Below are 72,089 nucleotides of genomic sequence, written 5' to 3'. Positions count from 1 at the left end.
ACAGAAGGAAGGAGAAGTGGCATCATAGACTGGTGGCAGATTAAGGCAGCAGAGTTAGAGGACAAAACCAAAAATTTGAGTTATCTAGATAAACAGCACACTGAACTGGCCTAGTGGAGATGAAGAAGTTGATTGAAGAATAGAGACCTTGCTTCGGCATCCATCCCAAGGGCTCTGTAAGTGATCTGAAATAAGTCCCACAGCACCTGAAGCAGCTTTTTCAGGCTTTCAAGAGGCAAACCCCTTTTTACAAACATCAAAATCTCATATCCTCTATTTATGGTATAGATTATGGTAATTGTTTCACAGGTGTATACTTATCTCCAAATTTATCAAGTTATATACATTAAATATGTACAGCTACTTCATGTCAGTTATACTTCCATGAAGTGGTTTTTTTAACAAATATAAAAAAAATTTTGTATTTTCATTTAATACAGAATTGTATAAAATATAGGTATTTCTGCTTTCTGAGATATACAATTATATTAAATGTAATGTGTCAATCTATACCAGTCATTCTCAGATAATGCACTTTGCCCTTCTATGATCATCTTCTAGACTCTAATAGTCAATGGGTATGTCTTTCTAGGTGATTATAGGTGCTAATTTAATTAGCTGTTATGCTGCTACATGCTAGCAATGTAGATTGGATGAAAATTGTCAACTGTAGATTCTGATTTGGGAGCCAACCCCATAGACACTGGTTTTTTTGCCACAGTTTCCAGAGTTCTGATTTCCCAAAGAAACAAATCTGATTGTATCACATACTCACTTTATAAACCCTCACCTCCTTCCTATGGCCTTAAGGATGAATTCCAAACCTAATGCAACAAACACAATCCTTCACAGTTGGCCCAAACTTGCCGTTTTAATCACACCCCCCATGACTAACATATTTTTTACAAAACCTGAGCTCTAACCAAAATGAGCCTCCTGTCCATTTATGACTTGTCTGTACAGTCTATTATCTCTACCAGGAATAAAAGTACCTCCTTTGCTCCTTGTTGCAAAATGTGTGGTCTTTCTTCGCAACTCTGCTCAAAGTTCACAACTTTTCTTGGGCCCTCCACAACTCCTCTAAGCAAAAATGGCCACACTGTCCCCTCCCCACACCCCACATATCCTTCTATAGCATTCATCAAATTCTGTTTCTAGATAACTCCTTACATATCTGTGTCTTCCTTTCCACAGGAACATCCTTGGAGACAGGAATTCTTACTCATTTTTTTCCCAAATAAGAATCCAATAAATGTTTGTAGAGTAACAAATGAGTCAATGAATGAATGAGAAGTGAGATCCATAAGGAGAAAGATGCATGCCTGAGGGGGAAGAGGGTATGTGAACCCCTACACTAGCACTGATAAGAGCACTAGCATTCATAAGAGCACTGATCCTCTGTGAAAGCCGAAGTGTTTTCTGGTTGAGAACAGAAGCTCTTACAGTACATTGAAACTGTACTAGCAGTAGATTCAAATGTGTTTGAATTTATAATGGTTCATGAAGTAACTATTACTTAGAAAGAAAGGTTGTTTACTTTTCTAAATCTCCTTTTTAACAAACACCTACATGACACTTACCACGTGCCCACTACTGTTCTAAGCACTTTACAACCATTAACTCATGGAATCACCACAACTGTCCTTGTAAGGCAGATGCTATTATTATCATCCTCATTTTACAGATGGGTAAAGTGAGTCACCAGATACTCAAGCGAATTCCCTAAGCTCTGACAATTAGCAAGTAAGAAGCTAACATTAGAATACACACCAGTGGCTTTAAAGTCCACTTTGATGGTTAATTGATTCATTCACCACCAGACTGTGCCTACAGTGTTTACGTAATCTAATAATCCAATTAAGGAAAATGGACATTGAAAGAGCAACTTACCAAAGCTATACATAGTACCATCGCATCTAATTCACGACAGAATTGAAATTGTCCTCCACATATTCTGATGTTCAGAGTTGAAGGTCTTTCCTTTTGTTATGTATGAGGCATTGTGCTAGATGTGAAAGGAGAACAAGGATGAGAAAGACACAATCCCTGCCCTCAAGATGCCAGTAGTTTATACATAAGCTGCTCTTAATTCCAAGCAGAATAAGATCTTCAAAAGTATTATCAACACGTTATTGTAATTCAAAGGTGAGTATAACTGCATCTTATTGTCGAGCTTGGAAAAGACTTATAAGAAGACCTTGAATTTAAGGAGACCCATGAAGCTTAAGTAAAACTGTTTTAATGAGAGCTGGATAGTGGGAATGTGGAAGGTGTGTTTGGGAGAAGAGGAGTCCTCTGACCCACCCGGAGCACAGGAAAGTTGGGGAGATGGGGCCGCAAGATTTGAATGATGTCTTTCTCTGAACCACAGTCACACATTCCTGACAGAAATCGATGTCTCGTTGCCATAGCAACTGGGAACCATCAAAGACCTTGGAGCAAGGAAACACCAGGATCAGAACTGCCCTAGATTCAATAAGAGATCTCTATGAAACTTTCGGGGATTAAAAAACTGGGGTAGCTGTTAAAAGCAGAAATAATAATGGGCATCAATTTATATGGCTCGATTCAAATTAGTTTGCAACTAATGAGAATAACTGTCCCCAAATGGTTCCACACACTTCATCAGGGAGAATATTAATGTGTGATTGGAAAAAAAATAAATTTTTAAATCATACCACTTGGCTATTACAAGATAGACAAAATAACATATGTGCATGCTTGAATTAGGATAAGCAGAGAAAGAGGCCGTTCCTATATTATATCAATACAAACTGTATACTGAGTCAGCAGAACTAAAAAGTTAGTTAAGTACAAATGAATTAATCAAATCAATTAGCACCAAGTCAATGGAGCAACCATTGCTGTGACAGTTTTTGTTATTCCAATTTTTGTTTTACCTTCAGCTGGAAAGAGGCTTAAGGAAGCTCTTCTAGCTCATGGTATTGGATATGCAGCCAGATCCAAATTAAGTTTATCTACAAATTCCTGCTTTAGCCATGCGATCATCAAATTGAACACTTATATTCTAAACAATGGTTGCAAATAATATTTTAAATATACTACTATGCAGAGGTTAATATGGCGGTTTAGTATAATATACTGAAAAACAAATCCCCATCTCAAAAGGGCAAAGTAATGTTTTTTGGACCTCATAGGGAAAGAAAAAAAAAAAACTTTATATAGGAAATAACAGTTGGGCAGATGGACTTTAACAAAAGAGAAATCAAAGCCTGAAAGAATGATGAAGACTTCTCAGTAACCAGGAAACACTTTAATTTTGCAAGTCTCAAACTGGTAATTTTACTGATACCCAATAAGATACATTTAGTTGTGGAAAACGATTTATTTTTGCATTCAATTAATTACACTTCAGGCTTCAACTGACCTATTTTTAACAGTAACCACAGCTGCTTATGTTCATAAATCTAGAAATAAGCCTAGTGCTCCGTCAGCACTTTTGAGTTATAAACTTGGTTGCTGCTATCTACAAATTTAAAAATGAAAAGAAACGCCTTTATTAAATCATTGGTGCCAAAGAAGTCAAGGCTAAAATTCTACTCAAACTTTCTACCTAATTCCAGGAACATATGTTAATCCCAACCCAGAAAATGTTAAAGCTAACAAAATTCTTAGATTACCTCATCCTCACTGTATTTTGTCTGGTTAAGGAAACGTCTCCTAAGGGGCTGAGTTAGCAGCCACTACATGCTTAAATGCCATTAACTCAAGGGAAAAAATTCAGAAAATATCTAAGGAAATACATGCATTCATACATGGACATACAAAAGCCACACAAATAGTCACTAAACCACATACTCAGAATTTTAAAGAAGTCATGCAAAACTGAAATGGCCAAAAATGTAACATTAGTTGAATCTATCATGCCAGGATCCTAATAAAAACGGCTCCTGAATGGGCTGTTTAATGTGAAATCATGTAGACGGAGCAGGATGATTACTTGAGAGCTGAATGAAGACTGTTGAGTGTATTGTGCACACATCACTAAAATATGCTGAGGCCAGGTGCAGTGGCTCACACCTATAATCCCAGTGGCAGTATTCCTTGAGCCCAGGAGTTCAAGACCAGCCTGGGCAACACAGCAAGACTTTGTCTCTATAAAAAGTCAAAAACTTAGCTGGATATGGTGGTGCACACCTGTGGTCCCAGTTACTCAAGAGGCTGAGTTGGGAGAATCATTTGAGCCCAGGAGGTCAAGGCTGCAGTGAGCGCGAACCTGCCACTGCACTCCGAACTGGGCAACAGAGCAAGACCCTATCTCAAGAAAAAAAATAAAGAAAATAATATATATATATGTATATATACATATACTGCTATTTTTAATAATAAGTAGTACATGAGAATAAGTCCAATGAAGTTCTGTGGTTAATGACTGGTTTCTCTCACCCACGCTCAGCAGTCAGAGTCTTCCCCTGGAATGAGAAGGTAACATCTCAGCATGATCCTCTTCTTTCTACAGCATGGGTCTGGCTGATCTCTGTCTCTCGTTGTCTCCGTCTTCATGCTTAGCTCCTCCACAGCAAACTAACCACTTCCTTGTATTAAGCCAACATGTTATCATTTGTCTGAAATTGTTCTATGTCCATTGCTTAAGTATATGCTTTCTTCCTTAGCCACCAATAGCTCTTGTTTTCTATTTCTGCTTCTTTTGATACTGCCTTTTGTTGTTATTTCTAATTACAACAATTAGGAAATCTGTACAATGCTGGAACCACAAGAGCTATGACAATCCTGAGTAATTTCTGTGGAATGGAAATGTGTTTTACAAATGCCTTCTGCAATGACTGTCAGAGAATACATTCTGTATTTTTTCATAATTTTAAAATCAGAAAAAAAAATGTATTTTGGAGGCAACATGGAAGATGTCTTTTCCAATGATAAAAAAAACCTTTTTTTCTCTTGTTGCATTCTATCACAAGTAACAGAGTGGCTAAATTAGGATGTTGTAGTTTCAAAATTTCAAATTCACAATGTGTGGATAACATATTAACTTGTTTTCTTTGGGAAATGTTTGAAAGCACAGGAACTGCATTGAGTAGATAACATCATTACTTGTTCTTAACAGATGACTCAGTATGTATTTATTGAACAACTATTATGCATTGAGCAACAACAACAATGTATAAGTCATTGGGAGGTTATGCAAAAAATACAAGATAAGATCTGCGCTCTTATAAAATTGATTATCTGTGTATGAGGATAAGAAACAAATTCACAAAAAGATAAACAACATGAATGCCAAATGAAGGGTACCAAGCCTTGTATTTACTTAGCACTTTACAGAGTACTCCCACATTCATTACTGTATTGAATTCTTACACATTAAGCTCATAAGAGAGGCAACTTTATATTACAAAAGAAACGACTAAGATTCAGAGAGTGAAGTTAGTTGCTCAAAGACATAGTTAATAAACAGCAAAGCTACAATTTTTTTTAATTTTTTAAGTTATTTCAGTGCCAAATATAGTTTTTTTTTCCCCTATTATATCACTCTATGGAAAGTCTAGTCAGGAAAATAGAGATCATGCCAAGAAAGTTCGTAGAAGGAATTTGATTGGCAAAACTAATTACAAAGGTGTTGCAAGAGCATGAGGGCCAACAGGGAAAGGTGAGGCATGCCAAAGATGAGCAACAGCCAATATCACCTCTGGGTCTGCAAGGAAATGGAGATGGTGTTGCCAAATCATGGTTGCCTGGGGCCCACTGGACGGAATGACTGCTATGGTGGAAGTACTATGGTAGGGCTGAGATCATGAGATGGGCTGCCTGGAGGAAGCTGGAACCCCAGAGTAGTTACTACCTGAATCATACGAAACAGAGTTTAGAAGCATTTTTTTTTTTTAAGTAAGACTCTAGGACCATAGAATGAGTACTTAGTAGAAGTATCAAGAGGTAAACTTAATCCAACACAGAGGTAACATTCCAGGGGCTGAGTCTTAAGAAGAAAAATAGAAATTCCTTCTTTATCACTGAAAAATAAACAATTTCTGTCCAGATTAGGAAATCAAAATCTCCAAGGGCTATGGATTGGATGGCAATGTCTGGACTAATTAATTAGCAATTGTATAAGCTCTGGCCTGGCCATTGTGCTCTTTGCAAGAAGGACACATTTTTATACACTCAAGATTGTGGTTATGGTGTCCCCTTTGTGGTCGCTGTGAATGTGGGATACAGAGCGACAGTGCTACAGCTGATTTCTCACAGAAGTAACATCTTCTCCAACGTCAGCGGGCTAGACAACCATATGAGAATTTGCCGCCGGCTCTTCACTTCCTCTCCCTTTCCAGCCTCCCTCCAACACCTCCCATTGGCATAACATGGAGGAAAGCCATTTGCCAAGGGAGTCTGGCAAAGACAGTTTGCAAAGGCCAGCCCTCTGAGATACAGAACACAGCAGACAAAGAGTGGAACATGAGTCTCTGCATGAACAGGACATTTTATCACAATTGAATGAATGAAATAGCCCAATTTCATTGAAAGTGAAAAAGAAAAATTATAGCACTTGGGAGTTGCAGAAAGAAAAAGTCATTATGCTAAGACAGAAATGACCTTTTGATGAAAATGGTCTTTGATGTAAGTCTTGAATAGTGTTTTAGAAACATATAGAAAAAAGGGATGATATGGTAGGACAGAAAGAGAGTGAGAAAAGTTACAGAATCCAAGACTATAAAAAAAAACAATGTCCAGGAATAATGAATAGCCCAAGTCAATGAGTAAAGAAGGTGACAGAAACATTGGAAGTGATTGGGAAAAGAGATTGTACATTAAGGAGAGACTCAAAGTATAAACCAAGTGATGGATGTTAAGCTCATGCAATGTGCAGAGGCAATAGCAAGAAATCTGGTAATCTAGGAGAATGAGACTGTGGAAGTGACATGAAGCCCAAACATATGCATTAGATAGAGCAAAATGTTGACCACTCAACATCTGAATCTATCCGCTTCTCTCTCTCTGCACATCTGAGAGCTCACCCATGATATATCACATTACATTTCTAACATGTCTCCCCACAGCTTCTCTTTTGTACCATCAACATTCTATTCCACAGAACAACCAGCATGATCTTCTAAATGTTTAACTCAATCCAGTCATCCCTCTGCTTAAAATGCTTCACGGGGCTGGGCATGGTGGCTCACACTTGTAATCCCAGCACTTTGGGAGGCCGAGGTGAGCGGATCACCTGAGGTCAGGAGTTTGAGACCAGCCTGACCATTATGGTGAAACCCCATCTCTACTAAAAATACAAAAATTAGCCAGACGTAGTAGCAGGTGCCTGTAATTCCAGCTACTTGGGAGACTGAGGCCGGAAAATCACTTGAACCCGGAAGACGGAGGTTGCAGTGAGCTGAGATCACGCCATTGCACTCCAGCCTGGGTGACACTTAGACTCCATCTCAAAAAAAAAAAAAGCTTCACTGGTCCCCTACTCATGTAAGACCAGAATCCTTAACACATCCCGTGACAGTTCCCTTGATCTGATCCTTCTTCCTCTCCACCTCTTTTCATACCACACTTTCTCTTGTTCTTTCTACTCTAAGCAAACGGCAGTTCTTTTAGTTCCTCAGCTATGCTTCCTGACTCAAGGCAGCTGTTGCCTTTGCCAGGAACATTTTCCTCCTGCCCCATCATCCCACATAACCCAGGAACCTAATTCTTCAAACTTCACATCAAAAGCCTTTTCTTCGGGGAAACCCTACCTGACTACCCAGACTTGATCATTCTCTTAGTTATATACTTTTATACTACCTTAGTAAATACTATCACAGTTGAAATTGAATAAGGAATGAAGAGGATGCCAGAGAAGGAGGAGTCAAAAACAATCCCCAAATTTCTTCTTGGCATAGTAATCAAATGGTAGAACTCAGAAGAGGGAACAGATTGGATGAGGAAGGTCATGAATGGAGGCTTGGACATGTGGAGCTAGAGATTCTTTATGACAAGCAAATGAGATGACCAGATAAGAGGTTTGATGTCCTGGTCTGAGGCGCAGAGGGGAGATCAGATCATCACATCAGGAGTTTTTATGACTTAAGGTCTAAGCTGGTCATACCCAAGCTGGGGCTCCCCATCTCCCACCAGAGTCTATATGACCCTCAACTATAGCATGAATTCTCTCGCCACTTACACTTTCTTCCTAGGTGATCTCTTCCTCTTCTCTGGTTTTAAACTGGGTGTTCGAAAACATAGTCCTAAATTTCAGACTCCAGGCTGATTTCTCCTCAGGGCACCAGGATCTGGAGGGAGTGGTAGTATTTTGAAACACACTAAGAAATGAGAGAGCATTCTAGGAATGCAGAATTTGAAGTCAAACTGGCAAATAAAAACCCAGCTACCAAAAATAACAATTATAGATTATGTGCATCGTCAATGATCATTTCTATATTTCTAAACCATGGTAAGTATTATGAGAAAAATGAAGAGAAAATAACAAGCAGAAACCTACTTTTTTTTAGTTGCTCAGAGGGCCACACAACATCTTTCTCAAATCAAGATGAACCTGAGAGAGGAGAAGGAGCAGGTTTCCAAGGGTAATATGTTTGGACAAGGGCAAGAAGGAAGAATCAGGTGAAAAAGAAAACTATTTCAGACAGAAATGCAGCATGGATGAAGCCACCAAGATGAGAAAGGTCAGAGCAGGCTTGAAAGACAGAAAAAGTGTGTATGAGGGAGAGAACATGTGGCCCCCAGTGAGGCTGGAAAGGAAGCGGGAAGGAGGTTATGAGGGTCTTCCCAGCTCACCGTCATGTTGAAACCCACTCACAGCTTGGCCTAGATGGCCCTTCCCACCTGTCTCCATCTTTCTCTGTGGGTTGATCTCTTACCACTTCCCATTACACCCTATGCTGCACCTCTTCTTTACATTTGCTGGAATGCCTTCTTCTCTTACTCCCCTTTCTCTACCTTTCAATCTTTCCCTCAACTTTCAAGCATTAACCCAAACAGCAAGCAGAGGTGGTTGCTCCATCCTCTGGTATCTGTAGTATAATATTTGTTTATACTTCTATTTTCATGCTTGCTGCAATATATATCTAATTGACCTTTTATAGGCTACTAAAATATGATCTTCTCTAGTTCTTTTTGAACTAAAACACTCCTACTATCCTACTATTAACCAAATACATTTTATCTTTGTATCTTCAATGCCTAGTCTTGGCAAGTACTCAATAAATATTTCTTGAAGATGACACATTTGTAGGCAAGAGATTATTATTAATGGGCTAAAAATTATTTGTTTGGGCAGATGTAAACTGTATGAATTACATCAAAACAAATAGTGATAATCTATTCCGTGTTTTAAACTCTCTGCAATAAGGGCTGACATAATTTGCGTTTTCTGACCTGAAAGAATTTTGTGCTTTTTGTTCACCACTACTCTAAGAGAGATAATGACTTCTTAAGCTAGTCTGGGTCTTTGAAACATTAACATAAATGTCTTATTTTGCTTCCTTTGATTTCTGCTTTCTGTTTCCTGTCTCGCATTCATGACCTGTTACTTCATCATTTGCATGATAATCTGAAAATAGGGAGAGCTGGTGTGGTAGAGTGGACAGAACAGGGGCTCTAGAGACCAGTTTAATTGCCTCCCCTGTCGTTGTCAAACTATGTGAAAAAGCAACGGCTTTCACTACCATCTAGTTCCACTTACATAGCAGAATTAGGGAACTTTTTTCCTTTCATATTACACTATCCCTCTGGCAGTGACAGGTAGAGCTATCAGCTGTCCTGGCAATTGAAAAGGGGAGTATCCATATAGGTTGTTTTGGATGGAATTCAGAAAAATAAAAGGGCACAAGTCAACAATTCTCTTGAAAGGATCATATCAGGCAGCAATGAAGAAAAGTTTTGTAGGTCCTTACACAGCTAACATGCAGGCTTCTTCTGGGTGGCTATAGGGCATCAAAGTCATTGACTGGGTACTCGTACACTCACTTCCTACTTTTGGTCACAAACAATGCAGGGAAGTCCTTTAATACTGACTTGACCCTCCAAGTGACCCTCAAGGTTGATCCACACCTCCAAGGACACACCAACCTCCTCAAAGGTCAAATCCCACCCAAATCTCTCTCCTAGCCCCAGCCAGCATGCCCTCACCTCACCTCCTAGCAAGTTGGACTCTTGAGAATTCTTCCATCCCCTTTCCAATGCATTGTTATAATATAAATTCTATATCCTGCCTCCTTCAAGAATCTTCCCTTTTTATGCTCAAGAGTATTTCTTCTCAGCAAAATCAGGCTCTTGTAGACATTGATGGATTCTTTCTCTTGAATTTTTGATACAATAATCACAATTTATCTCAAGGTAAAGTGGATGTACAAGGAAGTGCTGAAGAGAAAAGCACATTAATAAATAGACAGTATTTCAAAGATTATCTTCCTTTGTATGTAAGTTCTCAGTCTTATTTACCTATCTTAAAAATTGAAATATCTGCCTTTTCTGCCTCATGGGATTGTTGTAACAGTCACAAGAGATAATTCATAAAAATATCTTAAAAAATCAAAAACTAACAGATGTTGGCATGGATGAGTTGAAAAGGAAACACTTCTTTTACACTGCTGGTGGGAATGTAAATGAATACAACCACTATGGAAAACAGCATAAAGATTCCTTAAAGAATAAAAGCAGATTTACCGGTTAATCCAGCAATCCCACTACTGGGTATCTACCCAGAGAAAAAAAAAGTGATTATATGAAAAAGACACTTTCATGTGCATATTTATAGCAGCGTAATTCACAATTGTAAAAATATGGAACCAGCCTACATGCCCATTGACCAACAAGTGGATAAAGAAAATATGGTGTATATACACCATGGAATTAATAAAAAGGAATGAAATAATGGTATTTGCAGCAAACTAGATGGAGGTGGAGAACATTATTCTAAGTGAAGTACCTCAGAAATAGAAAACCAAATGTCATATGTTCTCACTTACAAGTAGGAGATAAGCTATAAGGACACAAAGGAATAGGAATGATATAATGGACTCTGGGGACTCGGGGGGAAGGATGGACGGAGGTGAGGGATAAAAGACTACACATTGGGTACAGTGTACACTGCTCAGGTACAGGTGCACCAAAATCTCAGAAATTACCACTAAAGAACTTACCCATGTAACAAAAAAACCACCTCTTCCCCAAAAACTATTGAAATTTTTAAAAAACTTAACCTAAAATAATTCGTGTGTACATATATTAGTGGAGCCTCATATTAGGCAGGGATTCAGTTCCCAAAGAACAAGGTAAAAATTCTATATGGTTAAAAAAGATTACTCTCGAACATTTCTTAAATTGTCAATAAAGAATAGCATATGAGGTTTTGTGCCTAAACCTGTACTTTCATTCTGAGGCAAACTAAATGTTAAGAACCACTGAGCTAGATGGAAAGAACAAAAGAGAAATCTGTATGTGTATTTTCAGGCATTCAAAGCATTTTATATTTAAGAAAGCTACCAAGCCCTAGAGAATAGCTAGAAAATAGGCAGAGAATTTTAAATGTTCTCTTTTGCCTGCCAGGTTCAGTCCATTTCCATTCATGTCAAGCCACTGTAATATTAATAGATATGTTTTGGTCGTAAAGATGAAAGAAACTAGTATCTCAACTTTTGCATTCTGCTGTAACCATAAATATCAGGAGACACCACTGCAACACCCTAACTGGTCTACACCTCTCACTACACAAAAACTATGGCACCAATCATTTAATGACTTCTCACTCTTAAGATCTTATTTTCTTTTGGACTCAAATACCAATAACTCATTTCTCACTTAAGTGCCAGACCATGGTGACAGCTTATAAGGCTCTCTTCACAATGTGAACATGGCTAGCAGGCATTTTTCTCTAATTACAACCATCTGACACATAAGACCTACAGAGTGCTCTGGCGCCATTTATCTGGAAAGTTTTGGATGAGTGTAGAAAAGTTGAAGGTAAAACCTTTCTAGAAATTACAGCTAAAGCATCGGCCAGACCTTTGAAAACTGAAATTACGTCTTTCCCTATTAGTGGCAAAATAGGGAAATGCATGGCCTACATTTAGGAATCACCACCGCTTTATTGTGCTATGTAAACAAAGATCCATCTTGTAAAAACTAGACCTTTTACCTTACCTTAAATAGCACTAAAAGCTGCTCATCTAATGGTCATTAGGAATATGGTTTTCCACAATCCCATAGCTCTAAATTCCACCCTAGCCAGCATAGGAAGAGTATGAGCTCTGAATAGCAAAAACTATGCACATTCCCAAAAAGGAATGGCTAAAGGTTGAGGAATAGGAACGAGGAAGGTAGATGTTTCAATAAAGGGGTAGAGAGATCTTTATTATGATGGAACTATCTGTATCTTGATTGCAGTAGTAGTTACACAAATCTGCGCATGTGATAAAATTGCTTGGAACTTTATATACACACAGTGAGTGCCTATAAAACTAGTGGAATATGAATAAATTCTTTGGATTGGACTAATGTCAATTTTCTGGTTTGGATATTATACTATACAGTTGGCAAGAGATTACCCCTGAGGGTGACTGGATGAAGAATACATTTAGAAGGAACTAATTCTAAATCCTAAAGACCTTTACTTTTGCTAATTAGTAGTCATAAGTTGCTATATTTAATTTTTCCAGCATCAAAAGCTATATGAACAGCTTTGTCATTTTGTCAACAGAAAAGCTTTAGAATTAATCTTTTCTCATTTTTTTATGAAGGTATATAAAATGATGACTCTGATAGATTTATAACCCTAAAACTATATGTATAAGTGATTTTTTAGTCCATCAATACCCTGTATCATTATTTATCTAGGTGTGGCTCCCCAACCATTTGTAACAGGGAACTTGTTAGAAATGCAAATTCTGTGTCCCTCCCAGACCTGCTCCTGGTGGACTAGGGAAGGGGCAGGGAATCTATGTTTAACAAAAATCCTCCAGATGATTTGATGCACAGTAAGATTTGAGAACCAATGCTCTGCACCATCACTGCTGTAAGATATCTGGCAACGTTCACACTAAAAAGAGAAAGCACTACAAACAGACATGCAATTTTAATCTGTGCTGAAGGATCCTCTCTATTGTGCCTCCAAAATATGTGAATTCTTGATAACCCCTGAAGACTCAAGCCCATCCTGCCAGGTCATAGAACTCTGATTGCTAATTTTAGAACAATTCTTAGAAATTCCATCAAGAATATGGAATGTAGACAAAGTCTGATTCCCTGATATACATCATAATTATGTTCAACTAGTGTTTGAAAATAATTGACTTTGCGATTGGGACTAATTTTGCATCCTTACCTTATAATTCCCTCAATAAATATTCATTGATTATACTTTTCCATACTTCCCTGTTTAACACTAGAACGTTTCAAGAAAACCCGCTAATTTCCATGACTAACAGAGTACTCTGATATAGGTTAATTCAAATCGAATCCATAATTGCAGTCCTTTCTGTTTAACCTACAGCCAAGCACATGATCTTTCATTTGTTTATTCTAAGGACAGTAGATTTTCTTCTTAATTATCCTTTCTTAGGTTAATAGTAGCATGAGTTCACAGTGCTAGAATGGGACTAGTTAACCTGGAACATTCTCAGTCATACTAACAAGAAAAGAGAGCCCTAAAACTAGTTACGATTAATTCCTAAAATGTATAAACCATTTGTGAAAACCGAGGCTAAACTGAGCTTTTAATAGTTTCACTCTAGCCAGTCAGCGTCCTACCATGGGACGTCACCCAGCAGCTGGATTTGATCCACCTCCACGTTCATGCCAGGTGCAGAACTCTTCACTTGAGACACTTCCTAAAATAATGTATCTTGCTTGCATCAGTGAAAGCACATTGAAACTCTGATCAGACAATCATACCACATTGTCCCAAATGCTTTAAAATTAATTAATTAATTACAATCAAATATACCCAGGCTGTTTGAATATAAGCCCTTAAAATGTAGGAATCTCAGAGAAAAAAATGAAAGAAGAATAGCTGTGGGCCCACACAGTGACTATTCCCTGTAGTTACTAATATTCAAACAAGTAAGAATAATACTGTAACTCACATGTAATTTCAGGATGTCTCAAGTGAACAAAAGAAGTACACATATGGCTAGGCGCAGTGGTTCACACCCGTAATCCCAGCACTTTGGGAGGCCAAGGCAGGTGGATCACGAGGTCAGGAGACGGAGACCATCCTGGCCAACATGGTGAAACCCTGTCTCTACTAAAAATACAAAACATCAGCTGAGCATGGTGATGCATGCCTGCAGTCCCAGCTACTTGGGAGGCTGAGGCAGAGGAATCGCTAGAACCCAGGAGGCAGAGGCTGCAGTGAGCCGAGATTGCACCACTGCACTCCAGCATGGCGACAGAGTGAGACTCCATCTCTTAAAAAAAAAAAAAAAAACAAGAAGAAGTACACATTTTTACGAAATTCAGGCCTGAAAGCTATGCATTGAGAAACAATTCAACTCTTAGCAGACATCCACCTGTAAGGTAAGTAAACTACCACCACTGTGAAAGAAAAAAATTACAATAAGGTGAGTAGAGAATATGAACAGGAATCTAATGTGGCAAAAGTATTCTGCAAGATGGTGATAGGCTTCAGGCAAATGGTGTGAACAAAACTTACTCTACCGGTTTTTTTTTTCCAAAAAATTTTTTTCATTATTTTTATGGTAAAAATCGATATATGCTCATTGAGGCAAAATTCAGAAAATAAAATTAAGTCAAAAATAAATAAATATAAGTACGCATAAAATTCTCAAAAGTGAAAGTGAGAATGATCTTGCTAAGTCTTTCACAATTATATGAAATATAACAGTGAAATATAATATTATATCCTGAGAGACGTCATGCTGGATAGCAATTTAAACAGAAAAATGCAGTCCTTATTACAACAAAATTACTTTTCCATAAAGCACTACAGCAAACAAATACAGGAACTCAAATGGAACAATGAAATAATGAGATCACTGTGCCTCATTATTTATAACAGCAGAAATTTGTATTTGCCATAAGAAAAGCAATTATGGGCAATAAAGGAAGTATGATTGTAGCATGCACCTTCATTAATTCACTCAAAAAAATATGTATTAAGTGTCTGTGAAGTGCTGGAGATACAGCAGTAAGCAAGAAACGAAGTCTCTGCTCCTAGGAAATCTCACGAGCTGATGAGTAAGACCAGGGCTGGATTTACTCTGAAGCCAGTGAAGAAAAGCTTCAGGTCCACTCCCTTGCACAGTGCTTTCTGCGACATTTTCTACCTCATTTTGTACAATAAGCCAGAAAGTTCTTGAAAACAGAGACTTTAAGCTGACTGACATATCACAAATCCAACTTTACACTGAAAAATTGATGTAAACAAGAGGTAAGTTTCTACTGCATATTTCTGGTCACAAAAGCATCAGCAAACTCCTAAATAAAAACCAAAACACTCCTACTATTAACCAAATAAATGTTAGCTATGCAAATATTTAATGGACATACATATATTTAATAATTAATAAATATACTTAATAAAAATAAGATAATTATTTACCCAATTATTCCAGCTCACGGTCGTGATTAGCCAGAGCCAATCTCAGCAGCTCAGGGTACAAGGTTGGGGAGCCAGGCTTGGACAGGACAACAACCCATCACAGGGTTCACTCACACTCACACCCACACTCGCTCACACTGGGACAATGTGGATGTGCCAGTTCACCTAATGTGCACGTCTTTGGGATTGGAAGGAAACCTGAGAACCGAGAGAAAACCCTGCGGATCGGGGGAGAAGGTGCCAGCTCCACACAGACAGTGGTCCCCTCTGGGAGTCAGTGTTTTTGCTCATCAGTGTTATTATGAAATGATGTTGAACAAAACAGCATTATTCAAGGACTTGCTGTACTCATAATTTCAGATTATTTTCTTTAAAAGGATCACCAGAATCGTGTTAGCTTTAGACCCCACAAAACATGGATTTGCTCTCGAATTAGATAATAGTGAACAACTAAAAATATAAATAAACAAGATACTTTCAGGTACTGACAAGGGCTCCGCAGGAATGAGAATAAGCTGATTTAATACAGAATGGCAGGGCTATTTTTAAAAAGGACATCAGGGAAGAACTTATGAGCTGAGACCTAAACGAAAATGCCTTAGATTAATTTAGAAAAGCAACAGCCAAAAATGTTTAAACATTACTTTGCATTGAATTTATTTACACACTTAACATGGACTAGATAAAAATTTTATTATTATAGAATGATGTTAAATTTAGAAAGATTAATTATAACTGCAGAAGTTAAACCCTGCTCATATTTTGTTTTCCACAGGTTAGCACAGCAGAACTCATGAAAATGGATCTCTTTTATGACTTGCAGACTTAACAGTAAATACATTGGTATTTGTTTTCGTTATTTTTATTCTAAAGTCTCATGACTCTTCTACAGACATTTTAATATTTAAAAATGAATACAAATACAAATATTTATATACATACATATATATGTGCATATATATATACACACACATACACATATATACATACTTCTTGAGACTACTTTAGCAAGCCTAGTGACCTAAATCACTCTGAATTAAAATATAATGTGTATGTATGTATGTGTATCTAATTCTAGTTTTATAATTGTTTTGATTATCATTATTACCTATACACCTGGGGAAATAAGCAAAAAAAAAAGTTTATATTGAAAATAAGAGGCCGGGCATGGTGGCTCATGCCTGTAATCCCAGCACTTTGGGAGGCCGAGGCAGGCGGGTCACAAGGTCAGGAGATCCAGACCATCCTGGCTAACACGGTGAAACCCCATCTCTACTAAAACTACAAAAAATTAGCTGGGCGTGGTGGCGGGCACCTGTAGTCCCAGCTACTCGGGAGGCTGAGGCAGGAGAGTGGTGTGAACCTGGAAGGTGGAGCTTGCAGTGAGCCGAGATTGCACCACTGCACTCCAGCCTGGGCTACAGAGCAAGACTCTGTTTCAAAAAAAAAAAAAAGAAAGAAAAAGAAAATAAGGGGTAGGATTAATGGTCATGTAGGCTTTAAATGACTTTAATATCCTCTCCTGTAAATGGGATAATTAGGAAGTAGGAAATGGTTGGCTTCCAAACATTTTTCAGCTCTAATAGCAATATAAAAATATTAACTATGGTAGTTTATATTCATACTCACCAACTAGGAGATATATATATATATACACACACACACACACTCTCTCTCTCACACAGACATGTGTGTGTGTGTGCGTGTGTGTGTGTTTTAGAGACAGGGTCATAATCTATTGCCCAGGTTGGAGTGCTTACTGCAGCCTTGACCTCCTGGGCTCAAGCAATCCTCTAACCTCAGCCCCTCAAACATAGCTAGAACTACAGGCATGTGCCACCATGCCAGGCTAATTTGTTTATGTTTTGTAGAGACAGGGTCTCACCATGTTGGCTAGACTGGTCTGGAACTCCTGGGCTCAAGCCATCTGCCTCCCAAAGTGCTAGAATTACAAGCATGCACCACTGTGCCCAGCCTACAGAAATAGAAATACTTTGCTTAAGTTAGGGGTCTTTTACCTCTACCTTTTTTTCTCCGTAAAAATGTTTTTGTCAGCCAGGCGCTGTGGCTCATGCCTGTAATCCCAGCACTTTGGGAGGCTGAGGCAGGCGGATCACAAGAACAAGAGATCGAGACCATCCTGTCCAACATGGTGAAACCCAGTCTCTACTAAAAATATAAAAATTAGCTGGGTGTGGCAGTGCGCGCCTCTAGTCCCAGCTACTCAGGAGGCTGAGGCAGGAGAATCGCTTGAACCCAGGAGGCGGAGGTTGCAGTGAGCCGAGATCGCGCCACTGCACTCCAGCCCGGGGGACAGAGCGAGACTCAGTCCAAAAAAAAAAAGTTTTTGTTCTGTGTAAAATGCTGACACTACTACACCTATACTTCTGAGTTCTGAATCCCCAAGTAAATATTTATAAGCATTTTCTTACCTAGTATTAACTTCCAAATCAAGGCATTTCAAGCTGAGATCTACATGCAACATATTCATGTTGCTAGAATCAATTAATCAGAATTACTTCCATCAGACTCGCATCTAATATCAGAATTGTGATTTTCTTTGTAATAATGAGAAGCATATGGAGGTCTCAATGATGCCTACTAGAGTTGAAGAGGAGAATAAATAAAAAGAAAAACAGAATGAGAAAGATCAAGAGTCACAGGGAAAAAGGAGAGGGGGAAAGAATAACAGAGAGACCAATCTGCCCAGGGAAGGAGAAGCTCAGGACTGAGAAGGCAGCCACTCTGAGTTTTTCTTTGGCTTTTCTTCTATCAGTGAGCTGAACTCCTACTCACTTTTTAGTACAATGATCAACTCCATTGCTGGTGCCTTGAATTCACTCCTGAGGTCAATGGCAGTCTTGTGTCTTATTTCCTTTCAACTATGCACCATCTAATTGTCTGTGGCCCTCAGTTGTAAGGCAAACAAATCCCTGATCCATGATTCAATATCTGGACTCCTCCAGGTGTTTGAAACTGTCTAGGTTAGCAGTCCCCAACCTTTTTGGCACCAGGGATTGGTTTCATGGAAGACAATTTTTCCATGGACCATGGTGGAGGATGGTTTCGGGATGATTAAAGCATTACATTACATTTATTGCACACTTTATTTCTATTATTATTATGTTGTAATACATAATGAAATAATTATACAACTCATCATAATGTAGAATCAGTGGGAGCCCTGAGCTGGTAACTAGACGGTCTCATCTGGGTGTGATGGAAGACAGTGACACCCCAAGTCTGTTGCTTATGTCCAGTCTACTCTGAAATCTTGTTTTGGTTGCTGTCACTACAGAAAACCGTCCTTCACAAAGTAAGAAGCTGGAAATGAAGCAGGCTTTTCAGTGCTTCTGTGGCCATCTCAGGATATTCCACCTCGGCTTTAACCCAGAACATATGGAGATTTGAAGTTGTCTCAAATATGCTTTCAAGGCCACTGTCATTTGCAATCTCAAGCTGTTAATCCTCTTCTAGTGCGGACAAAGTGGATTCACCTGGTTCATTTACAAATGGGAAACAGATCCTTTCCTTCCCAGTTCAGGGGTCTTTTATTGTTGGGAAGTAATGCTCAAACTCTTTTGAAACCTGAGGTAGGTAATCATGTACCACCTGTGAAAAAGAAGGCTCTGGCTCAATCTCTTTCAAAATTCCTGCTAATGATTGAATCATGTAAAAAAAATGTTCACTCATCACCCTCATAATTCCAATGTGGCTTTGAACGTAGCCACTTTATCTGCCGACTTGAACACACTTGTCATTCTACCCTGAAGTGATAGATTGAGTTTGTTGAGCAGGTTGAATACGTCACATGAGTAAGCAACTTTTGTGGCCCATTCTATGTCACTGAAATGTGCTGCCAGTGGTGACTTTTTCTAAAAGAAATCTCTGGAGTAGCTCTCATAACTCAAAAACTCTGGCCAGTGATCTACCTTTAGAAAGCCATCTCAGTTCTAGGTGTAAGAGAAGACAGGTGTGCTCCGCATCCATCTCCTCACAGAGCTTAGTGAACAGACATAAGTTAAGGGCATGTACTTTAATGTGGTTGATAATTTTAATTACATTCTGCAAAACGATGTTAAGTTCAGGTGACATTTTTTGGCTTGCCAGCATTTCTCTACGGATGACACAGTGCATAGACTCACATTCAGAAGCAACCTCTTTAACCCAAGTAGTGAAACCAGAAAGCTGTCCAGTCATGGCCACTCTGTCCACGCATATACCAACACAAAATGACCAATTAAGTTTTCCTGATATGTAATCATTCAAAGACTGGACTAGTGCTGCAGCTGTGGTGTTGGTTGGCAAGCAAAGTGCACACATTTCCTCATGCACATCCTCCTGAAAATATATTGCACAAAAATAAGCATTGTTGGCCGGGGCAGTGGCTCATGCCTGTAATCCCTGCACTTTGGGAGGCTGAGGCAGGTGGATCACAAGGTCAGGAGTTCGAAACTGGCCTGGCCAAGATGATGAAACCCCGTCTCTACTAAAAATACAAAAATTAGCCAGGCACGGTGGTGGGCGCCTGTAATGCCAACTACTCAGGAGACTGAGGCAGGAGAATTGTTTGAACCCGGGAAGCACACTCCAGCCTGGGCGACAGAGCAAGACTCCATCTCAAAAACAAACAAACAAGTATTGTTACATTGTTGTCAACATCAGTAGACTCATCAACCTGGATTGTATACCATAGTGACTCATTAATCGTCTCTAACAATGGTGTCTCAGTGTCTTTTATTTTATCCATTCATTTATATATGGTTCTGGCTGAAAGAGGAACATGTACCACCTTTTGAACGGCAGTGTCTCCTAAAAGTTTACAACAAATGTCCTTAGCAGCAGGCAGGATCAACTCTTCACCAAGAGTAAAGGGCTTCTTAGCTTTAGCAATGTGGTTAGCCACAAGAATGATGTTGTCAGTGCAGATGCATCTGATGCAGTGGTGGCCTTCAATAATTGCTTCTCTTCGTGTTCACATTATTTTTTTCATTTGAAAAACTCCAAAGCCTTGTCTTTTAATGCAGAGTGGTTGGTCTCCATGAGACAAAGCAGTTTTGAAGGTTTCGTGGCTTCGTTGGATAGGTGATCACCACATATTATACAAAGTGAGTTTGGAGACTGTGAATCACCTTTTGCATTGAACCCATAATTTTAGTAGGATTCTTGGTATTTTCTTTTAAATGTGGCTTTCTTTTTGTTGGCAATCTTAGTGTCTTCTTCTGTCTCATCATTGGGTCTTTCCTCCTTTTCAAAGAAGCTCTCCGGTGATGCTTGTTTTTTACTCATTTTGGCTAGGGTTAGCTCATGAGTTTGCCAAAACTTGAAGTGTGCAGTGCAAGAAAGAGGCATGGGCAGAAGTGGTAAATAAAATAACGACAGGGCCACATGTGGGCTAAAATAACTGTCACATTCGGACTTAAAGCCTGCCAACAGATGCAGCTTAATTGTCACTTGCCACTCACTGATAGGATTTTGATATGAGTCTGTAAACAATTGATTTATCATGCTGTCTGTACAGTCAAACCTCTCTGCTAATGCTCATCTTATATGCAGCCACTCCCCAGCACTAGCATCACTGCCTCGGCTCCACCTCAGGTAATCAAGCAGTAGAGTTTCATAAGGAGCACTCAACCTAGATCCTCGCATGCGTAGATCACAATAGGGTTTGTGCTCTTATGAGAATCTAATGCTACTGCTGATCTGACAGGAGGCAGAGCTCAGGCATTAATGTGAGTGATGGGGAACAGCTATGAATACAGATGAAGCTTTGCTCACTTGCCCACTGCTCACCTCCTGCTGTACAGCCTGGTTGTTAACAGGCCACGGACCAGTACTGGTTCATGGCCTGGAAACCGGAGACCCTGGTGTAGGTCATAAAATTCTGATTCCTGAGAGCCAGCTCTATGCTCTAGTAAACTATACTCCTTCCCTTCAAGGCATCTAATTTTAGTTAAAAGAAGATTGTATTTGTTTTCATGTGTGTCGGTGGTGACATAATATTTCTCTAAATGCAATAATTATATGTTGGACACATACCACATGTATGTTTGACGGAATACAGAATTTCCATAAGATAAATGATAATGCAATAGTCATTACTATCTCATCATTTCTACATGGTCTTCTGTGTTTAGAAATATAAGAATTCTAATTACCATAATACTTTATAATACTAAATAGTTTACATATAATTATAGTATGTATACATATATATTAGTTTGATATGTCAAGTCTGTTAAAAGTTAAAGATTTGGTAACTGGATATTTTCAATCTAGGGGCTCAGAAAAACACAGTACTTCAGTGCCAAAGAGGAAAAGTTAAAAGACGCAAAGAAGGAAAAGTGTTGACTGTAGTTAAAAGAATGCAGTGGTTATGGTGTGAGCAAAGAGATACAAAATCAAACGAATCAATTCAGCATGTTTAAACTGAATAAATTTTTTGGCCTTAGGAAAAATGCATTATCAACAAAGATAATGCCTTAGATTAAAAGCTACTTTTAAAAACTGGCTTGTTTGCTGCCATAGGAGCCAGACCTTTGTTGGTCCTCTAGTCCCCTGCTGCACAAGGTGTGACCTACACTAGCCCCACAGCAGCACCAGCCTCAGATGGAAGCCCATTAGAAATGAGGAATCCCACTCCAGCCTGGGCGACAAAGCAAGACTCTGTCTCAAAAAAAAAAGGAAATGAGGAATCCTAGGGTCCACTCCACACCTGCTAGAACAAAACAAGTATGTAGAAAACTAGGATCTGTCATCATATTGTTGATTTCTGGTAGCCACGAATATAAATTATTTTCATAACATAATTTAGAAATATAATTAAAATCACATAATTTCTATAGAACTGAGATATAATAAGAAGACCATGGGTGCCAATGAAGGTCATTTATTAGATAACTTGTGTATTTAAAACCTAGAGAATAGAAGGACAATGAACAGGAAAAATAAAACATCTGTTTCAAAAATAATTTCTGGATCTTGATAAGAAACTACTGCTATTAATAGCAAAGGTGCTGACATTTTCAGATAGAAAGGTGAATTTTCAGCTCCTGAAGACACCCATGAACATATGACAATATAATTATTATACACTTAAATGTCAAATGTTAGTTTCTACAGCAGTTATTACATAATTATCAAAAACTCTTTATAATGTGTTAGACAGTAACTACTTCAATTCTAAACCTGGTTCTTCTACACTCCTTCCTAGATGATTCCATAGGTTTTAGTGGATTTCACTACTAAAACCATTTTTTTCTTATTTCTATCCAAATAATCTCTGAAAGATATTAATCTACACTAGGATCAAAATGTTAACAGAAAACCACGGAAATAAAAACCAATACAGTAAAATGGCACAGCCACTATGGAAAACAGTACAGCAGTACCTAAAAATATGAAAAATAGAATTATCATATGATTTAGCAATTCCACTTCTGAGTATATACTCAAAAGAATTGAAAAGAAGTTTGGAACAGTTATTTGCATACTCATGGTCTTAGCAGCATTATTTATAACAGCCAAAAGATAAAAGCAACACAAGTGTCCAACAACCAACAACCAAGGGAATAATGGATAAAGAAGATGAGGTATTATAATATATGCATGCAATCAAATATGATTGGGCTTTATAAAGAAGAAAATTCTGTCATCTGCTACAACATGGATGAAACTTGAGGACATCATTCTAAATGAAATAAACCAGTCACAGGAAGAAAGATCCTGTATAATTCCCCTTACACAAGGCACCCAGACTAGTCATATTGATAGAGACAGAAAGTAGAAGGGTGGTTTCCAGGGGCTATGTGGAAGAGGGGAAAAATGAGTTGATACTTAATGGATATAGAATTTCAGTACTGCAAGACGAAGAAAGTTTTGAATATTGGTTGCACAACATGTGTATGTAGTTAACACTACTGAACTGTACACTTACAAACTGCTAAGGTGGTAAAAACTTTACGTGTATTTCACCACAGTATTTTTTAATTTTTTTAATTTAATTTATTTTATTTTATTTTATTTATTTTTTTTTGAGATAGGGTCTCACTCTGTCACCAGCCCTCCAGAGCAGCTGGGACTACAGGTGCCCACCATCACGCCCGGCTAAGTTTTGTAATTTTAGTAGAGACAGGGTTTCGCCATGTTGGTCAGTCTGGTCTCGAACTCCTGACCTCAGGTAATCTGCCAGACTCAGCCTCCCAAAGTGCTGGGATTACAGCCATGAGCCACCGCGCCTGGCCAATTTTTTTTTTAATTTTAAAGGGGAAAATAAACCGATGCAGAAGGACATACATAGCTAGGTGTTTATCGTAGCATCATTTACAATAAACACTAGAAATAAGTGAATGTCATGACAAGGAAAATGGCTGAATAATTTGCCATCTAATAATATGAAGACATTGACTTAAGGTAAATTAGTTGATTTGGAATAATTTCCACAAAGTAAAACTATTATAAATGAATAAAGTAAGATGAAGAAAATTATGTATATATGAAAAGCAAGCTACCAACAAATGAAATAATATAATACAAATTATACTAGTCACTGACATTATTGAACATTCATTACATACCAGGTACCTTTCTAAACACGTAACATGAAATAATGCACTTAATCTTCACAACATCCCTGTTAGCCCAGTTTTCAAATAAATCAGCTGAGTTACTGAGAGGTTAGAAAGATTCTCCAAGGTCACACAGTAAGTGTCAGAGACAAGGTGCAAATCCAAGAAGTTGACCTCCAGAAGCTCGTCCTTAAATGTGTGTGTGTCTTTTTATATATGATTCCAGATGAAATATATGGAATAATATGTAATAGGCTGATGTGCATTCTCTGGAGTAGAGACAGGAATGCCAATGTGGCTGAAAGGAAAAAAAAAGGCAGGGTGGGAAGCAGGGAAAAAAAGAAGAGAACCAGAAGCATAACTGGCATGGCCATATTTGTGCATTTATGTAATATCACATACGTGTAAGAGGAAACATTGAAACTCAAGAAAAGAACAATGAAAAATGCATTCCCAAGAATAACTGTACTTTTGCTTTTTGAAACTTTGGTAATGCTGTTTCAGAAAGTGAAATTTGAAATTCTCAAGCAATATTATAGATTTCTATAATTGCACTCATTTTGTATATTTCAACAATTAAATAAAAATCAAATATTTGTGACATTTTATATATGCCTTTTATCTTGTTTTCAAAAGTCTGAGATTAGTCTTATCAATGGTTAAAAAATAACAGCAAATATTAATCCATAATCTGTACAATGACAATAGATGTTTTGAGAGGAGAAATGCGTGCTTCATAGTCAAACCAGTGCAGAAGACACAGTATTAAAGTTAAACAGAATATTTTTAGTCAGTTCACCTTATATAATTTACTATGTTGATGTTTACTACAAATCTCTAAAAGAGACTAAAGTATGCATCATTTTCCAACTTTTTTTGGCTAGAGAGGACTTTTTCCCATGACTATTAAACATTGTGCAAGAAAAAAAGAAAAAGATTTCACACGCAGAATCTAGGAGCCTCTTACCTACAATATAACTTTTCTTAACCTTCAAAACTGCCATAAATTCCCTCTGTAACAAGGCAATGGGAGATATAAATACAGAGATACAGAGAGGTTTTGCTTATTTGTTTTCAGTTCACCAAGTTATGTTCTCACATTTGATATTTTATCACACATAAGATATTAATACCAGAAAAGCAAATATGAGCTCAGCCATGTATTTCATTTATCTTTTTGAATACAAGAAGTTTACTCACATCAGTCAGTTCTTGACCCATAGTATCACAGTATTTGATTTTCCTCTGTGAGTTTCATATTATTCAAAAACTAATCTGTCTGAAGCTATTTTTATGTTAATGTCTATTTTATGTCCTTTCACTATGTTGAAAGTGTTGGCCAGTCGTAACACATTCAAGTAATAAAAAAGCCCCCAAAATAAATCAACTAAGACCCCAACAGAATACTACTCTGGTTCAAGAATACCTTACACTTTCCTCTACCAAGGGAATCAGAAAATCCACAGGGTCTAAAATATGTGTAAGGGAATAGAAACGAAAAGAAAGAGGAAAGATTTTGTAACCTGGCCAAAGAGATAGTTTCTACTAATGAGCTGCCATTGTTAGAGGCTGGACAAACATTTGATTTAAAGGGTCTTTATTGCTGTACTTCCTAAAACTCACTTTTAAGATTGTAAGTATACTCCTGCTCTTTGAACTTTACTAGGTTTTCATGCTGTGATTTGACTACATGCTCTCCAAAATTCATGTTGACACTTAATTCCCATTGTGGTGGTATTAAGAGATGAGGACTTTAGGTTGGTGATTAGGCCGTGAGAGGTCATCCTCATGAACAAATTAGCATTCTTACAAAAGGGTCACAGGCCACTCTTGGCCTTCCTCCTTCCACCATATGAGGACAGAGTCATAAGGTGGCATTTTGAAACCTGAGAGTAGCCCTCACCAGACACCACTGTTGGCACTTTGATCTTGAACTCCCAGCCTCCAGAACAGTAAAAAATACATTTCTGTTCATTATAAATTACCCAGTCTAAGATATTTTGTTATAGCAGTGCAAAGGGGCTAAGACACAGGACAAAACTGATGTGAAAGAACTCTGAAGAATTCTTAAACCTATTTAGTAAGTTTATTATTAAAACTGAAGATAATGGGAATTAATAGGGTTCAATGACAGATATTCCCAATTGTTCATCAAAATCTGTCTTTCTGTCTTCTGGGCATCTGGCTGTCCAGCCTCATTTGATGTTAACTTCAGCCATGTGTCCACTCTTATGCCAAGTTCCACTCTCAGGCCTAGCTCAACATTCCGTGGGCAGTCCCCTCCCAGACTCTCTTCTCCTCAGTGTCAACTAGAGTGTTTATCAACATTCCATGGGCAGTCCCCTCCCAGACTCTCTTCTCCTCAGTGTCAACTAGAGTGTTTTGCAGACAAATTTTCCTCACAAAAATGATGACAAGATAGCAATGGAATAATTGAATTGCAACAAATCTGGATCCCTGAATAAATAACAGTGTGGAGCAGAGCTACTCATCAATCTGGAAAACTCAACTCAGTCTGTTAAGCAGGAGATAAATAAATGTGAATTATTGAATTACAGTATACAGAAAGAATGTCACTACCTGAGTTTAAGTCCCATATTTGCCACTGCCTGACTGGGTGAGCTCAGACAAGCTGTCATTTCCTAATTTCTAAAATGAGAATGTCTGGCCACATCAGTGCTTTGACAACAGTGTCTCACAGAGCCCTAATTCTCACATTTTTAAAATTATTTCAGAGGGTAGTTTTGGTGGTAGATGAAAGGACATAAGTTAGTGAAGTAGGAAGACATAAGAATCCTTACAATGTTGGTTTACAGACCCCGAATTTTTTCCCTCATCAACCAGTGCAACTCTCTGTTTTACACACTGGGCATTCAAGTATATGAATAAAGAATTCTGCAGTTAGAAATATTTATCAAAACCACTAAGCTATAAAATGAATAACATATGCTTATATTCTGCCATTCTGTATTTTTAGTTGTTCAGTTTCTTAGTAACGATGCAGACTTTTCTCTAAAATATCTGTGCACTTTTACTTAATAGCACTTGTGGTCAGTGACACATATTTCATAAGTGACCTGACAAAGTTAGTCATAGAGTCCATACTCATAAAATGTAATTTTCTTTGTGCAAATTAACTAGGCTATCCAGGGATCTAAGATACAATCTTGACCTCATTAATTTTGTACTTGAATCAACTTACAGGGGAAAAAAAGAGGTAAGAAATATTTTGCTGTATTAAATGAGTTTTTCATATCCATTTGGTGCCTTCAGTTTGTTGTGGCAGAATTCTGGACAACAAGTAACAGAAATAATTGTTCTGTGATGTATTAATGTCTTTTAAACTCAATACTCCACCTTATGGCCCTTGTAATGGTGTCCACTGCATATGTCATTGGCAGCCTTTCCTTTGACTCACTGACAGTCAGAATCTAATCTCTCTGGATTCTCCAGGGTTATTTTGAACAGTTATCATTTCTTGGTGATAACATTTCAATCCTCTAGACTACACAATTTAATACTCATCAACTTATGTCTAACACTCAAATCATTATCACTCATTACACCATTATATATATTCAGTTACTCTTATTTCTAACAATTTATCTATACTCACCCTCTCTGTAGATATATTCAATTATCTTTCTATATATTTATTTATAAAAACTAAACATTCTTTGATAATAAATATTGATCAAAAATTACAGCTCCCGCTATCAAAGCACTTGGAGCTAATGCCATGGGATTTATTTTTAATAATACATTCTTTTCAATCAAATCATTATTATTAAAAGACACAATATACATACAAATTGTAATGGTGTTACTTATTTTGTTACTATAGATCTCATAAAATTTCCTGTTTGTGAATGGCATGCATTATATGGACAAGTGTTGCTTTCTGCTACAAGTGTCAGAAAAGTGTAAGATGGATTGAAACAGGAATTTTGTTCTCATGAACCCATCTGGAGGTATCACCTGTTAACTCACGTAAATGGCTCAGTAAGGTCAGGTATGGCTTCTCTGTCATTTCCATCCTGGGCAATGGAAAGATGGCTCAACCTAGCCATCACATCCAGGTCCAAGACTGAGGAGGAGCCAAGAAGAGCATCAGTGATATTCACACAGGATCATTTTATCAGAAAAGCTTCCGCTGTCCCATGAGCCTCTCTGCAGTTTCCAATATGTGTTTCTTAGCAAAGAATAATGCCCCAGGAACATCCCTGCCAGACAGAAATGTCAGCTAGAGGAGTGGCTACTTAGATTTTTCACATTCTCTTTCCTGGTGCTATGTACCATCAGAGCACCTGATAAAACAACTTCATGCCTCATCAACTGCCTAAGATACAACTTTATTAAAACATACTTTTATTATAAATATTTCCATTATTATCATAAAATGTGAACTGTCAGAATCTCTGTTGCAGGCAGAATTCTGGATGACCACGGTATTAGTCTGTTGTCACACTGCTATAAAGAAATATCCAAGACTGGATAATTTATAAAGAAAAGAGGTTTAATTGACTCACTGTTCTGAATGGCTGGGGAGGCCTCAGGAAACTTACAATCATGGCAGGAGGGGAAGCAAACATGTCCTTCTTCACAAGGCGGCAGGAGAGAGAAGTGTGAAGAGTGAGAGGGAAGAGTCCCTTATAAAACCATCAGATCTTGTGAGAACCCACACACTCTCCCAAGAACAGCATGGGGGAAACTGGGAAACTGCCCCCATGATCCAGTTACCTCCACCTGGTCTCTCCCTTGACATGGGGACTATGGGGACTACAGGGATTACAAATCAAGATGAGATTTTGGGTGGTGACAGCAAAACTGTATCAACTACCACCTATGATCCATCCCATAATGCATACTCCAGATAACTGTCCCTCTTTTGAGTGTTGGAGGAACCCATGAACTTAGTTTTTCATACCTTGATTAGGTTACAAATCTGTGAACCCGTAAGTACAATGGAAGGTAACACCACGCTTGGGTGTGGCACAACCCATAGACTTGATAAGCTTTCACTGTGGAAGGGAGGGGGTGGCGGGGGAGCGGGGAGAACCTCATTGGTGCTCCTTGCCCTGCCTCCCACCTCAGGATGATGAAGAGATCCTTTGAGCTGACACCTGAGCATGTGTCAGCATGTAAGCGTGTAAGCATGCAGACCCTTACCCCCAGGACTGCAATCAGTCCTGACCGGCTACTGTGTAGGGTGGGATGGGGACAGCTCATTCTCATTAGGTTAAAAATCTCGTGAAGCAATGGGTGCAATGGAAGCTAGCCAGGTGGCTCTAATGCAATCATCGCAGTGAATTATGAGACTCTAAATTTGGTTGAGACCACAGAGCAAGACTAGCTGCAGGAAGATTCCCCACTGCGGGTATGTAGACCTCGGAAGCCCAGGACCCCACAGGGCGAATGAGCAGCCAGACCTCTGACCTGCAGACCTGTGAGCAGGTAAGTCTAGGGCTGGATTGAAAGGGGCTAAGCGTAAGCGTGCATCTTCTGCACGGATCTGAACTCACAGGCTCTCTGAATCCTGTCCACAAACCCTCCGCCCTCGCTCCCTGACGCCAGAGCTGCCTGCAGCTGGCCAGGCTCAGCCCAAGGACAGGGGAGAGGCCGCGGCCCCGCACAGCAGACATCAAGCAGAACACCCGCAAAGCCACCACCTGGGAGGCCCCCAGGAAGCCCCTGGCCACCAAAGCTGCCGGCAAGAGGGCGCCGCCTACAGGAGGGATCAAGAAGCCCCACGGCTACAGGCCTGGCACCCTGGCACTCTGCAAAATCAGAAAGTACCAGAAGTCCACTCAGCTGCTCCTGCGCAAGCTGCACTTCCAGCGCCTGGTGCGCGAGATCCCCCAGGCCATCAGCCCGGACCTGCGCTGCCAGAGCGCAGCCACTAGCGCCCTGCAGGAGCCCAGCAAGGCCTACTTGGTGTGCCTCTTTGAAGACACCAAACTGTGTGCCATCCATGCCAGGCACGTGACAATTATGCCCAGAGACACGCAGCTGGCCCGCCGCCTCCATGGAGCGGATACTTAAGAGCCCACGCTCATGGGATACCTTGCACTCTAGACGGCTTCACTTCTGTTTTGTTGTGTGTGTTTTTTTTTTTTTTTTCTCTTCTTTCAGTTACTGGTAGTTCTGATGTTAGAAGTTTTATTCCGTTCTGGTTTCTTTTCCCCTATGGGGTCCAAAAGTAGCTAAGAATATGATTGGGAGTCGAAACATCAGCAGAAATCACAGGTAGTGACTGTGTTTCTATTTGCTTTTATTTGTAAACTTTTATTCTGCATTGAGGGTCTAATGCATTAGTGTTGAGTGGAAATGTCTCAGTGAGCAAGTTTCAGCACTTCAACTCTACATCAATTGTCAATACATTTGCTCTTTTGTTTGGAGAATGCCTCATTTAGACTATTTACAAGCAAATACATTTCTTCTTGATGGAAACTCGATGATATTTGTCTCACTTGATCAAACAGTAGATGAGACACACACTTTGAAGTTTTCTATATGCAGCTACATGGTTTCAATGTTCCCTGTCTCTTGTGCTGTTCCTGCTAGTTTGCTATGAAAATACATCCAACTCTACTTTCTAAAATGTCAATAGACTCTCTATCCACAAGTCACTTCACATTACAGGAGGAAGAACAGCCAGTGTGGGTCTCTCTGTGGGTAGGAAAGAGAGAGACACTTACTAGAAGTTTCTAATGCAGTCCATCACTGGTAGGTCAGTGTTCTAGAACATGGTCATGGCCATGCCCATGGCTGGAATGACCGGGGTCTTATTCAGGGAGGTGGTAGAAGCAGCCCTGGGTGTGTGTGAGATGGGGAATTGGATGCCCCGCTGCAGCCCAAGCCTTGGAAGGAGGCTGTTCACAGATGAAAACCTAAGGGCCACTTCCTCAACACCTAGTACAAAATAATTGTCTTCTTCTGGGCCCCAGTCTAGATAGAAAGGCCTGTTCTTAAAGGACAAAGGACTGAATCCACTGTTTCTATGACAGGACTGCTTGTGCCCTGCACCTTCTGTGTTTTAGTCTAGGCTGAATTGACCCAGGATTTTAAAGTCTTTCTCCAACTGTTTCATTGATCTCATCTAGATGAAGGCAGCAGTTTCTTTCCTAATTGCTTTGACTAAATATTTGTGCTTCTGAGGGCATATAGACACATTTTTCTGTTTCTTTCTACCTGAAAGAAAAAAAGCTGTGTGGATCCAAAGCATCCTGGGGACAGGAAGCTACTTTCAGAGAGAAAACCTCTTCCAAGAGACATGTGTTTTCATACTGAAGCCAGGAGTTGCAATGTCTTAGCTTTTATGCTTGTTGCTTGATTTCAATAGGTGAAACCTCCAGAGACTATTTCCTTATGGTAGTCTATCCAGAAGGCTATGTCCTGAGCAGGAGACTGGAATTGATTTGAATGAATGAAATTTGAATGAACGAAAATTGAATTTTCATTTGTCATCCACTGAACTATTTTCTGACTTTTGCAAGAATGAAATTAAAATTACACACCAAATTATTGTCTAAAATGACTTTATTCACATTGCTACCAAGATTGTTTTATGTCAGGGAGGGCTCTTTGATAATATTAAAATGGTAAAGTATTCTAGAAGCCGCATGGAAAACTTCAGAGAGAAAACAGACCCTAGAAACACTGTCTAGTCTCTGCACTCATTTCCATGCCTTCAGCTCTGAAGAATCAGTTTTACTGTAAACTATTTTTATAGCTAAGGTAATATACTGATCTCTCTGTTGTCCTTCTGAGAAAGAAAAATACCTCTGACATGTAATTTTATAGTATATAAGATTCTCACATATTTTAATTTTATATTATGGTGTTAAAATGCAAAAATTAAAGAGAAAATTCCTATGATTATAAGATTTAAGCATTAAATATTTTCATTAAAATAAAACACTCTTTATAATTACACTGACATATAATTCATCAAATACTCTGAATATAAGAGAAATGGGAACAAATGTATAGTAAAAAATCAAATGAACTTCCGGTGTTCATGGTGGCAGGGATGGAGCTTAGTCGTCATCACTCTGCCCTAACAACAAGTATAAAATTTAAAAAGTGCAAAATTGGCCAGGCATGGTGGTGCATGCCGGTAATCCCAGCACTTTGGGAGGCCGAGGCAGGCGGATCACCTGAGGTCGGGAGTTCAAGACCAGCCTGGCCAACATGGAGAAACCCCGTCTCTACTAAAAAAAAAAAAAAAATACAAAAATTAGGCGGGCGTGGTGGCGCACGCCTATAATCCCAGCTACTCAGTAGGCTGAGGTAGGAGAATCGCTTGAACCTAGGAGGTGGAGGTTGTGGTGAGCCAAGATCGCACCATTGCACTCCGGCCTGGGCAATAAGAGTGAAACTCTGTCTCAAAAAAAAAAGTGAAAAATCAACATCTCTTTTGACATTTCTCTGAGTAATGAGGTCATAGGGCAAACTGCGGAGAAAATAAACAGATCTGTGCTTTCCTCACTTCAAAGTATGCTGTAAAATGATAGTAACCCAAGCAGAATAACACTGGCTTAAAAACAGACACTTAGACCATTGCAACAGAGTAGAGGCCACAGAAGTCAATCCAGACATGCACAGCCAACTGAGTTTACACAAAGGTGACAACAACAACAATGAAGAAATGACTGTCTTTTCAATCAATGGTGACAGGAAAACTACATATCCACATGCAAAATAATCAAATTACACCCTTTTCTCTTAGTATATACAAAAATACACTAAAATCTCTTTCAAACTTTAGAGCAGGACCCTCAACTATGACCCTACTACAAGAAACATAGGGAGAAACATCCCCAGTGCTGGTTAGGCCAGTGATCTTTTAGATATAACCCAAAAACACAGACAACAAAAGCAAAAGTAGACAAAAGGAATTATATCTAACAAATTTCTGCACAACAAAGGAAACAATCATCAGAGTGAAGACACAACCAGCAGAATGGAAAAAAATATTTGGACACCATATATCTGATAGGAATAATTCTCCAAAATACCTAAGAAACTCAAACAACTCAATAGGAAGAAAACAAAAATCCAAAATAAAAATAACCAAAAGACCTAAAGAGACATTTATGAAAAACAGACAGAAAGGTATGGCCAGTGGGTGTATGGAAAAATGCTCCACATCACTAACCATCACAGAAATGCAAATTACAACCAAAATAAAATATTACGTCACACCCATTAGAATAACCGTTATGAAAACGTCAAGAGATAACAATTGTAGATGAAGATGTGAAGAAAAGGGAAACCGCTTGCCCTGTTGGTGAGGATGCAAATTAGTACAACCACTACAGAAACTAGTATGGCAGTTCCTCCAAAAACTAAAAATAGAGCTACAATATGTTCCACCAATGCCACACTGCTAAATATATATCCAGCGGAAATAAAATTAGTATACTGAAGAGCTATCTGTATGCTCATGTCTACTGCAGCACTATTTACAATAGCTAAGATATAAAATCAACATAAGTGTCCAAAAAAAGATGATTGGATAAAGAAGATGTGATATGTATACACAACAAAATACATCTCCAGGTTCATCTATGTGTTCTTATATTTTAAGGCTACTTAAGGAATAGCCTAAAAAAATAAGGACACATAGATGAACCTGGAGATCATTATGCTATGTTATGCTATGCGAAATACGCAAGGCATAGAAAGACAAATACTACTTGACCTCAATCTTACGTAGAATCTAAAAGAGTTGATCTTATAGAAGTAGACAGTAGCATGGTAGTTACCATGGGCTGGGGTGGCAGGGGTGGGGTATTTGAGGAGACAGTCAAAATATACAAAATTTCAGTCACATGGGAGGAATAAGTTCAAGAAATCTATTGTACAGTGTGGTGACTCCACCTAACAATATATCGTGCTCTTGAAAAATGCTAAGAGTGAATGTGAAGTGTACTTAACAAAACTACAATAACTATGTAAAAATTAGCTAGATTTTGACATTGTAAAATGTATATAACACATCATATTGTACATAACAAGTATATACAATATGAAATGTCAGTAGACAAGATTTACCAATAAATAAATACAGAGACTCATGGCTGGAAGGGGTTGGTGTTGAAAGAAGGAATACAGAAGCTAGAGACAAAAGATTTTTTTTTTTTTTTTTTTAAAGTATGAGTAATGTTTATACAGGCAAATGAACAGAGAATTATGTTGGCAATAGGCATATGGTTGATCAATATTTGACTTATTTTCTACACTCCTTGAAAGTGTATACAGTTGAATATAGTCATACAAAATTATAATACATAGGCAGAATCTAAAAACACAATTAAATGATGTAAGGCAGCCTATGTTAACAAGGAAATATAGGAATATAAAATATTAGAAAACAATATTAAATAAACATTAACCTGTGAAATACTGAATAAACAAAGCACACAACTGAAGAAGACTCTTTGTAGATAGCTACAATGTTCAACCAAAACTGGGCACCTATAAAGAGCAGATTTTGAATTATTAGCATGTGGTTAGAGTAACAAAATTGCACAAAAAATGCATTATAATCTCCCATAAAGAGCATTTAGAAGAAAGTTTTAATAAAGATTTCAATGATATTAGAAACATTTTTTATTATGTTCTTTATATATTACTCCTCATTTTATACAAATGGAAAGGCTATAATTTATTTTCTTCTATTTTATTCTGTCTCAAAAGATTTTTAGAGAAGTGAAACTATTTCATAGGACACTATGGCTGTGGATGCCTGTCATGATGCATCTGTCCAAACCCATAGAATGTACAACAAAAACAGTGAACCCTAATGTAAGCTACAGACTTTGAGTGATAATAATAGGTCAATGTAGGTTCAATGATTGTAACTCACATACAATATGGGATAGGGAGTTGATACCAGAGGGAGGCTATGCATATGTGGGGGAAAGGATATAGGGGAACTCTCTAATTTTTGCCCGATTTTGCATAAAACTAAAACTTTTCTATAAAATGAGCACAAAATTCTTAGCCAGAGTCATCATGCAAGAGGAAGAAACAAAAGGTATTAACACTGGAAAAGAGCAAGTCAGACTATCTCTGTTGCCTGGTGATCTGACGGTATACACAGTAAACCTTAAACACTCCTACAAAAGACAGCCAGACCTTATAGGTAAATTTAGTAAAATCTCAGGTTACAAAAGTCATGCACACAAATTAGTAGCATGCTATACACCAACAACAACCAAGATGAGAATTAAATCAAAAACTCAATCCCTCTTACAGTAGCTACATATGTATATGGGAATATACTTAAAAAGAAGGTAAAAGATCCCAACAAGGAGAACTACAAGGCACTGCTGAAAGAAGTAATAGACGGTACAAATGAGCAGAAATACTTTCCATGCCCGTGGATTAGAAAAACCAGTATTGTTGAAAAAAACAACCATGCAGCCCAAAGCAAACTATAGATTTGATGCAATTTCTTCCCAAATAACAACGTCATTTTATGCAGAGTTAGAAAAAAAATTCTAAAGTTCATATGGAACCAAAAACAGCTAGGATAGCCAAGCTATCCTAAGGAAAAGGAATAAATATGGAGGCATCACATTACCGGACTTCAAAGTATCCCAAAAGGCTATGCCAAACAATGTGGTATTGGCATAAAAGTAGATCCATAGACCAATGAAACAAAATAGAGAAAACAAAAATAAAGCCAACTGATTTTGACAAAGCATACAGAAACATCAACTGGGGAAATAACACCCTATTGAATAAATGGTGATGGGAACATTGAATAGCCACGCACAGAAGAAGGAAACTGGATCCCTATCTTTCATTATACACAAAAATTTACTTAAGGTGAATTCAAGACTTAAATCTAGATCCTGAAACAATAAAAACTCTAGAAGAAAAACCGGGAAAACTCTTCTAGACATTGGCCTAGGCAAACAACTTATAACAAAGACCCCAAAAGCAAATTCAAAAAAAGCAAAAATAAATCAGTGGGAGCTAATGAAAAGAAAAAGCTTCTCCAAAGCAAAATAAATCATCAGAGTAAACAAACAACCTACAGAATGGGAGAAACTATTTGCAAATTATGCCTCTGGCAAAGGACGGATAGATCCAGTATCTACAAGAAATTGAAACAAATCATCAAAGAAAACACAAATAATCCCATTAAAAAGTGAGCAAACAACATGCATAGACGTTTCTCAAAAGAAGACACACAAATAACTAATAAACAGGGAAAAATGTTCCACATCTCTAATTATCAGGGAAATGCAAATTAAAGCCACAATGAAAAACAGCTGAGTTTCTTACCCACCTTACCCCAGCAGGAATGGCCATTATTCAATAGTCAAAGAACAGCAGGTGTTGGCGTAAATGTGGTGAAAAGGAAACGTTTAGGCATTGCTGGTGGAATGTAAATTAGTACAACCTCTGCAGAAAACAGTGTAGAGATTTCACAAGGAACTCAAAGTAGATCTACCATTCCATCCAGCAATCCCACTACTGGGTACACACCTAAAAAAAAGAAGTCATTATATCAAAGAAACCTGCACACATATTTTTATCACAGCACAATTCACAATTGCAAAGATATAAAATCAACCTAAGTGTCCATCAACTGATGAGTGGGCCCCAAGATGGCCAATCGGAAGCAGCTTTGGTCTGTGGCACTCACAGAGAGGAAGACGGGCGAGTGAATGCAGCACCTTCAACTGAAATATCCACGTACTCACATTGAGACTATGTAGGAAAACAACCTGACCCATGGAGAATGAAGAAAAGCAGGGTGGGCCGGGCGCGGTGGCCCACGCCTGTAATCCCAGCACTTTGGGAGGCCGAGGCGGGCGGATCATGAGGTCAGGAGATCGAGACCATCCTTGCTAACACGATGAAGCCCCGTCTCTACTAAAAAACAGAAAAAATTAGCCGGGCCTGGTAGCGGGCGCCTGTAGTCCCAGCTACTCCGAAGGCTGAGGCAGGAGAATGGCGTGAACCTGGGAGGCGGAGCTTGCAGTGAGCCGAGATTGCGCCACTGCACTCCAGCCCAGGCGACAGAGGGAGACTCCGTCTCAAAAAAAAAAAAAAAAAAAAAAGAAACCAGCCAACCAGCCAATGCCCATCAATCGGGTCGATAAAGAAAACGTTTATATATATGTATATACACCACTGAATACAACTCAGCCAAAAATAGGAAAGAAAAAAAAAGAAAAACAGGGTGGAGAAACGGTCCACCCTGGAGCAACACAGAGCCAAGGGAACCCGCACCCCCGGTGGAGGGAAGCAGTGAGTGATTGCATGCCCCCGGGAAACCACACTTCTCCCGTGGATCTTTGCAATCTGTGGATCAGGAGGTCCTCTTATAGGCCCGTGTCTCCAACGCCTTGGATCTGATTAACACAGCTGTGCGGAGTCTCCGCAGAGCAGCTGCTCGAACATGTACAGAGACCCAGGAGCTTTACATATTCTGGCCTCGGGATCCCTGGCAAGGGCATCTGCAGCTCAGGCAAGGCAGAAGGTCTGTGCATACCCCTAGGAAGGGGGCTAAATCCTGGGGGCTGAGCAGCATCAATCTGCAGGCCCCACTTACATGGCAACTCACAAGATAGGACCCACTGGCTTGGAATTCCAGCCAGCCACAAGAAACAAGGAGGAGCCTGCCAGAGACAGGACAGAGACCCCAGGAAAGGGCCAAGCTGCTATCTATGCTGTTTAGTCAACTCAGCTGTTTTGGTCTGCGGGCTTTGGAGAGTCCAAATGGTCAGGATGAGGTAGGGTACCCCCAGCACAGCACAGCTGCTTTCCCAGAATGTGGCCAGACTGCTTCTTTAAGCAGGACCCCAAACCACTGCTCCTTGTGGGGTGGGTCCTCCCAGCCAGGGCCTCCAGCCATACCTGCCTCTGTTCTACAGCTGACAGAGTTCTAATTTCTCCCTGAGTCTAAGTGCCCATGGGGTAGGGCATGCTGCCACCATGACTGTTCAGGCATCCCAGCTGGTCCAGCCTGTGGGACTTGGAGAGCCCCAATGGATCAGGGGCTGAAGGGATCCCCAATACAGCATAGCTGCTCTACCAAAAAGCAGTTAGATTGCTTAAGTATGTCCCTGATCCCATTCCTCCCGACTGCATGAGATTTTCCCAAGCAGTGTAACCAGCCACCTCCTACAGATACATTCAAGCCAGCAACAAGTTTAGTACCCTCCTGGGACAAAGTTTCCAGAGGAGGAAGCAAGATGCCATCTGTGCTGTTTTGCAGTCTTCAACGGTGATAATTCCAAGTATGGGAAAAACCCAGGTGACTACAATCTAGAGCAGACACCCAGCAAACTGCAGCAGCCCTACAGAAGAGTGGCCAGAGTGTTAAAAACAAACAAACAAACAGCAAACAACAACCACAACAAAACCAAAAACCCCATCTAAAGGTCAGCAGCCTCAAAGCTTGAAGCTAGATAAACCCACAAAGATAAGAAAGAATTTGACAATGCTTTTTATTTTCTCTTACATTTGTTTCAGATGAAATTAAGCTTCAGAGAATAACATCTCCTATCACATTCATATCATATTTTTGCATATCTAACTTAATTTTTTCTCCTGAACTTTACTAAGTGATATTGATATTCATCAGTTTCAATTTAGAAAAAAAAAAAAATCATGTTGCCTCTTTTAATTCTCAAAAAAAAAAGAAGAAAAGAAAGAATTAGCACAAAAATCCTGAAAACTCAAAAACCCAGAGTGCCCCTTTTCCTCCAAATGACCACAATACCTCTCCACCAAGGGCTCAGAAGTGGGCTGAGACTGAGATGGCTAAAATGATAGGATGTGGATAAAAATAAACTTCACTGACCTAAAAGATCATGCTGTAACCCAATGGAAAGAAGCTAAGAATCATGACAAAACAATACAGACTTAGACTCCCACACAATAATAATGAGAGACTTTAACACCCCACTCACAATATTAGACAGATCATCAAGACAGAAAATTAACAGATGTTCAGGACCTGAACTCAGCTCTGGATCAAATGGACCTAATAGATATCTACAAAACTCTCCACCCAAAAACAATAGAATATACATTCGTCTCATCACCACACAGCAGTTACTCTAAAATTGATCACATAATTGAAAGTAAACACTTTTCACCAAATGGAAAAGAACTGAAATTATAACAGTCTCTTGGACCACAGCACAATCAAATTAGAACTCAAAATTAAGAAATTCACTCAAAACCATAAAACTACATGGAAACTGAACAACCCTCACTGGAATGACTTTTGGGGAAATAATGCAATTAAGGCAGAAATCAAGAAGTTCTTTGAAACTAATGAGAATGAAGATAAAATGTACCAGAATCTCTGGGATGCAGCTAAAGCAGTGTTAAGAGGGAAATTTGTTGCACTAAACACCCACAACAAAAAGTTAGAAAGAACTTGTTAAAAACCTAACATCACAACTAAAGATCTAGAGGACAGGAGCAAACAAATGCCAAAGCTAACAGAAGATAGTAAATAACCAAGATTACAGCTGAACTGAAGGAGATAGAGATACAAAAAAACCCTTCAAAAAATCAATGAATTCAGTAGCGGATGTTTTGAAAAAAGTAATAAAACAGATAAACTTCTAGCTAGGCTAATAAAGAAGAAAAAGAGAAGATTAAAATAAACGCAATCAGGCTGGGTGTGGTGGCTCACGCCTGTAATCCCAGCACTTTGGGAGGCCGAGGCAGGTGGATCACAAGGTCAAGAGATCAAGACCATCCTGATCCAAAATGGTGAAACTCTGTCTCTACTAAAAATACAAAAATTAGCTGGGCATGGTGGCGTGCACCTGTAGTCCCAGCTACTCGGGAGGCTGAGGCAGGAGAATCACTGGAACCCGGGAGGTGGAGGTTGCAGCGAGCTGAGATAGCACCACTGCACTCCAGCATGGTGATACAGACTCCGACTGAAAAAAAAAAAAAAAACCACACACAATCAGAAATACGGGGGATATCACCACTAACCCCACAGAAATACACACAACCATCAGAGACTATAAACAACACCTCCATGCACATAAACTAGAAAATTAGAAGAAATAGATAAATTCCTGGACATGTATACCCTACCCAGACTGATCCAGGAAGAAATCAAATCCTCAAATAGACTAATAATAAGTTCTAAAATTGAAGCAGTAATTAATAGCCTACCAACCAGAAAAAGGCCCAGGACCAGAGGATTCGCAGCTGAATTCTACCAGAAGTAAAAAAAAAAAAAGGGGGGAGCTGGCACCATTCCTACAGAAACTATTCCAAAATATTAGGCCAGCATCATTCTGATACCAAAACCTGGCAGAGATACAACAAAAAAAGAAAACTTCAGGCTAATATCCTTGATGAACATTGATGCAAAATTCTTCAACAAAATACTGGCAAACCAAATCCAGCAGCACATCAAAAAGCTTATCCACCACAGTCAAGTAGGCTTCATCCCCATGATGCAAGGCTTGTTCAACATACACAAATCAATAAATGTGATTCATCACATAAACAGAACTAAAGACAAAAACCACATGGTTATCTCAATAGATGTAGAAAAGGCCTTTCATAAAATTCAACATCGCTTCATGTTAAAAACTCTCAATAAACTAGATATCAAAGGAACATACCTCAAAATAATGAGAGCCGTATATGATAAATCCACAGCCAATATCATACTGAATGGTCAAGGGCTGGAAGAACTTCCTGTGCAAACTGGCACAAGACAAGGTTGCCCTTTCTCACCACTCCTATTCAACATGGTACTGGAAGTCTTAGCCAGAGTAATCAGACAAGAGAAAGAAATAAAGGGCATCCAAATTGTTAAAGAGGAAGTTAAACTGTCACTGTCTCCAATGGTATGATTGTATACCTAGAAAATCCTAAAGACTCATGTAGAAAGCTCCTAGATCAGTTAAATGAATTCAGCAAAGTTTAAGGATACAAAATCAATGTATACAAATCAGTAGCACTGCTATAAACCAACAGTGACCAAGCTGAGAACCAAATCAAGAACTCAACCCCTTTTATAATAGCTGCAAAAAATAAAGTAAAATACTTAGGAATGTACCTATCCAAGGATGTGAAAGACCTCTACAACGAAAAGTGCAAAATACTAATGAAAGAAATCATAGATGAAACAAACATAAAAACATCCCATGCTTATGGAGGGGTAGAATCAATATTGTAAAAATGACCATACTGCGAAAAGCAATCTACAAATTCAATGCAATTTCCATCAATATTCCATTATCATTCCTCACAGAACTAGAAAAAAACTGTTCTAAAATTTATATGGAAGTATAAAAGAGCCTGCATAGCCAAAGTAAGGCTGAGCACAAAGAAGGAATATGGAGGCATCACATTACCCAACTTCAAATTATACTACAAGGCTATAGTTACCAAAATAGCATGCTACTGGTATAAAAATAGGCATATAGACCAATGAAACAAAATAGATAATCCAGAAATAAAGCTAAATACTTACAGCCAACTGATCTTCGACAAAGCAAACAAAAACATAAAGGAGCGAAAGGACATCCTATTCAACAAATAGTGCCAGGATAATTGGCAAGCCTCACATAGAAGGATGAAAGTGGATCCTCAACTCTCACCTTATACAAAAATCAACTCAAGATGGATGAAAGACTTTAAGTCTAAGACCTGAAACCATAAAAATTCTACAAGATAACATCAGAAAAACTCTTCTAGACATTATTTTAGGCAAAGAGTTCATGACCAAGAACCCAAAAGCAAATGCAAGAAAAACAAAGATAAATAGATAGGACTTAATTAAACTAAAAAGCTTCTGCACAGCAAAAAAACTTAATAAGAATCAGCAGAGTAAACAAACAACCTATAGAGTGGGAGAAAATATTCACATACTGTGTATCTTACAAAGGACTAATATTCAGAATCCACAAGGAACTAAAACAAAGCCTCAAGGAAAAGAACAATCCCATCAAAAAGTGGGCTAAAACATAAATAGGCAATTTTCAAAAGAAGATATACAAATGGCCACCAAACATATGAAAAAATGTTCAGTAATGATCATGGAAATGTAAATCAAACCCACAATGCAATGCCACCTTACTCCTGCAAGAATGCCATAATTAAGAAATCAAAAAATAATAGATGTTATGGTGGATGAGGTGAGGAACACTTTTACACTGCTGGTGGGAATGTAAACTAGCACAACCACTATGGAAAACAGGGCAGAGATTCCTTAAAGAACTAAAAGGAGATCTATCATTTGATCCACCAGTCCCACTACTGGGTATCTGCCCAGAGAAAAATAAGTCACTATATGAAAAAAAACACTTGCACACACATGTTTACAGCAGCACAATTCACAACTGCAAAAATATGAAATCAGGCTGGGCTCAGTGGCTCACACCTGTAATCCCAGCACTTTGGGAGGCTGAGGTGGGTGGATCACGAAGTCAGGAGATCGAGACCATCCTGGCTAACACGGTGAAACCCCATCTGTACTAAAAATACAAAAAATTAGCCAGGCGTGGTGGCGGGCACCTGTAGTCCCAGCTATTAGGGAAGCTGAAGCAGGAGAATGGCATGAACCCGGGAGGTGGAGCTTGCGGTGAGCCAAGATCGCGCCACTGCACTCCAGCCTGGGCGACAGAGTGAGACTCAGTCTCAAAAAAAAAAAAAAAACAGCCAATGCCCATCATCGGGTTGATAAAGAAAATGTTATATATATATATATATATATATATATATATATACGTTATAAATGTTATATATGTAATATATATGTTATAAATGTTATATATATAAATATATATAAATGTTATATATGTGTGTGTGTGTGTGTGTGTGTGTGTGTGTGTGTATACCACTGAATACAACTCAGCCAAAAATAGGAAAGAAATAATGGTATTCCCAGCAACCTGGATGGAATTGGAGACCATTACTTTAAGTGAAGTAACTCAAGAATGGAAAATCAAACATCATATGTTCTCACTTATAAACAGGAGCTAAGCTATGACAACACAAAAACATAAGAATGTTACACTGGACCTTGCGGACTTAGGTGGAAGGGTGGAAGGGAGTGAGGAATAAAAGAAAGACTACACATTGGGTACAGTGTACACTGCTCAGGTGATGGACACACCAAAATTTCAGAAATCACCATTAAATCACTTATCCATGTAACCAAGCACCACCTGCTCCCCAAAAACTATTGAAATAATAATAAAAGAAAACAGGAACATATACACCATGGACTGCTACTCAGCCATAAACAGGGATGAAACTATGTCATTTCAGCAACTTGGATGGAACTGGAGGCCATTATTCTCCGTAAAGTAACTCAGGAATCTACAAGCAAATAGCGCACCACCTCACCTAGACGTGAAAGCTAAGCTACGGGTCCACAAAAGCATGCAGTGTAGTATACTAAACATTAGAGACTCAGAAGTGGGGAAGGTGAGAGGAGGGTGACGGAGGAAGAAACTGCCTGTTGAGTAAAATGTAAACTAACTGAGTGATAAGTGCACTAAAATCCCAGACTTCAACACTATACAATTCACCTATGGAACGAAAGACAACTTGTACTCCTAAAGCTATTGAAACACATTTAAAAAAATTTAACAACAAAATAATAATAATAATAAGCTCGAATTTTAAAACACTAATACGAACTTATTTTGTAAATACTGATATCATGGAATCTATTGTTCTGTGTGCCATACCTACATTGAATTGGGCATTAATTTCTACTATAGATATCACAGAAGTCTTTTAACAGTATATTTGAATAGAATTCACAACTACACAATTTATCTATGCAACCTAAAACCACAGGTACCCCTACAAATATTGAAATAGCAAAATATATTCAATGTTTTCTTAGCTCAGCTGTGACCTCGGGTCAGCAGGTCTGTGAGGCCAAAGCTGGCTTCTCAGGACCTCGTGGCATTCCCATCATGGGCAATGGCAGGATAGCTCAGCTCAGGTGTCCTTTCCACCTTCAAAGGGGAAAAGGAGCTTCAGGGGGCTGAAGGGGAGCACCAGTGACAGTCACATGTGATTCTTTTCTCACGAAAGCTTTGGCTTATCCAGAGCCAAATCTGCTGGATGCTACCAGAAGATTTTCATGAGTGTCACTTTTGGGGAGAAAATGTCACAGGAGAATCCCTGACAGAGAAGTGACCATTTCAAATTTTTCAAATTTCCAAATCCCCCCCACCCCCCCCTTCCGGAACACTTCATTCTCAAAGGAACTGATAAAACCTCATGATCTCATGCGTTGGTGTTTTGGAGCAGATATGCAAGTTGGCTAACTTTCGACTTTATTAAAAAAATTTTTTCATGATGAAATCAATATTTCCATGATGATGGAGAAATGTAAACTTTCAGATTTTCTTTCACACCTAGAACTTTAGGTGACCCACCTACCACCCCTCCCACAAGGCGCACTCCAGAAGGTTCGTTCTCCATTGGGTGTGTGCAGAACCCAGGGACTTGATTGCGTTTTCACAGCCCTGATTAGGTTGAGGATCTAGTGAAGCAGGAAGTACAATGGAAGATAGCTGGGTGGGTCTAATCCAATCATCTGAGCTCCTTATAAGAGGCACGACTTTACTGAGACCACAGAGATCTCCAGTCAGAGACTGCCTGTGAGGGAGATTCCTGGCTGCTGCTGTGTAGACCCAGGAAACCCAGGACCCTCCGGGAAGACTAAGCAGCCCGGCCTCCAACCCACAGACCTGAGAGCTGGTAAGTGTGGGGCTGGGTTGACAGGGGCTAAGTGTGTGGGAGAGTCATGCGCATGGATCTCAACTCACAGGCTCTCTGAATCCAACTCACAGGCTCTCTGAATCCTACTCACAGGCTCTCTGAATCCTGCTCACAGCACCACGGCCCTCGCTCTCTGACGCCAGCACCGCCTGCAGCCGGCCAGGCTCTGCCCGAGGAGAGGGGAGAGGCTAAGGCTCCTCAACATGGCGCGCACCAAGCAGACCGCCCGCAAAGCCACCGCCTGGCAGGCCCCCAGGAAGCCACTGGCCACCAAAGCCGCCGGAAAAAGGGCGCTGCCTACAGGAGGGATCAAGAAGCCTCACCGCTACAAGCCTGGCACCGTGGCCTTACGCGAAATCAGAAAGTACCAGAAGTCCACTCAGCTGCTCTTGCGCAAGCTGCCCTTCCAGCGCCTGGTGCGCGAGATCGCCCAGGCCATCCGCCCGGACGTGCGCTTCCAGAGCGCGGCCATTGGCGCCCTGCAGGAGGCCAGCGAGGCCTACCTGGTGCAACTCTTTGAAGACACCAACCTGTGTGCCATCCATGCCAGGCGCGTCACAATTATGCCCAGAGACATGCAGCTGGCCCGCCGCCTCCGCGGAGAGGGTCCTTAAGAGCCCAAACGTAGCTAAGCATAGGATTGGGAGTGGAAACAGGCAGAAACCAGGTCTTGGTGGTGTTTCTGTGTGCTTTTGTTTGTTAATGTCTAATCTACCTTGAGGGTTATAAGGCACTAGTGTCAGGTGGGAATGTTTCAGTGAGCGAGTTTCAGCACTGCAGCTCTACATCAATTTTCAAGAAACCTGTTCATTTTCACTAGACTATGCCAGTGTTTAGACTACTTCAAACCAAATAAATCTCTTCCTGATGGCAACTCAGTGATGTTTGTTTAACTAGATCAGTAGATGAGATCCACACTTCCACTTTTCCTGTATGCAGCTCTGTGTTTGCAATGTTCCCTGTGCCCTGAGCTGTTTCTACTAGTTTGCTATGAACACACATTCAATTCCACTTTCTAAAATACGAATAGACTCTGTATCCACAAGTCACTTCACGTTATGGGAGGCAGTGTGGGTGTGTTTGTGGGTAGGAAAGGGGAAGAGGCAGCCTTTAAAAGTCTGATACCGTCCATCTTTGGCAGTTCAGCGTCCTAGAACATGGTCGCATCCATGGCCATGACTGGAGTGACCCAGGTCTTGGTAGGGGAGATAGTAGGAGAGGCCCTGGAAGTGTATGAGACGTGGGGAGACACGCCGCCGCTGCAGCCAAACCATTTGAGGCAGGCTGTCTGCAAGTTCAAGTTTAAGGGCCACTTTTTTTATTATTAAATTTTTTTTATTATTTTATTTTATTTTATTTTTTATTTTTTTGAGACGGAGTCTCGCTGTTTCCCTGACTGGCATGCAGTGGCGCGATCTCAGCTGTCTGCAAGCTCTGCCTCCCGGGTTCACGCCATTCTCCCGCCTCAGCCTCCTGAGTAGCTGGGACTACAGGCGCCCGCCACCATGCACAGCTAATTTTTGTATTTTTAGTAGAGACGGGTTTCACCATGTTGGCCAAGATGATCTTGATCTCCTGACCTCCTGATCTGCCCACCTTGGCTTCCCAAAGTGCTGGGATTACAGGCGTGAACCACCGTGCCCAACCAACTTTTTTTTTTTTTTTTTTTTTTTTGAGATGGATTTTCGATCTGTCGCCAGGCTGGAGCGCAGTGGCGCAATCTCGGCTCACTGCAACCTCCGACTCCCTGGTTCAAGCGATTCTCCTGCCTCAGCCTCCCGAGTAGCTGGGACTACAGCCACGCACCACCATGCACAGTTAATTTTTGTACTTTTAGTACAGACGGGGTTTCACCATGTTGGCCAAGATGGTCTTGATCTCCTGACCTCGTGATCTGCCTACCTCGGCCTCCCAAAGTACTGGGATTACAGAGGGCCACATTTTTAACAAGTACCAAAAAATCATGTGATTTTAGATTCAAGGCCAGAAAAGAAATCCTGGGGGGAAACGTACTTGTTCCATGTTCCCTATGACAGAAGACTTTGTGTGCCAGAGCTTCAGTGTCTCAATCTACCCTGAATTTACCCACAATTCTAATGTCTTCCTCAAACTCTTAAATTGGCCACACCTGGATGAAGGAAGCAACCTATTTCATAATCATTGACTAAATATTTGGATCGTTTCTGACATCTGAGTTTTTTCCCACATCTTCCTATTTGGAAGAATAAATTTGTATGGGCCTTTAGCACCCTCTGGACAGCAAACTGGTTTGAAAGAGAAACCCCTTCCAAGAGACTATGGTGATTTCACACCGAAGACAGAAGTTGCTCTGCCTTAGGACTTTGCTTTTTCTGGGTTTTATTTTCTTATCATGATCAGTTACTAGTTCATATTTTCTGTTGATTTTTTTTAAAGGCATTATTGATGAGATTATGGCTTTCTCACCAAAAAAATATTACTTTGGTGAAAGTGGATTGAAATTAACAGAACTTCAATTTTTTCAATGCTCTTCAAGTACAAGAATTGAACATGGCATGGTAGGTGAGGGAGTAGGAGGTAGATTTTGACAAACACGATTTTTTCAATTTAGATGATTTCAAATTTTTTGTTTTTATACAAACTACAGAAAGTTTTAATGAGTTGTCAATTCAAAGATCATTACAAAAAAAATTTGAAGCTAAATCACAATGCAATTTTTGAATTATGATCTCAAAAAATTTGAATAATTGGATGGCATTGCTGTGACAAAACAAGGTTTTTTAGCTCTTTCATCTTTAAAAACAAAAACTTGATGTGGAATCATCTCATTTTACCAAACAGTAGTATGCTCCCTTGAATATGTGCCTAAGAAAAACTAATTAAAAACAAAAAAACTTCATCTATCTCATTAATAGGTTCATATAAAAGAAAATATTTTCTTATCAAATAGACTGCTAGATATTCCTACACTCGGCACTAACTTGAAATTATATGACGTGTCTCTCCAATATTCATGATAGTTATTAAACTATTACAAAAGATCTGACTCCATTCATTTTGTGAGAACATGGCCCCCTTCTCTACCATATATGAAAGTTACCACTCTACTTTGTATCCTTCTTCATAGAAAACATAACACCATCAAATTATTATTTAAACTTGTCTAATTGGGGTACAACAGTTTGTTTAGTTGTACTTTTGAAGACCAGACCCTAGATACTACGCACTTGGAAACAGTGCAGCTAGATTGTTTAACCTTTATTTGGGCACAGACTAAACTTTTGGGGGGCAAAGGCAGGCAGGGCGGATGTTAAGGTTATTCCAGAGTGATCCTAAATTATTGAAAATAACTGTGAAGTTGTAGGCCATATGTGGTGGGTCACACCTGTAATCCCAGCACTTTGAGAGGTGAGGTGGGTGGATCTCTTGAAGTCAGGGGTTCAAGACAAGCTTAGCCAACATGGTGAAACTCCATTTCTACTAAAAATACAAAAATTAGCCAGTGTGGTGACACATGCCCATAATCCCAGCTGCTCTGGATGCTGAGGCAGGAGAATTGTTTGAACCTGGAAGGCAGAGGTTGCAGTGAACCAAGATCATGCCACTGTATGCCAGCCTGGGCAACCAAGCAAGACTCCATCAAAAAAAAAAAAGAAAAATTGAGGAGGGGAGGGGAAAGGAGGGGGAGGGGAGGGGAGGGGAAGGGAAAAAAGAAGGAAGGAAAGAAAGAAGGAAAGAAAGAAAGAAAAGAAAGGAAGGAAGGAAGAAAGAAAGAAAAGAAAAGAAAGAAAGAAGGAAAGAAAGAGAAAGAGAGAGAAAGAAGTTGTGAAGTGCAGTCCCTTCATTTGTTAGTCATCTCCTCACTACCTCACCTGTTCCAACCAGAGGCCACATTTTTCTAGGCAGTCTCCAAGTGTACATTATGAGACAGACTTTAATAATGGCAGTGAAGCTCCAGGAAAACTTACATTGTTATTAACATGTAATACAACCAGCCATGAAAGCTGTCAAAGATTTTTCCTGGAAAGATATCACTTTCTACAAATTTTCTTCTTGAGAACTGTGGCTATATGATATTACATATTGAGAAGATTTAGAATGTGTAGGGACACTGAACCTTCTCAGCGAATCCATTTTTCCTCTTTGAAAAAAAAACACTGTGTCTCTGCTCCTGAGCTGACCTGACCTCTAAGACCTTCATGGGATCTTGTTTCTGTCTTCAGCAGTTCAGCTTTACTCAGACTCCACGAAAAGCATTGAGTTCTACGTGGGGGCCAGAAAAACGTTCTAACCTTGTGTGTCCAATCACTACTCTCACTGCTATCTGTAGATTTTTGTCCCCACCTCAGGTTGCTTGGGCAAGGTTCTCTTTACTTCTAGTGTTCAGAGAGCACTAGGCCTGCCACATCTGCCAGAACACAGCTTCCAAGACTCCCCAGTGCCATGGAAAAAGGAATCAGCTGAGAGCAGTATAAAGCCTGGGTGATATTGAGACCCTTGGATCTTACTTATTTTGGTTGCTCAAGCACTTTAATTTCTGAAAGAGCCCTCCCAACTCCATGAGTTCTTCCAAGAATCTGTACCCTTCATATCCCTCCCTTAGACCCAGTAGTCTAACTTGTTATATGCCTTTATAAGGAAGTTGGTAAAATAAAATGAAAGCTATATAATGTCAAAATATAGTGGTGTGAAACAGAATTTCCCCATCCTTGGTAAAGTTTAAAAGTTTCTGTAATACTCACCCAATCAAAGATAGGTTCTATGTACCATAAGTACCATTTTAAGAGCAAAAGCTAAGTTTAAAAATAAATAAAGTAACACTTTTGAGCAGGTATATTTGGCTTCAGGAAAAAATAATTGATGTTACTCTCTGTTCAATATTAGAACTGAACTGGAAGGGGTTTTAGATCCTTTTTGCTCATACTCTGTGATTTAGGGGGCACAGGGCAAAGGTAAACAGGCTGAACTAGCACTGTCAATATCTGCGAGTTGTGCTGGGAATGTTCACAATGATTTGATAATAAATCTCAGGTCTTTATTTTACGATGGAAAAGTCTTCTTTGCCATAATAAAGGTAAAGTAGAGTATGTACAAGGAGACTATGGGATAACTTTATAACTCCTGATGAACCTACTTTGTTCCATATCTCAATAATTTATTTTTTATGTTACTGTACTCAGGTTCGATTTTCTGAGCAGATTGCCTCTAGAAAACATAAAATCAAGAATACTCTGTAACAGTGTTTTAAACTAAATTTGGATGCCTATAGAAGCACTGGTAATATTACCACATGAAGCAAACCTGCAGGATCAATAGGCTCTCTCTGCATGTGTCTTTTAAACTGCGGGTGATCATTACAAATGGGTGTTCACGGACAGGTGGTTTTCGGAATCTGTTTTTCTCTCTCTAGTCTTATAAGATTCTCCTATACTATGTTAATTTCCAATAATGTAGATGATCAACTTGCTGACATAAAGCAAAGTAGGGAGGAATACATATGAGAACAGTCAAATAAGAGAAAATAATGCTTTGTGATTTTGTTTTTACTTCCTCAGGTTGGAAACAGTTCAACGATGACTCAAAAAAATCCATACAAGTATTTAAAATACATACAAGGACAAAAATTGCAGTGCTCCTGCTCAGGCACAGCCTTCAGGGCAGAAGAACACAAGAGAAAAGTCTCTGCAGGCTTCATTTATTGATACCAGACATAATCATAAAAGCCAAGACACAGCAACTCCAGGCTTCAGTATAAAACCATACAAGTCCCCTGGAAGAGATTTCCCTCTCTGAAAGCATCTCCCTGCCCACAAAAAACTCAAGGCCCATGCACCCATCTTCTTCCAACTAGGCAGACACAGAAAAATGCCTCTATATGCCCTAGGAAGCCCAAATATTTAGTCAAAGTGATTATGAAACAAGCCACTGTCTTCATCTAGGGAAGGCCAGTGTCAGAGTTTGAGAAAGACATTAAAGTCGTACGTAAACCCAGGGTAGACTGAGATGCAGAAGCTCCAGAAAACACAGTCCTGTCATTGGAAGATGGATGCAGTGCTTATTCCTTCACAAACAGAACTTTCCCTCTGGCCTTGGGCCTAAAACAACATATTTTCTTTGTAGTTGCTGTTGGGGAAGAGGCCCTTGGGCTTTAACCAGGGCCTCTTCCACCACCTCTCCAACAAAGACCTTGGCGATTCCAGCCATGGCAATGGCCGCATTCTCAGACACTGAACTGCCGGTGATAGACTGCATCAGACCTGCAATGCGTGCTTTCGGGAAAGCTGACGGGCGACACACTTCGTAGCGGGCCAGCTGCTCCTCAGACATGGCAGACAGCAGGGCTGTCATCCTCTGAGCCTCCTCTGCATCCACGGTGGGCTTCCTCTCCTTCTTTCCTTTGGTATCTCTTTTCCGTCTTTTGGCTGCAGGAGGAGCTGAGGCTGAGGCCTCATTGTCCCCTTCTGTGAGGTCCATGACATCCTCACTCCTGAGCTCACCTTCCTGATCCCTGGGTTCTTCCAAGTTCCCATCTAGGTCCTCAGGGATTCCATCCTTCTTGCTGCCCTTCAGACCTCGGGGCATGGCAAACATCTCAGCAGACACACTTGTTTGTCTGCCTGTCACCATGGGCGAGATGCAGATCTAGTCCACGGCAGCACTGTGGAGGCAGAAGTTCCAGCTAAGGTGGTTTGATTATGGATCTACAATGAAAACCTTTCAAAGATTTTAGCTGCTGTGTTTCTTCTGAGCCATAGTTCAGCCACAACAGGGCACACCTCCCTGCCTCCCCCTCCCCCATACAAAAACACACACTGGTTTTTCTGAACTCCATAATGTGAAGAAACTTGTAAATGGAGAGTATATTAGTTTTAGATCAATGCATAATAAATTCTCACTCCTAGAGGTGTCACTCAGGTGTGGGCTGTGGGGATCTCTGGATCTGCACAGCCACTGCTGGGGACTCTCCAGTGGGGAAAAATTTCTCTCTGGCTGGAGATCTCTGTGATCTTAGGGAGGTTCAGTTCCTTATAAAGAGCTCAGATGATTGGATCAGGCCCAGCACTTAATGTCCATTGGTTCAGGGTATCCCTAATCTAATCAGGGATTTGCAGGCTCATCAATTCATGATTTCGCCCACACTCAAGGGAGGGTCAGATGCAGGGTGTGTCTCTGAGGGGCAGGAAATGTGTGGGGCATTTAAGAATTCTGTGTGCCTCACAGAATCTCAAAGTTTACATTTCACAACAATAAAGAAACATTTACAGTAAAAATTACATATTTTATGAAGTTGCACATTAGACAACTTAAATGTCAGAGCAAAGAAACCCCAGGGTTGTAAGGCACTAGTGTCAAGTGGATGTGTCTCAGCGAGTGAGTTTCAGAAGTTTACATCAATTGTTAAGAAATCTGTTCATTTTCACATAGTCCATTTCACTGGACTATGCCTACATTTAGACTACTTCAAACCAAATAAATTTCTTCTTGATGGCAACTCAATGTTTGTTACACTTCAACAAAGCAGTAGGTGAGATCCACACTTTGACTTTTCCTATATGCAGCTATGTGTTTTCAAAGTTCCCTGTTTCCTAGGCTGTTCCTGCCAATTGGCTATGAACATACATTCAACTCTACTTTCTGAAATGTGAATAGAGTCTCTATCCAAAAGTCACATCACATTAAAGGAGGAAGAAAACCCAGGGTGGGTCTGTTCGTGGATGGAAAAGGGAGAGAGGCACACTTTAGAAGTCTGATGAAGTCCATCGCTGGCAGGTGGATGCCCTAGAATGTGGTAATGGCTGGGATGACCCAGATTTTGATCAGCAAGGTGGTAGGGAAGGCTGTGGACATGTGTGCGATGTGGGGAGACACACCGCCACTGCAATCCAAGCATTGGAGGGAGGCCTTTAGCAGGCGACAGCCCAGGGGCCACTTCCCAAACACTGAGTACAAAAAAAAAAATCTCCCCCTGGACCTCAGCTTAGATAGAAAGGCCTGATCTTAAAGAAGAAATTACTCATCCCAGTCTTTCTATGACAGGATCCTCTGTGGGCTGGAGCTTCAGTACCTCAGCCCATCCTGGATTTATCCATGATTTAACATCTTTCTTAAGTCTTGGAAGATGGAGGTTGCAGTGAGCCAAGATGGCGACACTGCCCTCCCACCAGGCTAAGAGAGCAAGACTCTGTCTAAAAAAAATAACAATTATCATCATCATATTTGGATCTCTGAGGTCCATAAATGGACAGGCATTGTTCTGGGTCTTCCTAGTTGAGGGAAGAAAGGTGCATGGCCCTTGAACATCCTATGGATAGGGAGCTGTTTCAGAGAGAAAAAAGAAACCCTTTTAAGAGACTATGGTGGAATTTTTAGCTCCAGAACAACTGCAAGAATAAACCAGGAATCCCGAGAGGACTCACAGACCCTCTAAAGGAAGTGGAATGCTCCTGCAGGACCCAGGAGACACCCCAGATACTGTGCTGGTATCCACAGCTGAGAGACCTACAGATGGTTCACATCACAGGACTCTGTGCAGAAAACTTCCAGTACCAGCCTGGAACCTGGTAGACTTCCTGGGTGGCTAGATCCAGAAGAGAGATAACAATCAATGCAGCTTGGCTCACAGGAAGCCACATCCATAGGAAAAGGAGGAGAGTACTACATCAAGGGAACACCCTGTGGGACAAAAGAATCTGAACAATAGCCTTCAACCCTATATGTTACCTCTGGCAGAGCCTACCCAGACGAGAAGGGACCAGAAAACTAACTCTGGCAATATGACAAAACAAGGCTCTTTAACACCCCCAAAAAATCACACCAGCTCACCAGCAATGGATCCAAACCAAGAAGAAATCCCTGATTTACCTGAAAAATAATTCAGAAGTTTAGTTATTAAGCTAATCAGCGAGGGACCAGAGAAAGACAAAGCCCAATGTAAGGAAATCCAAAAAGCGATACCAGCAGTGAAGGGAGAAATATTCAAGGGAATAGATAGCATACAGAAAAACAATCAAAACTTCAGGAGACATTGGACAAACTTATAGAAATGCAAAATGCTCTGGAAAGTCTCAGCGATAGAATTGAACAAGTAAAAGAAAGAAATTCAGAGCTTGAAGACAAGGTCTTCGAATTAACCCAGTCCAGCCATGGGTCAAAAACGAAATCAAGATGAAAATTAAAACATTCTTTGAACTGAATGACAATAATAAAACAACCTATCAAAACCTCTGGGATCAACAAAAGTGGTGCTAAGAGGAAAGTTCATAGCCCTAAACACCCACATCAAAGACTGAAAGAGCACAAACTTACATTCTAATGTCACATCTCAAGGAACTAGAGAAAGAAGAAGAAACCAAACTCAAACCCAGAAGAAGAAAGGAAATAACCAAGATCAGAGCAGAACTAAATGAAATTGAAACAAAAAAATACAAAAGATAATTGAAATAAAAAGCTGGTTCTTTGAAAAGATAAATAAAATTGATAAACTATTAACAAGATTAACCAAGAAAAGAAGAGAGAAAATCCAAATAACCTCATTAAGAAACAAAACAGGAGGTATTACAACTGAAACCACTGAAATACAAAAGATCATTCAAGGCTACTATGAACAACTTTACACACATAAACTAGAAATCCTAGAAGAAATGTATACATTCCTGGAAAGAATACAACCCTCCTACCTTGAATCAGGAAGAATTAGATGCCCTGAACAGACTAATAACAAGCAGCAAGATTTAAATGGTAATTTAAAAATTACCAACAAAAAAAAAAGTCCAGGACCAGATGGATTCACAGCAGAATTCTACCAGACATTCAAAAAAGAATTGATACCAATCCTTTTGACAGTATTCCACAAGACAAAGAGGGAACCTTCCCTAATTCCTTCTATGAAGCCTGTATCACCCTAATACCATACCAGGAAAGGACATAACCAAAAAAGAAAACTACAGACTGATATCCCTGGTGAACATAGATGCTAAAATCCTTAACAAAATGTTAGCTAACCAAATCCAACAACATATCAAAAACATAATCCACCATGATCAAGTGAGTTTCATACCAGGGATGCAGAGATTGTTTAACATGCACAAGTCAATAAATGTGATACACCACATAAACAGAATTAAAAACAAAAATCACATGATTATCTTAATAGATGCAGAAAACGCATTTGACAAAATTCACCATCACTTTATGATTAAAACTCTCAGCAAAATCAGCATACAAGGGACACACTTCAATGTAATAAAAGCCATCTATGACAAACCAACAGCCAACATAATACTGAATGAGGAAAAGTTGAAAGCATTCCCTCTGAGAACTGGAACAAGAAAAGGATGCCCACTCTTATCACTCATCTTCAACATAGTACTGGAAGTCCTAGCCAGAGCAATCAGTCAAGAGAAAGAAATAAAGGGCATCCAAATTGGTAAACAGGAAGTCAAACAGTCACTGTTTGCTGGTGATATGATCATTTACCTTGAAAACTCTAAAGACTCCTCCGGAAGGCTCCTAGAACTAATAAAGTAATTCAGCAAAGTTTCCAGATACAAGATTAATGTACACAAATCAGTAGCTCTTCTATAAACCAACAGCAACCAAGCAGAGAATCAAATCAATAACAACCCCTTTTACAATAGCTGCAAAAAATTAAATACTTAAGAATATACCTAAACAAGGAAGTGAAAGACCTCTACAAGGAAAACTACAGAACACTGCTGAAAGAAATCATAAATGACACAAACAAATGGAAACACAATCTATACTCATGGATGGATAGAATATTGTGAAAATGACCATACTGCCAAAAGCAATCTACAAATTCAATGTAATCCCCATCAAAATACCACCATCATTCTGTACAGAATTAGAAAAACTAATTCTAAAAGTCATATGGAACCAAAAAAGATCCCACATAGCCAAAGCAAGACTAAGCAAAAAGAACAAATTTGGAGGCATCACACTACCTGATTTCTAACTATACAATAAGGCCTTAGTCACCAAAATAGCATAGTACTGGTATAAAAATAGGCTCATAAACAATGGAACAGAATAGAAACCCCAGAAATAAACCCAAATAATTACAGCCAACTGATCTTCAACAAAGCAAAAAAATATATAAAGTGGGGAAAAGACACCCTTTTCAACAAATGCTGCTGAGATAATTGGCTAATCACATGTAGGAGAATGAAACCAGATCCTCACCTTTTTTGTTGTTTTTTGCTTTTTTGTGGTTATTTGTTTTGTTGTTGTTCTTGTTGTTTTTGAGATGGAGTCTCGCTCTGTCACCCAGGCTGGAGTGCAGTGGCATATCTCGGCTCACTGCAAGCTCTCCCTCTCAGATTCACGCCATTCTCCTGCCTCAGCCTCCCAAGTAGCTGGGACTACAGGCGCCTGCCACCACGCCTGGCTAATTTTTTGTATTTTTAGTAGAGAGGGGTTTCACCATGCTAGCCAAGATGATCTCGATCTCCTGACCTCGTGATCTGCCTGCCTCGGCCTCCCAAAGTGCTGGGATTACAGGTATAAGCGACCGCGCCCAGCTGGATCCTTATCTTACGTATGAGGATCCTCACCTTATACAAAAATCAACTCAAGATGGATAAGGACTTAAATCTAACACCTGAATCTACACAAATTCTAGAAGATAACATTGGAAAAACCCTTCTAGACATTGTCTTAGGCAAGAATTTCATGACCAAGAACCCAAAAGCAAATACAATGAAAACAAAGATAACCTAGTTGGGACTTAATTAAACTAAAGAGTTTTTGCCAGCAAAAGGAACAGTCAGCAGAGTAAACAGACAACCCACAGAGTGGGAGAAAATCTTCACAATCTATACAATTTGACAAACAACTAACATCCAGAATCCACAATAAACTCAAAAAAATCAGTAACAAAAAAACAAACAATACCATCAAAAAGGGGGCTAAGGACATGAATAAACAATTCTCAAAAGAAGATATACAAATGGACAACAAACATATGAAAAAATGATCACCATCATTAATAATGAGAGAAATGCAAATCAAAACCACAATGTGATACCACCTTACTCCTGCAAGAATGGTCATAATCAGAAAATCAAAAAACAGTAGATGTTGGCGTGGATGTAGTCATCAGGAAATACTTCTACACCACTAGTAGGAATGTAAACTAGTACAGCCACTATGGAAAACAGTGTGGAGATTCCTTAAAGAACTAAAAGTAGAACTACCATTTGATCCAGCAATCCCGCTACTGGGTATCTACTCAGAGGAAAAGAAGCCATTATATGAAAAAGATATTTGCACACACATGTTTATAGCAGCACAATTCACAATTGCAAAATCGTGGAACCAGTCGAAATGTCCATCATTCAACAAGTGGATAAAGAAACTGTGGTATATACATACAATGGAATACTACTCAGCCATTAAAAAGAATGAATTAACAGCATTTGCAGCAACCTGGATGAGATTGGAGACTAGTATTCTAAGTTAAGTAACTCAGGAATGGAAAATCAAATATTGTATGTTCTCACTGATATGTGGGAGCTAAGCTACGAGGACACAAAGGCATAAGAATGATACAATGGATATGTGGGAGCTAAGCTATGAGGACACAAAGGCATAAGAATGATACAATGGATATGTGGGAGCTAAGCTATGAGGACACAAAGGCATAAGAATGATACAATGGATTTGGGGGACTTGAGGGGAAGGGTGGGAGGAAGGCAAGGGATAAAAGACTATACCCAGGCACGGTGGCTCATGCCTGTAATCCCAGCACTTTGGGAGGCAGAGGCAGGCGGATCACAAGGTCAGGAGTTTGAGACCATCCTGGCTAACACAGTGAAACCCCATCTCTACTAAAAATACAAAAAAAATTAGCCAGGCATAGGTGGTGCACACCTGTAGTCCCAGCTACTCAGGAGGCTGAGGCAGGAGAATGGCATAAAACCCGGGAGGCAGAGGTTGCAGTGAGCCGAGATCACACCACTGCACTCCAGCCTGGGAGACAGAGCTGTAAAAAAAAAAAAAAGACTATAAATAGGGTGCAGCATATACTGCTCAGGTAATGGGTGCACCAAAAACTCACAAATCACCACTAAAGAACTTACTCATGTAACCAAATACCACCTGTACTCCAATAACCTATGGGGAAAAAAAACTTTAAAAAGAGACTATTGTGCATTCACACTGAATCCTGAAGTTGCTATGACTTACAATGTTTTTTCTCCTATGTGATTTTTAGGAGATAAACAAAAAGTCTTCCCTTACAATACTCTATCCTGAAGACCCTTGGCTTTCTAAGAGCACTGGAATAGTTGCCCCTGTAAACATTTAATATTTTTCCATAACTTTACCTAGGGAATCAAGAAACTGTTTTCCAGCTTGCAAACATAAAAATGAAAGTAAAAACCACTTTTTCCTCTAAAATGACTTTTTTCTCTTTCCTACCAATACTGTTTTATGTCAGGGAGCGATCTCTGATAATGTTAGAGTGGTAACACACACTAGGAGCCACATAGAAAACTAAGACAGAGAAGCACAGACCCCAGAAATCCTGTTTAATCCCTGCATTCATTTCCATGCTTTCACCTCCAAAGAATTGGTCCCAATGTAACCTATGGCAAGATCACTCAGTCCATCAGCCTGGATCCGCGCTTTCAGAGCATGGCCATTGGTGATTTCAGGAGGCCAGCGAGGCCTACCTGGTGCACCTCTTTGAAGACACCAACCTGTGTGCCATCCAGGCCAGGTGTGTCACAATTATGCCCAGAGACGTGCAGCTGGCCCATCGCCTCCGCAGAGAGGGTGCTTAAGAGCTCTTGCTCCTGGGAAATCTTGCATTCAAAATAGTGTCCTTTCTGTTGTGTTGTTTTTCTCTCTTCTCTCTATTACTGATAGGCATAATGTTAGAAGTTTTATCCACTTTTGGTTTCTTTTCCTCCATGGCGTCCAAAAGTAGTTAAGCATATGATTGGGAGTAAAAACAGAGGCAGAAATCACAGGTAGTGACTGTGTTTCTATTTTCCTTTGTGTGTAAATCTTCAATCTACATAGACAGTTTAATGCATTTATAGCAAGTGGAAATTTCTCAGTGAACACGTTTCAGCAATTCAAATCAAAAACAATTCTGGAAAAATTTATCCCTTAATATTGAAAACCCGAAAAGACTTTTTATTGGTGGCAAATAGATGTCCCCTGCATTTGATCAAACAATAAATAAGATCCATACTTTAACTTTTCCTATATGCAGCTACCTGTTTTCAATGTTCCAGTGTGGGTCTGTTTGTGGATAGGAAAGAAAGATAGGCATCCATTAGAAGTACATTGCAGTCCATCAGCTGCAGGTTCTAGAACATTGTCACAACCACGGCCATGGCTGGAATGAGTCAGGTCTTGGTCAGAAAGGTGGTAAGAGAGGCCCTGGATGTGTTTGAGACGTGGGGAGACATGCCCCCACTGCAGCCCAAGCATTGGAGGGAGGCCTTTCACAGGAGACAGCCCAGGAGCCACTTCCCAAACACCAACTACAAAAATACTACTAATAATAAACTTCCTCTGGGCTGCAGCCTAGAAAGAAAGGCCTGATAGAGGAGAAAGTACTGGTTCCAGTCTTTCTGTGACAGGACCCTCTGTAGGCTGGAGCTTCAGTATTCTGGCCCTCCCTGGACTTACCCATGATTTAACGTCTTTCTTACATCTTACATTGGTCTCACCCAGAGGATGGCAGCAGCCTGTTTTATAATCCCTTTCAATCATATTTGTATCTCAGACCAGGCACAGTAGGTCATTCCTGTAATCCCAGCAATTTGGGGGGCCAGGGTGAGCAGATCTCTTGAGCTCAGGAGTTCCTGACCAGTCTGGGCAAAATGGCAAAACCTTCTCTCTACAATTAAAAAAAAAAAAATAACGGGGCATGGTTGTTGGCACCAGTGGTTTCACCTACTCAGAAGGCTGAGGTAAAAGAATGACTTGAGCTCTGGAGGTGGAGGTTGCCTTGAGCCAAGATGAAATCACTGACCTCCCACCTGGCCAACAGAGCGAGACTCTGTCACAAAATAATAACAATCGTCATCATCGTATTTGGATCTCTGAGGTCCATGCATGAGCAGCCATTGTTCTGGGGTGTCCTAGTTGAAAGAAGAAAAGTACATGGGCCTTCAGCATACTGTGGATGGGGAGCTGTCTTCAGAGAGAAAAAAGAAACCCTTTTAAGAGACTGTGATGAGATCACACTGAATCTTGAAGTTGCTATGCCTTAGAATGTTTTTGCTCCTATGTGATTTTTAGGAGATAAAACAAATAGAAAGTCTTCCCTTACAGTACTTTATCCCGAAGGCCCTGAGCTTTCTAAGAGCACCGGAATAGCTGCCATTGTAAACATTAAATACTTTTCCATAATTTTAACTACAGAATCAAGAACCTGTTTTCCAGCTTGCAAACAGAAAAAGGAAACTAAAATCCACTTTTTCCTATAAAATTATTTTTTCACTTTCCTCCCAAGACTATTTCATGTCAGGGAGCGATCTTTGAAGATGTTAGGAGGGTAATACACTCTAGGAGCAGCATGGAAAACTAGACAGAGAAACAAGGACCTCAGAAACCCTGTCCAATCTCTGCATTCATTTCCATGCCTTCACCTCCAAAGAATTTGTCCCAGTGTAACCTATGTTTATGGCTAAAATAACATATTGATCTCTATTCTGTGCTTCGCTAAAACAAAAATATATACAATAATAATGTATTTTTATAATAAATAATATTGTATTTTTACTTTATTTTCAAATTATTGTACCAAAATAACAGAAGTTAAAAATAAAATGTCCTCTCACTGTGGAATTGAAGCACTAAACATTTTGTGTAATTGAACCTTATTTGCAATTATACTGACATGTAATTTATCAAATACCCTAAATATAAGACAAATGGCAACAAATGTAAAAAACTAAAAATGTAAAGAATCAATATCTATTTGGACATCTCACTGAGTGGTGATGTCACAGGGCAAACTGTAGAGAAAATAAAACGATTTATGCTTTCTTATCTTGAAAGTATGCTATCAGGTTGTAGGAACCAAAACGGCATATAACACTTGCATAAAAACAGACTCCTAAGCCACTGGAACAGAGCAGAGAACCCAGAAATCAATCCATACACGTACAGCCAACTGATTGTTTACAAAGGTGCAAACAACACATGACAAAAGGACAGTCTCTTCCATCAACGCTGATAGGAAAACTAGGTATCTACATGAAGAAAAATAAAATTAGACTCTTATCTTTCACTATACACAAGAATAGACAAAAATATATTAAAAACTTCAAACTGTGAACCTATAGAAGAAAACAGGGAACATCTTCCCTGCCACCAGTAAAGCCAATGATTTTTGGACTATGACCCAAAAGCACAGACAACAAAAGAGAAAACAGACACATGGATCGCATCCAACTGAAAAAGAAAAATCTGCACAGCAAAGGAAAAAATCAACATCATGAAGAGACAAAATCATAATGGAGAAAATATTTGCAAACCCTACGTTATATAAGGGATTAATTAGGGTCCAAAATATACTTGGAATACAAACGACTCAATAGCAAGAAACAACACAGTTTAAAGACTGGGCAAAGAATCTAAATAATAGACATTTCTGAAAACAAGATATACAAGTGCCCAACATATATATATATATATATATATATGTCTATATATATAAACTTCATATATATGTTGATATATATATAAACATCATATATATGTTGATATATATATATCAACATCACTAATCATCAGCAAAACACAAATTAAAACAGAAATAATGTATCACCTCACACTCATTAGAATGGTGATGATCAAAAAGCCAAAGAACAACACTCGTTGATGAGGATGTGAAGGAAAAGGAAACCCTTGCACTATTCCTGGGAACATAAATTAGGACAGCCATTATAGAAAACATTACCGACATTTCTCCAGAAAGTGAAAAAATAGAGCTATCATATGATCCAGCAGTCTCACACTGCTAGGTGTATATCCAAAGGAAATGAAATCATTTTATTGAAAAGATATCTGCACTCCCACATTGATTGCAGCACTATTTACAATAGATAAGATGTGGAATTTACCTAAATGTCCAAAGTGGAAGACAGGATGAGGAAAAAAATATGTATATATGAGATATATATTATTTGTATATATATTATATATGATATATAATATATATAAGGGAATACTATGCAGCCTTAAAAAAGGGAATCTTGTCATTTATGACACATGAGTGCACCTGGAGAGCATCATGCTAAGTGAAATAAGCCAGGCAGAGGAATATAAATACTACATGATCTCAATGGTATGTGCAATCTCACAAAGTTAATCTACTAGATGTCAAAAAGAAGAATGGTGGTTGTCAGGGGATGGGGTGGCTGCGGGTGCATGATTTGAGAAGATATTTGTCAAAATACACAACATTTCAGTTACACAGGGGAAGAAATCTCAAGAAGTATTGTACAACATGGTGACTGTAGTTAACAATAGATCGTATTCTTGAAAAATGCTAAAAGCATGGATGTGCAGTGTTCTCACCAGTATAGTACATATGTGAGGTCATATGGCTCTCAGTTACCTAGATCTAGACATTAGGCAATGTGTACATAATTTAAAACATCACTTTGTACATAAGAAATAGGTACAATGAGATGTGTCTATTTAAATATGAGTAAATAAATCAATAGTTGAGTGGTTGCAAGGGATGAAAGCTGAAGGAGCAGTGAAGAGACAAGACACCGTGGATTTGGACGGAAGTGAAACTGCTCCACAAGATTCTTCCTTAGGATACAATACTGGTGGATACATGTAATTACGCCTTTACTTGAACCAACAGAATGTACAACACACAAGTGAATCCTAAGGAGTGCAATGGTCTTGAAGTCAGAATAATGACTAGGGCAGAAAGTTGATAGTGTAGGTGGGTAGAGGATATAGGGGACCTCTGTTTCTTCTGCCCAATTTTGCCATAAACCTAAAGTTTTTCTACGATATGATCTCTATTTTTAAAATAGTATAAACTTATTTGGTGAGTATTGATTATCCTGGAATTTCCTGTTGGGTGCATGGTACGCGCATTGCATGCTTGGGCATTAACTTCTACCACAAGTATAAGAAAACCTTGTGTAATGAAATAGAGGCCTTTGGTTGGTTGGTCGGTTGGTTGGTTGGTTTGTTGGTTGGTTGGTTGGTTTTGCTTTGTTTTGCTTTTTCTTATGCAGTCAGAGGTATGAAGGCAGCAGCCGTGACCTTGGTTCAGCAGCTCAGTGAAGTCAGGACTGGCTTCACTGGGCCTCATGGCATTTCCAAAGTGGGCAATGGAAACAAGCCTCAGCCCTGGCATTAAGGTAAAAAGGAGCCAGGGGGTATCGGTGACAGGCACATGTGACCATTTCATCAAAAAGACTTCAGCTTTCTCCCCAAGGCAGATTTTCATGAGTGTCACTTTTGGGGAGAAAAAATGTCCCTGGGGGGATCCCTGATAGAGGAGTGACCATTTCGCTTTTCCATCTTTCCCTCCCTGTTTCACCTCATCCTCAGAGAACCTGAGAGACACCTCCTGGTGGCACCCAGTGGAGTTCTGCAGCAGTCATGAAAGTCATCGAACGTGTGACTTTATTCAAATGTCGTTTTCATTGTAACTGTTTCCATGATGATGATGAGATGTAAACTTTCAGAATCACTTTCACACCCAGATTCCAGCTAACTCACACCTACCATCCCTCGCATGAGGCACAATCCAGAGGTTCCTCCCTCCGTTGGGTGTGTGCAGAACCCAAGGACTTGATTAGGTTTTCACAGCCCTGATGAGGTTGAGGGTCTAGTGAAGCAGTGAGAGCAATGGAAGGTAGCTGGGGGGGTCTAATGCAATCATCTGAGCCTCTTATAAGAGGCTGGACTTGGCTGAGACCACAGAGATCTTCAGCCAGAGCCAGACAGCCTGGAAGGGAGATTCCTGGCTGCTGCTGTGTAGACCTTGGAAGCCTGAACCCCACCAAGGAGAAGGAGCAGTGGAGCCTCTGACCCACAGACCTGGGAGCTGGTAAGTCCAGGGCTGGGTTGGAAAGGGCTAAGCGTGTGGGTGCATCTTCTACATGGATCTCAACTCACAGGCTCTCTGAATCCTGTCCATAGCCCCACTGCCCTCGCTCTCTGACGCTAGGGCAGCCTGCAGCTGACCAGGCTCAGCCCAAGGAGAGGGGAGAGCCTGCGGCTGAATCCTGTCCACAGCCCCACCATCATTGCTGTCAGGTACCAGCGCTGCCTCCTGTTCACCAGGCTCAGCGGAAGGACACAGGAAAGGCCGTGACCCCACACCATGGCGCGCACCAAGCCCACCACCCGCAAAGCCACCGTCTGCCCCCCAAGGAAGACCCTGGCCACCAAAGCCGCTGGCAAGAGGGCGCCGCTCACAGGAGCCATCAAGAAGCCTCAGCGCTACAGGCCTGGCACACTGGCGCTGCGCAGAATCAGAAAGTACCAGCAGAAGTCCACGCAGCTGCTCCTGTGCAAGATGCCCTTCCAGCTCCTGGTGTGTGAGATCACCCAGGCCATCAACCCGGACCTCCGCTTCCAGATCGCTGCCATTGGTGCTCTCAGGGTACCAGCGAGGCCTAGCTGGTACGCCTCTTTGCAGACGCCAACCCATGTGCCATCCATGCCAGGCATGTCACAGTTATGCCCAGAGACAGGCAGCTGGCCTGTCGCCTCCGCAGAGAGCCCACATTCCTGGCAAACACGGTACTTTAGACGGCTTCGTTTCCGTTTGATTGTGTTTTTACTGTTCTCTGCGTTCATCCTGGATCTGATATTAGCATTTTTCTTCACTTTTGGTTTTATTTCCCTCACGGGATCCAAAAGTAGCCCTGCATATGATTGGGAGTAACAACAGAGGCAGATATAATGGGTATGACTGTTACTGTTTTCTTTTGTTCGTAAACTTTCCATCTACATTGAGGGTCTAATGCATTCATGTCAACTGGGAATTTCTCACTGAACGCCTTTCAACAATTCAAATCAAGAACAATTGTTCAAGATTCGTTGTTCATTAATATTATTGAAAACCAAATAAATTTCTTATTGGTGGCAAATAGATAATGTCTCTTGCATTTGATCAAACAGCAGATGAGATTCACACTTTGACTTTTCCTATATGCGGCTCCATGTTCTCAATGTTCCCTGTCTCCCGGGCTGTTCCGGCTACTTTGCTATAACATACATTCAACTCTACTTTCTGAAAGTTGAATAGACTCTCTATCCACAAGTCACTTCACATTACAGGAGGCAGGAAAACCAGTGTGTGTTTGTGGGTGGGAAAGGGAGAGAGGCACCCGTTACAAGTTCAGTTCAGTCCATCAGCTCCAGGTCAGTGTCCTAGAACCTGATCACGGTCGTGGCCTTGGCTGAAATGACCCAGGTCTTGGCCAGGGAGGTGGTAGGAGAGGCTCTGGATGTGTGTGAGATGTGGGGAGACAAATCCCCATTGCAGCCCAAGCCTTGGAGGGCTGGGGACAGCCTGCAGCTGGCCAGGCTCAGCCCAAGGAGATGGGAGCACTGAGGCTTCTTGATTGCTCCTGTGAGCGGCGCCCGCTTGCCGGCAGCTTTGGTGGCCAGGGTCTTCTTTGGGGGGCAGACGGTGGCTTTGTGGGCGGTGGGCTTGGTGTGCGCCACGGTGCGGGGTCACGGCTTTTCTTGTGCGACCTTTCACAGGGGACAGCCAACGGGTCACTTCCCCAACACCGCGTACAAAATAAAAATCATCTTCCTCTGGGCCCCAGCCCAGATACAAAGGCCTGATCTTAGAGGAGAAAGTACTGGTTCCAGTCTTTCTATGACAAGACCCTCTGCAGGCTGGAGCTTCAGTATCTCATCACATCCTGGACTCAACCATGATTTAACGTCTTTCTTACAGATTACATTGGTCTCACCCAGAGGAAGGCAAAAGCCTGTTTCATAATCCCTTTTAATCATATTTATCTCTCAGACCAGGCACAGTGGCTCATTTCTAATATCCCAGCCTTTTAGGAGGCTGAGGCAGGGAGATCACTTGAGCTAAACGGTTAATGATCAGCCTAGGAAACATGGCAAAACCTCCTCTCTATAATTAAAGAAAAAAAAATTAGCTGCACATGGTAACTGGAGCCTGAGGATTCACCTACTCAAGAAACTGAAGCATGAGGATCACTTGAGCTCTGGAGTTGGAGGCTGCAGTGAGCTGAGGGCACCACTGTCATTTCACCTGGCTGACAGAGCAAAACCCTGTCTCCAAAATAATAACAATCACCATCATCATGTTTGGACCTCTGAGGTCAATGCATGGGTAGGCTTTGTCTTGGGGCTTCCTAGTTAGAGGAAGAAAGGCACATGGGATTTGAGCATCCTGTGGACAAGGAGCTGTTTTCAGAGAGAGAAAACAAACCCTCTGAAGAGGCTATGGTGCATTCACACTGAATGCTAAAGCTGCTATGACTTAGGAATTTTTCTCATATGGGATTTAGAGATAAAACACACACAAAGTCTTCCCTTAGAATACTCTATCCTGAAGGCCCTGGGCTTTCTAAGAGCACTGGAATAATTGTTCTTGTAAATATTAAATACTTTCCCATAACTTTTCCTGGGGAATCAACCAACTGCTCTCCAGATTGCAAAAATAAAAATGAAATTAAAAACCAGTTTTCTGTTCTAAAATGACATTTTTACTTTCCTACCAAGACTGTTTCATGTCAGGGACTGATGTTTGATGATGTTAGGATGGTAACACACTCAAGGAATTGCATGAAAAACTAGACAGAGAAACACAGACCCCAGAGACCCTGTCTAATCTCTGCATTCATTTCCATGACTTCACCTTCAAAGACTTGGTCCAAATATAACCTATATTAATGGCTGAACTAACATACTGATATTTGTTTTGTGCATCTCTAATACAAAAATATGTATGGAAATAATATATATTATACTAGATGATGAGTTGCTAGTTCATATTTTCCACTGGATTTTAACAAAGGCATTACTGATGAGATTATGGCTTTCTCACAAAGAATACCACTTTGGTGAAACTATACTGAAATTAAGAGTACCTTAAGTTTCCGATACTTATCAAGCACAATATTTGAACACGGCGTGGTAGGTGAAAGTGTAAGAAGCAGAATTTGGCAAACCCCATTTTTTTTCAATTTCGATGGTTTCAGGTTTTTTGGTTTCAGCCAAACTGAAGAATGTCCTAATGAGCTGTCAATTCACAGGACATTACAGACAATTTTTGAAACTACATCACAGTGTAATTCTTGGAGTATGATTCTAAAGAAATTTGAACAATCTGGTGGTACTGCTAACACAAAACAAGGTTGTTCAGCTCTTTCATCTTTAAAAACAAACAAACAAAAACATGATGTGGAATTCTCGCATTTTACCAAACAGCGGTATGCGCCCTTCAACATGTGACTATGAAAACCAAGTAATTGGAAGAAAAAAAATAAAGGAAACACCTCATCTGTCTCATTAATAGTTTTGTTGAGAATAATTTATTTTTCAAAAACTGCTGGCGATGTCTTGATATTTTTAGACACGGCAATAAGTTGAAATTGCATGAATCGTCTCTCTAACATTCATGCTACTTAAGAAACTGTTCCCAAGATTTGACTGCATTCAATTCATAAAAGCCCTGCCCTCTTCTCCCCTATATATCTATATTAGCACTCTGCCTTGTACCCTCTTCCATAGGAAACACAAATCCGTCAATTGATCACTTAAGCCTTTCCAGTTTGGGTACAACATTTTCTGTAGTTGTACTCGTCAGATTTGTCCTTTATACTTCTAAAGACTAGACCCTAGATAATACGTGCTTGGGAAGAGTGGAGCTAGCTTGCTTAAACTTTATTTAGACGTATGCTAATTACTTGTGGGGGGCAAAGGCAGGCAGTGAGGATGTTAAGCTTATCCCAAAAGAGTCAATTTTGGAAAAGACTCAAGTACAGGCCGGGCGCGGTGGCTCAGGCCTGTAATCCCAGCACCTTGGGAGGCCGAGGCGCCCGGTCACGAGGTCAGGAGGTCGACACCATCCTGGCTAACACGGTGAAACCCCGTCTCTGCTAAACATACACAAATTAGCCGGGCGTGGTGGCAGGCGCTTGTAGTCTCAGCTACTCGGGAGGCTGAGGCAGGAGAAGAGCACGAACCCGGGAGGCGGAGCTTGCAGTGAGCCGAGATTGCGCCACTGCACTCCGGCCTGGGCAGCAGAGTGGGATTCCGCCTCAAAAAAAAAAAAAAATCTACATATATATATGTGTGTGTGTGTGTGTGTTTGTGTGTGTATAGTCAGGTACACTCACTTTACTTCTGAGTTATCTTGTCACCACTTAACCAGCACCAATCAGAGACCACATTTTTCTAGGCAGTCTCCAAATGTACAGTACAAATAGTAATGTACTTTAAGGATAGTAATGAAGCTCCGGGAAAAATTGCTTGGTTTCACCTCAGCAGACCAACCTGCCTGGGCCAGCTTCTCTTTTCCTCTACTCTTCAGAAAGTGCTAGACCTGCAACATCTGACAGAATACAGCTTCCATGACTCCTCAGCGCCATGGAAGAGGAACGAGCTGAGAGCAATCTAAAGACTAGGAGATATTAAGTCTCTTGGATCTTACTTCTTTTGGTTGCTCGAGCACTTTAATTCCCGAGAGAGCCCTCCCATCTCCATCAGTTCTTCCAGGAACCTGTACCCTCCTTGTGTCTCTAAGATACGCTGGTCTAACTTGTTACGTGCCTTTACAAGAAAGTTGCTAAAATAAAAGGAAAGCTGAACAACGTCACAATATGGAGGTATGAAACAGAATTTCCCCATACTTGGTAAAGTTTAGAAATTTGTGTAATACCCGAAGGCAGATTCTATGTACAATAAGTCCTAGTTTAAGAGCAAGAGCTGAGTGTATGAGGAAATAAAACTATATTTTCTGGGAGTATCTCTGGCTTCACGAAGAAAGAGCACATGTTACTCTCCATTCAATATTAGGGCTGAACTATGGGGTCTTTTCGATCCTTTGTGCTTAGGCTCTGCGATTCAGGGGGCACATGGCAAAGGTAAACAGACTGAAACAGCACCGTGGATAGCTGTGAGCTGTGCTGGGAAGATTCACGGTGATTCCATAATAAATCTCAGGTCTTTATTCTATAACAAAAAATTACTCTTTTCCATCAACAAGATAAAGCAGAGTATGTACAAGTAGAGTATGGGATAACTTTGTCACTCGTGATGAACCTACTCGGTCCGATACTTTAACAACTTCTCCAATGTCTCTGTACTCAGGTTTGATATTCTGAGTGGGTCATCGGTAGAATGAATGAAATCAAGAATACTCTAAAGCAATGTTTGGAACTAAATTTCAGTGTCTCCGGAAGCACTGGTAAAATCACCATGTGTAGCGAACGTGAAGTATCCATAGGCTCTCTCTGTGTCTTTGAAACTGCCCATGTGTTCATTACAAATGGCGACTTGAGGAAAGGTGGTTTTGGAATTGGTTTCCCTCTAGTCTTACGTGATGCATCTCTACTATATTGCATTATAATAAAGCAAAGGGTCACTTGCTGACATAAAGCACAGTAGGCAGGAATGGAAGAGTCAACTTAGAGAAAAAAAGTGCTTTTCGATTTTATTTTCATTTCTGCAGTTTGGAAAACAGTTTAACAGTTTAACTGATTTTGTGGTGGCTCACAAAACTACATATGAGCGTTGAAAATGTACAGAAGAACAACAATTGGGAGACATTTCCGGAAGCTTCAATTTCTCAAACCCAGACATGAGCCTACAAGCTAAGACACGGCTACACCAGGCTTCAGCGTGAAACCATACAAATCTCCTGGGAAGGGCTTCCCTCTCTGAACGCAGCTACCTGTCCACAGGATGCTCTAGGCCCAGGCACCTTTATTCTTCCAACTAGAAAGACATAGAAAGATGCCTCAATATCCCATGAAGATGCCCAAGCATTTGGCCAAGGCTCCTATGAAACAGTCTGCTGTCTTCATCCAGGTAAGGGCAAATTCACATTTTCAGACACTCAGATCGTGGGTAAATCCAGGGTGGACTGAGAGGCGGAAGCTCCAGCAAACACAGTCCTGTGGTTGGAAGATGAATTCAGTACTTATTCCTGCACCAACAGACCCTTGCCTCTGGCCTTGGGCCTAGAGCATGATTTTTTTGTAGTTGCTGTTGGGGAAGAGGCCCTTGGGCGTTAACCTGCGGACAGCCTCCCTTAAATGCTTGGGCTGCAGCGGGGGCGTTTCTCCCCACATCTCACACACGTCCAGGGCCTCTTCCACCACCTCTCCAACAAAGACCTTGGCGATTCCAGCCATGGCAATGGCGGCGTTCTCAGACACCGAACTGCCGGTGATAGACTTCATCAGACCTGCAATGCGTGCTTTTGGGAAAGCTGACCGGCGACACACTTCGTAGCGGGCCAGCTGCTCCTCAGACATGGCAGACAGCAGGGCTGTCATCCTCTGAGCCTCCTCTGCGTCCACGGTGGGCTTCCTCTCCTTCTTTCCTTTGGTGTCTCTTTTCCATCTTTTGGCGGCAGGAGGAGCTGAGGCTGAGGCCTCCTTGTCCCCTTCTGTGAGGTCCATGACATCCTCACTCCTGAGCTCACCTTCCTGATCCCTGGGTTCTTCCAAGTTCCCATCTAGGTCCTCAGGGATTCCATCCTTCTTGCTGCCCTTCAGACCTCGGGGCATGGCGAACATCTCAGCAGACACACCTGTTTGCCTGCCCGTCTCCACGGGTGAGATTCAAGTCTGCCCCGTGACAGCAGCTGTAGAGGCAGAAGTTCTGGCTGGGGTGGTTTGATTATGGATCTGCAGCGAGAACCTTTCAAAGATTTTAGCTGCCATGTTTCTGCTGAGCCACTTTAGCCATAACTGGACACAGCTCCCTGCCTCCCCTTCCCACACACAAACACACACGCTGAATTTTCTCACTTCCACAATGTGAAGAAACTTGTGGATGGAGAGTATATTAGTTTTACATCAATGCAGAATAAATTCTCACCAATTTTGGATATTTAAAACAAACACCAGCTCAGAGGTCAGAAGTTCTACTAGTCCAAGTGACTGCCTCCTGCTCAGAGCCACACGAGGGACCTCCGGGATGGGTCTGGCTGTGTGGTCGCTGCCTTCACCTGAGAAGGGTCTGGCTTCGATCTGACTCCAGTTGGTGGCAGAATTCAATGCCTTCGGGTTGTGAGCCCCAGGCCCACTTGTCTGTTCTGCCTGCTGCCGTGAGGACGCTCTCGGCTCCTGCAAGTGTTGCCCAGGTCTGGGCTGTGAGGCTCCCTGGGTCTGCACGGCCAGTGCTGGGGAATCTCCCACAGGGGAATGTCATCTCAGGGAGCTCCAGTCCTCCCTTATAAAGAGCTCTGATGACTGAATTAGACCCAGCCCTTAGCAGCTGTTGGCTCAGGATATCCCCAAGGTAATCAGGGATTTGGGCGGGCTCATCAATTCACGCTTCCGCCCACACCCAAGGGAGGGGCAGACACAGGGCGAGTCTCCGAGGGGCGGGAAATGCAGGGGGTATTTCAGAATTCAGTCTTCCTCACAGAATCGCAAAGTTCACGTTTCACAACCATAAAGAAACTATTTACGCTAAAAATGAGACGTTTTATGAAGTTGCACATTAGAAAACTTCAATGTCTGAGAAAAAAAAATCTCTAACTCACAGGGAAACAGGTGGCTTATTCAATACTCTGAAAATAAAATGGACTGGGTGTGGGGAATATGTAAATATTATTTCAAGTTTATTTTATTTTATTTTATTTTATTTTATTATTTATTTTTGAGACAGAGTCTCCCTCTGTCCCCCAGGCTGGATTACAGTTGTCTGATCTCATGTCACTGCAGCATCCGCATTCTGGGCTCATGCAATTCTCCTGGCTCAGCCTCCAGGGTAGCTGGGTCTAAATATGCATGCCAGCATGCCCGCATAATTTTTGTTATTTTTTTTAATTAGAGACATGGTTTCACCATTGTGGCCAGGCTGGTCTTGAACTGCTGACTTCAAATGATCTACCTCCCTTGGTTTCACAAAGTGAAGGGATTACAGGCATGTGCCACTGTGACCAGACTTCAATTTATGTATTACATGTATATGTATACATAGGTGACAGAGAAACACCAAAGAGACATACAATTATGTCATGCAGAAAGATATACATCTCA

General features: G+C 40.3%; 1 protein-coding gene and 1 pseudogene across 1 annotated transcript; both read left to right on the top strand.

Annotated features, from left to right (window-relative positions):
* The first annotated feature begins 29,526 nt into the window (after positions 1-29,526).
* Positions 29,527-45,488, top strand: LOC129036144 (uncharacterized). Its single transcript, XM_054487117.1, has 3 exons — positions 29,527-29,565; positions 29,686-30,141; positions 45,018-45,488. The coding sequence occupies exons 1-3, from the start codon at positions 29,527-29,529 to the stop codon at positions 45,486-45,488; spliced, it is 966 nt and encodes a 321-aa protein (XP_054343092.1).
* Positions 45,489-64,198: 18,710 nt separating this feature from the next.
* On the top strand, positions 64,199-64,629 carry LOC129036142 (histone H3.Y-like; annotated as a pseudogene).
* The last annotated feature ends 7,460 nt before the right edge of the window (positions 64,630-72,089 follow it).

The sequence above is a fragment of the Pongo pygmaeus genome, chromosome 4, assembly GCF_028885625.2.
Source record: "Pongo pygmaeus isolate AG05252 chromosome 4, NHGRI_mPonPyg2-v2.0_pri, whole genome shotgun sequence".
Lineage (NCBI taxonomy): Eukaryota > Metazoa > Chordata > Mammalia > Primates > Hominidae > Pongo > Pongo pygmaeus.
The sequence above is the reverse complement of the archived record's forward strand: the minus strand, read 5'-3'. Positions and strand labels throughout refer to the sequence as shown.

Bases quoted from the DNA above. Each gene is read 5' to 3' on its own strand.
- LOC129036144 (XM_054487117.1), top strand. From the start codon at position 29,527: ATGAGCAGCCAGACCTCTGACCTGCAGACCTGTGAGCAG. The intron at 29,566-29,685 runs GTAAGTCTAGGG...CCCTGACGCCAG, and splicing joins ACCTGCAGACCTGTGAGCAG to AGCTGCCTGCAGCTGGCCAG. The intron at 30,142-45,017 runs GCGGATACTTAA...CTCTGACGCCAG, and splicing joins TGGCCCGCCGCCTCCATGGA to CACCGCCTGCAGCCGGCCAG.